The following is a 64846-nucleotide window of genomic DNA, read 5'->3' as shown; positions in this document are numbered from 1 at the left end:
TACCCCATTTACAAAAATTAGTTCTAGATGGGTTTTAAAAATCTGAGAAATGTAAAATAAAGCTTCTAGAAGACCACCTGGAAGAATGTATTTAAGAACTTATAGTAGAAAAAGCTGTCTTTTAGACAATACAGAAAGAACTCAGCAGGAAGTTCTTTTCCCAAGGAAAAGACTGACATACTGGACTACATTAAAATGAAAGGTAGTGTTCATCAAGTGAAGTCATTTATTCATTTAAAAAATACAGCACAGTAGGGAAGATATTTTCAATATATAGGTAAAACACAGAATGAGTTTGCAAAAACTTTTTCAAATCAATGAAACAAGATTGATTTCTAGCAAAATGGTCAAAATACTTGTCAAAGGCAGATATCTTATAACAAAACTACTATTGCATGCTATAAAATACTGCCAGAAAGACAAAAATCAAATAGACTGAGTATTGACATGGACTGGAACACCTAGAACTCTTGGTCACTACTGGTGAGTACTCACTGTGGAAATGTTGTGACTGGTACTGACTAAGTCTGTGCTTATGTATTCAGGATGTGACCGTCAGTGTTACTCCAGGGCATTTATTCAACAGAAAAATGTACTCACCTACATCACAGACATATCTGAATGTTTATAACATTATAATTCATAACATTCTCAAATCATAAACAATCTAAGTGTCCAACATTAAATGGAATAGATTATCCTTAACTCATAGAGTCATATGATTACTCATATGATTACTCATATGATTACTCATATAACTAGCACTGATCATTGAATGATCGTTAATTGATAGCACTGAAAGTGAATGAACTGTTTCCTACAACATTAAATAGTCATAAATCAAAATGTTGAATGAAATAATGCAGAAACCAAAATATACATTTTGTTTATTCCCACTTATGCCACTTCAAAAGCATATAGATATTATCAGTATTATTTAGGATGTTGGTTACTTTTGGAAACAATAGTAGATCCCGGGGTAGGTACTTATACGGAGGGCTCCATAGAAGGACCCCATCCCAGAACTAAATACAATTCCTGGGATGCCGGACTTCTAGTTTCAGCTGGCAACATTCCACCTCTTGATCTTGGAGGGGGTTATTCAGAAGTGTTTCTCTATAAAAATCCACCAAGCTATCTACTTTCACTTTTTCATTTTCTGTATGAGCATTCCACTGCAATGAAATGTTCAATTTTAAACAGCAAATGGAGTCTAAAATTATAATTGGACATATAATTGAATAAAGGCAATGATCTGGTATAAATATGTTCTGCCAGTTATTGTAAGAAAAGAAACTCTTAGAAAAAAGTTGAGAATAAAGTGAATAAAACAGAAGAGACAGATGGGAATCCATACAAATGACCTCATCCCGTGTCAAAACCCCTCCTACATCAGACACGAACATTTGTATGATGCACCCAGCCCACCCAAGGCCCCCTGGCTATACTCATTGTGTCAGTACAGTGATACATTTCTTTTTTCTTTTTTTTTTTTAAGATTTTATTTATTTGACAGAGAGATCACAAGTAGGCAGAGAGGGGGGGAAGCAGGCTCCCCGCCCAGCAGAGAGCCTGATGCCGGGCTCAATCTCAGGACCCTGAGATCATGCCCTGAGCCAAAGGCACAGGCTCAACCCATTGAGCCACCCAGGTGCCCCTCCAGCGACACATTTTTTTTCAAAGTTTTTTTTTTTTTTCAAAGTTTTTTTTTTTTATTTGAAAGAGAGAGAATGAGAGAGAGGGAGAGAGAGTATGAGAAGGGGAGTGGTTGGAAGGAGAAGCAGACTCCCCACTGAGCAGGGAGCCTGATGCGGGAACTCCAGGAGCCTGACCCGAGCCAAAGGCAGTTGCCCGACCAAGTGAGCCACACAGGCGTCCCACTTTTTTTTTTTTTTAAGATTTTATCTATTTATTTGACAGAGAGAAACCAAAAGTAGGCAGAGAGGCAGGCAGAGAGAGAGAGAAACAGTCTCCCCCACTGAGCAGAGAGCCTGATGTGATTCGATCCCAGGATCCTGAGATCATGACCTGAGCTGAAGGCAGCGGCTTAACCCACTGAGTCACCCAGGCGCCCAGTGATATATTTCTTAGGAAACTTTCTCTTCACTGTTTGTTTTCCTATTAACAACTATCCTTCCTTGTGAAAAACATTTGTCCCTCCTTCACAGCTTTTTTCAAAGTTACAGTGTTACGTTGATTCATTTCTAATCCCTTCCACTCAAGTGTAGGATCCAGTAGAGATCAAATTGAGTTTGCATTGCTCAATATTGATTTCTGTCTGCACATCACTGTTACCTGGAAAACTGCAGGCACACCACTGGGATGTCAAATGAATAACAGATTTAATTCTACTTCTGTATTATTGCTCTATTTTAGTGTCCCTCGCCCATTTTGTATAAGTTAACATTCCAAAGATTTTTTTTTTTTAAACAAATTTCAGGGGCATCTGGGTTTTTCAGTTGGTTAAGCGTCTGCCTTCGGCTGATGTCCTGATCCCAGAGTCTGGAATGGAACCCAGCTCAGCAGGGAGTCTGCTCCTCCCTCTGCCTCTGCCCCTTCCCACTACTCCTGTCCTGGCCGCTCTCACTTGCACTCTCTCAAATAAATAAATAAAATCTTTATTACAAAAAGCAAATTTCATGCCACAAAAATCAGAAAAATATGAGAGGCAGGATTAAAATGTGGGCACACACGTGGACGCCGCCGAGTAAGCATTGTTAAAGTCTCCCTTCCCACCGCTGTCATGTCTAAGTCAGAGTCTCCCAAAGAGCCTGAACAGCTGCGGAAGCCCTTCATCGGAGGTCTGAGCTTTGAAACAACCGATGAGAGTCTGAGGAGCCATTTTGAGCCATGGGGAGCACTTACGGACTGTGTGGTCATGAGAGATCCAAACACCAAGCGCTCCAGAGGCTTTGGGTTTGTCACATATGCCACTGTGGAGGAGGCGGGTGCAGCCATGAACGCAAGGCCACACAAGGTGGATGGAAGCGTTGTGGAACCAAAGAGGGCTGTCTCAAGAGAAGATTCTCAAAGACCTGGTGCCCACTTAACTGTGAAAAAGATTTTTGTTGGTGGCGTTAAAGAAGACACTGAAGAACATCATCTAAGAGATTATTTCGAACAGTATGGGAAAATCGAAAGGATTGAGATCATGACTGACCGAGGCAGTGGCAAAAAGAGGGGTTTTGCTTTTTAACATTTGATGACCATGATTCTGTAGACAAGATTGTCATTCAGAAATACCACACTGTGGGGGGCGCCTGGGTGGCTCAGTGGTTTAAGCTGCTGCCTTCGGCTCAGGTCATGATCTCAGGGTCCTCGGATCGAGTCCCGCATCGGGCTCTCTGCTCCGCAGGGAGTCTGCTTCCCTCTCACTCTCTCTGCCTGCCTCTCTGCCTACTTGTGATCTCTCTCTGTCAAATAAATAAATTAAAAAATCTTTAAAAAAAAAAAAAAAAAGAAATACCACACTGTGAATGGCCACAACTGTGAAGTAAGGAAAGCGCTCTCTAAGCAAGAGATGGCTAGTGCTTCATCCAGCCAAAGAGGTCGAAGTGGTTCTGGAAACTTTGGTGGTGGTCGTGGAGGTGGTTTTGGTGGGAATGACAACTTTGGTCGCAGAGGAAACTTCAGTGGTCGAGGTGGCTCTGGTGGCAGTCAAGGTGGTGGTGGATATGGTGGCAGTGGGGATGGCTAGAACGGATTTAGTAATGATGGAAGCAACTTTGGAGGTGGTGGAAGCTATAATGATTTTGGCAATTACAACAATCAATCCTCAAATTTTGGACCCATGAAAGGAGGCAATTTTGGAGGCAGAAGCTCTGGCCCTTATGGTGGTGGAGGCCGATACTTCGCCAAACCACAGAACCAAGGTGGCTATGGTTCCAGCAGCATCAGGAGCTACGGCAGTGGCAGAAGGTTTTAATTCCTGCCAGGAAACAAAGCTTAGCAGGAGAGGAGAGCCAGAGAAGGGACAGGGAAGCTACAGGTTACAACAGATTTGTGAACTCAGCCAAGCACAGTGGTGGCAGGGCCTCGCTGCTACAAAGAAGACATGTTTTAGACAATACTCATGTGTATGGGCAAAAAAAACTCGAGGACTGTATTTGTGACTAACTGTATAACAGGTTATTTTAGTTTCTGTTCTGTGGAAAGTGTAAAGCATTCCAACAAAGGGTTCTAATGTAGATTTTTTTTTTTGCACCCATGCTGTTGATTGCTAAATGTAATAGTCTGATCATGATGCTGAGTAAATGTGTCTTTAAAACAAATAAATAAATAAAAATAAAATGTGGGCACACAAAGACCTAATTAATTTGTTAGTCAATGTCATTTCATGATTTGTGTCAAGCTCTGATCAGACTAGCCAGCCGCCCTGATCCCATCAGTTAATGAGGCAGCGGATTCTGGAAAAACCCAATAGGAGAACGTTGAACACATTCTTGGCTTTTCCTAATTCATTTATCACAAAGCTTCAAGTCAACCTTTCTAAAATCCTCAACTGGTCACACTCCATTTTATTCCCTCTATTCCTCCTTCTAGCCCTCAAGAAAAATACCTAGATCTTCTTGGTCTTGCCAGGGCCATCTCACCCCTCCAGCCCCACCTTAGGTGTTGCGGCTGGTTCTTTATATCCACATACATCAGCCTCCCTCCCTTTCTCTCCTTTATTCTGTAGAAGCCACGCCCTCTTCTTCATCTGCCCCTCCCCCCAGGTTCTCTTTCTGGATTACCTTACATTTGTAGACATCACTTAATCCTACACAGACACAGGTGTAGAGCATTATTAGAGCTAAGACCTTGGAATTAAAACCTGACTGTCATGTTAAAAGTTCTCATCAGGGGCACCTGCGTGACTCAGTCAGTTAAGTGTCTTTGGCTCAGTTCATGATCCCAGGGTCCTGGGATCAAGCCCCAAATCAGGCTCCCTACTCATCAGAGAGTCTGCTTCTCCCTCTCCCTCTGCCTGCCTCTCTGCCTACTTGTGCTCTTTCTCTGTCAAATAAAATATTTTTTAAATATTTTATTTATTTATTTGACAGAGATTTCAAGTAGGCAGAGAGGCAGGCAGAGAGAGAGAGGAGGAAGCAGGCTCCCTGCTGAGCAGAGAGCCCGATGCGGGGCTCGATCCCAGGACTCTGGGATCATGACCTGACCTGAAGGCAGAGGCTTTAACCCACTGAGCCACCCAGGCGCCCCAAATAAAATCTTTTTTAAAAAGTCTCATGACAGGGACCCCTGGATGGCTCAGTCCCTTAAGCATCTGCTTTTGGCTCAGGTTGTAAACCTAGGGTCCTGGGTGATCACGGGGCTCCCTGCTCAGTGGGAAATCTGCTTCTCCTTCTGTCCCTCCCCCATTAATTCTCTCTCTCCCTCTCGCACACTCTTTCTCTCACATAAATAAAATCTTTAAAAAAGAAAGTTCTCATCACAAGAAAAAAAAATTGAAACTATGCAAGATGACGGACGTTAACCAGACTTACTGTGATCACTTTGCAATATATACAAATATTGAATAATACGTTGTACTGCTCTAACATAATGTTATACATCAAAATTATATCTAAAAACAAAGCTCAGGCTGGCAGGGTTCTTAATTTGGAGTCTGGCATTCACGAGCTTTGTGACTATAGGCACATTACCCATTAGTCCTTGTCTATATCATGGGGGCGCTGATCTCTGATGACACCCAGCCCCAGAGTTGGGAGGGGTGCGAAAAGAGTTAATACATATAAAGCCCTATTGGAGCATTTGCTGGTGCATGATAAGCACTCAGTAAAGTCTGCTGACACCTCACTTTTAAATTTTAGCTCCTACCCACTTGTCCCAATCTGCTGTTGGCCAACATGTCCACAAGTTGTAATAAAAATGAATGACTAGAGGGGCACATTGGTAGCTCAATGGGTTAAGCCTCTTCCTTTGGCTCAGGTCATGATCTCGGGGTCCTGGGATCGAGTCCCGCATCGGGCTCTCTGCTCAGCAGGGAGCCTGCTTCCCCCTCTCTCTCTGCCTGCCTCTCTGCCTACTTGTGATCTCTCTCTGTGTGTCAAATAAATAAATAAAATATTTTTTAAAAAAAGGAAAGAAAGAGCTTCATTAAAAAAAAATGAATTACTAGAGGGGCATCTGGGCGGCTCAGTGGATTAAAGCCTCTGCCTTCAGCTCAGGTCCTGATCCTGAGATCGAGCCCCACATCGGGTTCTCTGCTCAGCGGGGAGCCTGCTTCCTCCTCTCTCTCTCTGCCTGCCTCTCTGCCTACTTGTGATCTCTGTCTAATAAGTAAATAAAATCTTTAAAAAAATGAATTACTAGAAACATAAAATTCACACGATAACAGAGTCATACAAGAAGACTTTCACAAGGAGAGGTCCCCTGCAATCAGGCCAGGTTTTAAAGAGAAGTTGACACAATAGATCGTCCCCCACACTTGAGGGACCCCTATAACTTTGCACCTAGGAATTTTCCTCCCAGAGCAGTGCCTACATACACATGCATGGATACTCACATACACAAAATCAGACATCTTCCTTTCATCCTGCAAACTCACCTCAAGAAGACTGGACTTCAAACTGGGCCATCCTGGGCTGAAAGCAAGCAGCTCTGTGACTCACTCTCCATGCTGGATTCATCTGACCCATCTTCCTAAGGCTCCTCCCTTTTATAGGGTGTGGGCTCAAGGATGCACCCACAGATGTGATTGGATAAAAAGGCTCACTGATGAAATCCCTGATGGAATCTTCATCTGACTCCAGCTCCACCTCTCCAATACGTTATCACAGAACAACCTGGAAGGGCCCCTGGAGGGCTCAGTTGGTTAAGTGTCTAGCTTCAGCTCCGGTCATGATCTCAGGGTCCTGGGATGGAGCCCCTGCCTGCCTCTGGCCCGGGCCCCATCCTGGCCAGAGCTCAGACCCCCATGCTCAGTGGGGAGTCTGCTTGTCCCTCTGCTCCTCCCCCCGCTCCTGCTTTCTCTCTCATATAAATACATAAATAAGTAATCTTTAAAAACCCCAAAATATCCCTGCTGCAGGAACAACTGACCACAAATATTCTCTTTTTAAAAATTTTTGATTTTTTACTTAAATTCAATAATGAACATATAATGTATTATTATTTTCAGAGATAGAGGTCAGGGATTCATCAATCTTATATAATACCCATAGCTAATTACATCACGTGCCCTCCCCCACCCCACCCCCAGAAACCCTCAGTATGTTTCCTATGACTGAGAGTCTCTTATGGGGGTTCCTGGGTGGCTCAGTCGGTAAAGCATCTGCCTTCGGCTTGGGTCATAAGCCCAGGGTCCTGAATTGAGTCCCACATCAGGCTTCCTGCTCAGTGGGGAGCCTACTTTTCCCTCTGCCTGCTCTGCCTGCTGTTCTCCCTGCTTGTGCTCTTTCTGTGACAAATAAATAAACAAAATCTTTTAAAAAATAATATTTGAGAGAGAGAGAGAGCAAGAGAGAGAGAGAGAGAGACAGAGAGAAGGAAAGCACAAGCCAGGGGGAGAAGTAGAGGGAGAAGCAGACTCCCCGCAGAGCAAGGAACCTGATGTTGGACTTGATCCCAGGATCCTGAAATCATGACTGGATGTGAAGGCAGACACTTAACTGAGCCACCCAGGTGCCTTGGAACACACTATTTCTGCAGTGAAATGTAACAACACCACCACAGTATGGAAATAGAAAGATTAACACTAGTCTCATATAAATTGTGGCCAAGTTTTGTCTTAGGTGAGTCTCACACAAACTTGCTAGTACTTTCTAATTTTCTGAGATTTGTGGATGGCAAGTTTGGCAGAGAACAAGACTACTGTTCTTTTTCCTGTGTCAATCCCAGGCTGGTGAGACGGGGACTTGCACCTCCAGGAAGTGCTCCTAGTCCAGAAAAAAGACCACAGGGGCTGAGACTAAGGTTATTTCAATGGGAAGGGAGAGATGGATTCTTATTTTATGTTGAGAAAGTGCATGATGTCTGAGACTCATTTGTCAGAGATGGAGGAGTTACAACGGGGAGAGATCCCTGGTTTGAAACGTGGCTGGGTGGGGTGCAGGAAAAGTGGCAGGAATAGATTTTGGAAAGCCAGCATTTCTGTTTCCTGACTCTTTGTAGTGGGAATGACCACCAGTACAAGATGAGGGAGAGTTGGGGAAGCGGAAGGGACGGCTAGGGAAGGGAGCTATGGGGCAATCCAAACATCATGTCTGTCCTTTACTTTCAAGCCACATCCACAGTGAAACCACCTGCACCTCCTACTGTGCAGCCCCCACCACGCCTCATTGGTGGGGGCCGCTCTTGTCCTCCTGACAGTTTTCTGTCCTCAAAGCAGCGGTCGCAAGGACCCTGTATAAACCATCTGACCACGTCCTTCCCCTGCAGAACTCCCCGATGGCTTCCAGAGTCACTCTGCCACAGTGCAAACCGCCGTTGGTGAAGGACCTCCCCACACCCTAAAATGTCGCAGACTCACAGTTTCACAAAAATGCAATAAAAATGAGTTAACAGAAATGCAAAGGCAAAGAGAAAACAAAGGCATACAAAGTGTAAGGGCTTTTATGTCACCAGATTCAACAGACGTAAAACGTTTGTAACTTGTCCTGAGTTTACAGACTTGCTCTCTGCTTAGGTACTTTGCTCGCCAAAGACAGGAGCAAGTGTGGAGAACAGCAGGGCCCCCAGACCACTCTAAGAGTCACAGACACAGTGTGAAACCAGCTTCGGCCCAGAGATCCTGTTGATCTGGCTTCAGTGGCCTGTCTGCCTCAGCGGCCCCCTCTGCCACAGCCTCACAGGCTCCCACACTTCTCACTGGCGGCCTCACTCTCGCCTTCGGTCTTTATTTCCCCCTCACTTTGCTTCTCAACTTTTTTTTTTTAATTTTTAAAAATTTTTTAAAAGATTTTATTTATTTATTTGACAGACAGAGATCACAAGTAGGCAGAGAGGCAGGCAGAGAGAGAGGAAGAAGCAGGCTCCCTGCTGAGCAGAGAGTCTGATGTGGGGCTCGATCCCAGGACCCTGGGGTCATGACCTGAGTTGAACCCACTGAGCCACCCAGGTGCCCCTTGCTTCTCAACTTTTGTCCAGGTCTGCAACAGATGTATTTCCACCCATCTTGGGGCCCCACTCCCATCAGGCAGTCTTTAGTCACCCTCTTGGCTTTATTTTTCTCCACAGCAATGACCTTCTTCAGACAAACTATATTCTTCTTACTTGTCTTGTTTATCATCTGTCACTCCCCATAGAATTTAACCAACTCACAGACAGAAGATTTTTTTCTATACTCTATCCGGAGTGGTTTATATAGAGCTGGGCACTTTTTTTCCCCCCCTTAAATAGTTGTTTATTGGCAGTGGGCTGGAAAGAGCGACGGAGTTAGCATATACAGACAACACCACACACCAATGTCATGTGGGAAGCAAAGTGATGGGAAACAGCAACCTAGAGCCCCGCTGAGGCCCCTCTCTTCAAGAGTGAGGGTGGAGGGGGCAGGGGCTGGAGTGTTGAGGGGGTAGCCTTAGGACACCGCCGCTTAGTAGGCATAGTTAGAGATGAAGAGGGTACTCGCTGGATGCAGCCTCAGCCTGACCATTCGGGGTGTACTTTCCTTGGCAGGCAAGGCTGTTGGCCAGGGCTCGCTTGATGTACTCCTCCTGGGAAGCCTTCAGATTCTCCTTCTTCCCACCCCAGGCCTTCAGGGCAGAAGCCTGGAGCGCTCGGCCATAGGAGAAGGTCAGGGCCCACGGCTTCAGCAAGGGGCACTTGTTGATGGCGTTGAGGTTGATGGATGCCTCCTCCTCACTCTGGCCTCCAGACAGGAAGGTGATCCCAGTGACAGCAGGGGGCACTGTGCGGCGCAGTGCTGTGACAGTTGCCATGGCAATCTCCTCATGAGAATATTTCTGGGTGCAGGCGTGGCCTGGGGTTACCATGTTGGGCTTCAGCAGAGTGCCTTCCAGGTAGATGTGGTGGTCACTCAGGGCACTTTTAAGTTTTCATTACTTATGTGTCTGTTTGAAATAAATATTCCAAATATGAGAGCCTGTGTCCTAAACAGCCATGGTAGCCGCAGACAGGGCAGCGTCAGATGAGCCACAGAAGGAAGTATAGAGTGGAGATGTCGAGATGGCTCCGGGATCCAGGAGAGGTAGTGCTCTTTCAAGGGCTGCTGCCTACAACCAAAATCAAGGTAGAGAAATTAGAAGTTAGAGGAAAGCACAGATGAGAGCAACTTCCAGAGTCCTGTTCCAAAATATAGGGAAACTCAGGCCATCTCAGACCTGTCTGGATGAGAACCTCGAGCTGAGGACAAGCTGAAGAAAGCAATTTCGTTTATCACCTACAGGGCCTCAGAACAGCCAATACCTTCATGTACCACCTCCTGCCTGTGGTGCTGGAATAGGCAACAGTATCAGGTCAAGAGGATTGGAGGAGTGGTCAGTCAGACTATCAGCTGCCCCTGGGCTGTTGTGCCGTTCTCTCCTCCCACAGACCTTTTGGATGACAGTTAAGGTGATGCTTGCACCCTGGCCAAGTTAAGCTGAAAACCGATGACCTGGTTGCCTAGTATAGAGGGAGTGGGACTCCCTTCCCTGGCCCCCTGCCACTGTTCCACATTCACTGCATCTGCCAGAGCACATAGCCTGATTTTGGCCTTTCCTCCATACACACGTGAGACAGAGCATCTCATACATCCAGTGAAAGTAATTAGATATGGAAAAATCACAGAAAATCACAGTAAACAACATATGACATCTGGAAGTGATGGAAGAGTACAAATAAATTCAAATAAGCAAATAGAGTATCAAGGAGGGCTGCCTGGGTGGCTCAGTTGGTTAGCTACACTTGGTTTCTGCTTGGTTCATGATGGAGCCCTGCGTTGTGCTCAACGCTCAAAGGGGAGTCTGCTTCGGGATTCTCTCTCTCCTTCTGCTCCTTTCCCTGCTTGCTCTCTCTCTCTCTAAAATAAATTAATAAATATTTTAAAAAATAATCAAGGAGATGAAGAAAGACAGAAGCCATAGGAAGAAGATATGCCAAAAAGAATTAGGAAAATATTGGTCATGGAAAACATTTATAAATATAGGACTGGGGGGCACCTGGGTGGCTCAGTGGATTAAGCTGCTGCCTTTGGCTCGGGTCATCTCAGGGTCTTGGGATGGAGCCCCACATCAGACTCTCTGTTCAGCAGGGAGCCTGCTTCCCTCTCTCTCTCTGCCTGCCTCTCTGCCTGCTTGTGATCTCTCTGTCAAATAAATAAATAAAATCTTAAAAAAAAAAAGATAGGACTGTGTAGAATAAATAGAACGAGATATTTACAGAATTAATTAGTGAGTCAGACGATCAGAGTGAAGATGAGATCTGAAAGGCAAAGGATACAAGAATGAAGCAGAAAGCATAAGTTAAGGTCGTGATCCGGCCTGTGGGAATGGGTATTCTTCTGGTTTATGTTTGTGAAACAGTGACTAACATACAATGCTACTAAACATCACTGTGGAATACGTAAAGAAAACGAAAGTACAGTTACCAAGATCTGGATGTAAGTATTACCAAAATGAGGGGGAAAGTATGTGATGACCCAGCAGAAGACACATGGTAGGAGATTCAGTGGCTTGAATCTGGCACGGACACGAGATCTGGAAGTTGCTGGACTCTGAGGCATGTGAGACACGGTGGCAGAAGTTCAGGGATGAGGCAGGAGACACACACTATGGGTGACTTGGGACAAGAAGAATGCACATGTGATCCTTGTTGTGGGCACCGTGACAACGTGACCTAAGGGCATATGTATAGTGGCTGGTAGGAGTGGTAAAGAGAGGCCAGAATTTCCTCACTGGGAAATGGTGTAGCTCATTTAAAAGGAAGCAGATGGGGCAGGGTCTGGGATGGACAGGTGGGAAAAGGAGATTGATATTTCGGTGAAGGAGACCACGGTGTGAATTGAAAAGCTCTCTTCCATCTCCCAGTGGCTCTCAATCTTTCCCCATTTAGTACAGCTCAGAGGAAAGGAACATATTTCTGATTCCTTCGCCTCAAGCTGGCCCATCAGAACTGGGTACCCAGGGCCACATTCCAGGCTTCATATTGTTTTCTTGTTAGTCGTTAACAACTCAGTGGGAGAGCTTTAGATCTCTGTCAGGCAGTCGTTGATAAAGATGATGCACACATCCATACAAATTATAATGCTTTTGATATTGATGGGTTTTGAAATCAGATCTTTAAGGTCCAAATCTGTTCTATTTTAAAGAAAATGTTTTGACTCTTATAGATCTTTTGCATTTCCATTTATATTTTATTTTTTTAAAGTAAACATAACCTCAAGATGTTATTGTCTTCATAACATAACTGAAGGCGGAGCTTAGAACTGGATTGCTTGGCTCTTTATCTTCTTATCTAATTCCAGTTCGTATGTGAAAAAGGGGCAGGAGGGGGCTAGGAGCTAAGTGTTTGACTCTGGGGACAGACTGGGATTCTAAATCATCTGAGTTGTGACCATTACCAACTGGCTGACCTTGGTCACGTCTATTTTTCCCAGACTTCAGGGTTCTGTAAAAGTGGAAAAATGGACATAAAACTGTACAGCACAGAAAGTCAGGCAGACATTAAATAACAGATGATATTATACAGCTCAGTGAAGACCCATCCCAGTGCAAAGGTGAGGTAAGATTCTCAGCAAAGAGAAAAGCAGGAACCAAGACTCCAAAGCTAGTGAGAACTTGGCATGTTTGGAATCAAGTGAAGGCCAGTAGGGCTGGAAGAGGAGAGTGATGGCTGACGAACATGGTTTCATAGGCCGTGATGAGAAACTTGGATTTAGTCTGACCATTCTAGGAAGCTGTGGGAAGGATTTAGCAAGACAGACACATCATTTTTTTTTTAAATGTCTTATTTCAAAATAATTATAGATTCACAGGAAGTTGCAAATATAGTGCAGAGTACATTTCACTTCGTTTCCCCTATGGTAACATCTGACATAATCTTAATCTCAAAACTGGGAATTTAACATTGGTTCAGTCTTCAGACCTTTTTCAAAGTTACCATTTTACATGTGCTTGTGTGTGTTTATAGTTCTGTGCACTTTCATCATAGGTGTCGATTCATTAACTACCTCCACAATCAAGATACAGAACTTTTTTTGGCAGAAGGTCAAAGTTTGTATTTAGCCCCCAAATGGAGATGGTGCAAATCAAATGAAAAGAAGTCTGAGGTGGAGCAAAATATGCCTGCAGAAATGAGGGGTCTTCATAAAAATAGTCCTTGGGGCCTCAAATCTTGGTCTTAGCATTTGACATGAGCAACCAAAAATTTCTATGTGTCAGTAAGCATTTCTGTCATGACATTACAGTGACCATCCTGACCAGTTAGTTGGGAGTTTTTTTTTGAAGGGAAGGCAAGGAGAACAATCAAAGTTTAGAAATGTGTCCATCCAAATAGATCAATTGGGTGTGGGTAGTGCCATGAGCAAAGTTTAAGATCATCTGAGTAGGCTTCAACATGGTCGGGCAGTTAAAGGGAAACTTATGGCATGTCCAACTGCACAAAATTTTGCCAGTCAGATGGGAACAAAATTATGGCGCTAACTAGTGGTTGGCTGTGGCAGTGGGGTTCACGAGGGCATGGGTTCAGTGTGCCAAAATACAGCCAGACGGCTGTTGCATTGCCAGGTGGGGTCTGCTCAAGGCCTGCAGTGTTCCAGGACCATGTTATTATCTACACAAAGTAGGTATAGCCAAGCTATGAGAAGCCAGAAGGCTGGGCAACATATTTGTCTTGTGGGAGTGCTATAACTGGAGGCACCACGAGGGCCCACTGACCACATGGGTTTAGTGTGGACTGGGTAATACTCCCATTTCAGGTCTATGTAGTTGGAGGGAACCTGCATTCCTTAGCCGAGTATCTTACTAGATAAGTCCAGTTTTAGTCTTTATTGGCTTCTCTGGTCTTCACACTGCTGTGGGTGTGAGTTCTGGACTTCCTAAGTGAGATTTTTTTTAAAGATTTATTTATTTATTTGACAGACAGAGATCACAAGTAGGCAGAGAGGCAGAGAGAGAGGAAGGAAGCAGGCTCCCTGCTGAGCAGGGAGCCCAAGGTGGGGCTCGATCCCAGGACCCTGGAATCATGACCTGAGCCAAAGGCAGAGGCTTTAACCCACTGAGCCACCCAGGTACCCCCTAAGTGAGATTTTTATAGGCATTCGAAATTAAGTATCTTTTATAGCCAGGATTATTTGGCAAAGCTTGTGATATAGGCTATGCAAATGAACACCTATCAGGGTGCCAAATAACTCTGGCCAAAGGGAGACTTGATAGTAAGATGATCATATCCCACAGTAACTCAAGCCTTGACCTGGCTTCCATCCTGCTCAGGACTGGAGCAAGTCCAAAAAAGACAGATAAAGGAGGAAGAGGAACAAGGAGGAATGCCTAATCGATATGATCCTTGTAGATGCTGATATGTGAGGTGTCACTGGAGAAGGGAGGTGAAGGCAACTGATCTCAGTGCATTTTGATATTGAGTAGAGGGACCCAAGGCCTGGGGATTTAGTATAATGAGGTCCAGTGGTAGGAGGCAGACCCATTTATAAGATCACTTGTTCTCTATAATTTCCAAAAGATTTAAGTGTGGAGGCATTCTATAAGACCAGCAGAGCAGCCTGGGACAGATAGGGAAGGTAAAACAACTGCTGAATGCCTTGTTCTAAAGTGAGAGCTTCTTCATTCCATGTTGGTAATGTCTGGAACTCTAAAGGGCATGAGAGTTTTTGTAAAGCTTTGTATGGTAGCTCCATCAGTGGCATGTGTAGTGGGGTGGATGAATAAGGTGTATGGGTAGGTATTCAGTACTGTCAAGTCATAATAAGTGGCGTTGGCAGAGGCAGGCAGATGCCTGATAAAATTGATTTGCTGGTGACTATAGGAGATCCCTCTGGGATGGCACCTCTCCATTGTATTGCCAATGACAGTGTTCCCACATAGAGTGCATTGACATATCACATGTAGGCCATGACAGGAAAGTGGGGGAAGCCCTCTGAGTTTAGCCCAAGGTTCAAGGTTTGAAGTTCCTCTATGACTGATATTTCATGGTCTAATGGGCCAAAGAAAGATGAATGGGGTCATCTGACAGTTTTCAACCAAGGATTTGAAAGTTGTCCCAATCTATCAGCTTTGGAATTAAATGAGGCCCTAACAGCATGAAATTTTGCATGGCGAAGACACAGGTGATCTTTGGGGTAAAGTTCTTCACCCCCGAGGGGGAAGTTTTGAATGTTTTATTATTGCCATTGGTTGCACCAAAGAACTAGAAGTGGCAATGAACAGGAGCCTGTAAAGTGTCCTTGGGGTCATTTGTTGGCCAGGGCATTCCCCAATGCTAAGTGACTGCCTGGAGTTAGGCCCGTTGTATTGATTCTTGGGTCCATTTTCGGGGATGTCCTGTTTAAAGGAAGAAAAGCAGCAGCTCTTCAGAGAATTATCGGTGGATAATTCAGAGGTGGATATTCAGAGGATAATACTGGTGGCATTATCAGCAATAAAGCATGTGACTCCCTTTGTTGTTCACTTAGTTATACTAAATCTATCCCAAGGTAATCAAAGGTCCAGGAGAAGCACTTCAGCACTGTAGGATCTGGCCAGAGACTGAGGACAGGTAAAGCCCTCTTCTTTCAGGTGGGATACACCAGCGGGTCCTGGTTTGTCTCCATCCCATATCAAAGCCTGGATGGTCATGCTGAGCTTATGGGACGTTGCTTTCATGACCAAGGAAATAATGGGTAACTGAGTACAGAGTGTCACAGGTTCAGGTCCTGGGAGAGCTTCCATTTCCAAAAGGGCTCAGCATGCAGCCAGCAGTTGTCCCTCAAAGGGCATGTAATGTGGTCAAAACAGGCAGCTTTCTGCACCAGAAAGGCTTACAGGTAACCTACTGCAGCATGAGTGGTCCAGACACTCTAAGAAACACAAGAGATGAGCACAGAACTTCTACCACGTTGCCAGTAGCAACTAAAAGATGGGCCTGTTGTAGGGCCATCTGGACTGAATCCAGGACTTTTTGTTGTAAAGATCCCACAAGTAGGCTAATTTGCGGGTGAGTGCATAATAAACCTTAGTAGTATTTGTAAATGGAAAATATGTTGCCTTCAGAGCCAGAAAGACTCACTAGGTTTGGTCGCTCAGGACTGACCAAAGCTGACAAAATTAGAAGTTGCCTTTTAACAACATGAGTACAGTGGCACTTAGGCACACTAGATGAACCTAAGACTCACTGAGGTGGCATGACCTTGAACTTTACAGGGAGGGGGGCCAGAGCCCATTCGCTCTCTTAAGTGCAACAATGATTGTTCAATATACTGTGTGTCTAGCAAGTTCCCTCAGAGGAGGATGTCATCAGTGTAGTGGAATACATGAGTGCCTGGGACAGCTAAAACCAATCAGCATTTTGCCAGTAGAGGTTATGTGTGATGGTTGAACTTCTGACGTATCCCATGGGAAACTGAGTAAAGTGATAAACTGTTGAATTCACCTTTGAGAGTGAATGTGATTGAAAGGGTGTTGAAATAAGCACTGAATAGAACATACAAACATACAAACATGCAGAACAGCAAGATATTTGCCAGCAGACAACTGGGCTTCACTCGTTTCAGTTATATGAGTATAGCGATATTCACAGACGGGACTAAGGTGGTAGTAACTTACCGTGAAATGACATTCCACTGAGGATTCTTAAATATCTACTGTGCTTTCTCAGATATAAACAAAACTGGTTACTTCCTATAAGTCAATGAACCTTACTTAATTTATATGTTAATGTATGCTTAGGGACGCCTGGGTGGTTGTCAGTTAAGTGCCCGCCTACAGCTTGGGTCATGATCCCAGGCTCCATGGGATCAAGTCTCACATCGGGCTCCTTGCTCAGTGGGAAGCCTGTTCACCTCCTTCTGCCGGCTGCTCCCCTGCTTGTGCTCTCTCTCCTCTGAAAAATGAATAAATAAAATCTTAAAAATATATATACATATATATTCTTGATATATCTTCAAAATGATTCCTGGCCCTTTTCCAGTTTTTTTTTTTTTTAAAGATTTTATTTATTTGACAGACTGAGATCACAAGCAGACAGAGAGGCAGGCAGAGAGAAAGGGGGAAGCAGGCTCCCCGCTGAGCAGAGAGCCCCATGCAGGGCTCGATCCCAGAACCACGGGATCATGACCTGAGCTGAAGGCAGAGGCTTTAACCCACTGAGCCACCCAGGCGCCCCGAGTTTTTTTTCTTATTTGATTCAATTGTTGTTGTTTATTTATTTATTTATTTGACAGATAGAGATCACAAGTAGGGAGAGAGGCAGGCAGAGAGAGAGAGAGGAGGAAGCAGGCTCCCCGCCAAGCAGAGCACCCGATGCAGGGCTCGATCCCAGGACCCTGGGAACATGACTTGAGCGAAAGGCAGAGGCTTTAACCCACTGAGCCACCCAGGCGCCCCCAATTGTTGTTTTGCTTACTGGCTTTTGCCTACTACTTCCTATCCTTATTTCATCTTTGAATTTACTTTAAATTTTTCATTTAAACACATGAGGACCAATTTACACAAATGATTTTAGTCCCTGCCAGATGCGTGCAGACAACTGTGATTACAGCTAGTGAGATGTGTTATCTGAGATCCAGCCCTGGATCTGAGGCAGGGAGACAACAGACAGCTATTATCTTCTACAAACATGAGTGCCTCTTACATTCTTGTTATTAAAAAAATACCAAATACAAGCAACTGAAATGTGAGAGATTTCAATAAACCTTAATTTATATGCACTGGAAAACTTTAGAAATTAGACGCTAAGACTCATTCTTCAGTAAAATATGGGTGATAATATCAAGAATGTAGAGAGCATAACAACACTTTAAATGTTCACTCTGAATGTTTTCAAGTTTATTGAAATTTGCCGATTATTTTTATGGGAACCTCAAGCTGAGAATTATGATGGATTACTTGCGTTTTTTCTGTCAACAAAAATAAAGATATAAATTTCATATAAAGTTCATAATAAATTCATATAAAGTTCATAATAAAAACATGAAAAAATTTCATATAAAGTTCACAATAAAAATATGCTTTAACCCCAAAATAAAATGTTGGGAAACTGTATCTCAACTGTTAATTTGCATTCTTGCTGATTCTTTGTGAGAAAAACAATTTCAAAGTTTGACTTTTTTTCCAAGAATTTCTTGTATTTCAAATATCTTGCCTGCTTTTTTTTTCTTCAACAATTGAAGTATTTAACTGAATTATCATCAGTATTATAGATCTTCTTTTGTGTTTTCAATGAAATTTTTGGTTTCAGGGGTGTTAAGGATATTCCAAAACATTAAAATGTATATCTTAACTATGGAGGAGTTTATAGCTGCTAATTATAGCTCTAGTAAATCTCAACCTGTCACGTCTTAATCAGTTTAGTATGTTTTATTATCATCTATGTTCTGCAAATTATTTGCAGCTACTGGATTAGAAGGGTGGAAACAGAATGCTATGTCTCTGGCAACTCTTCCCAACTGTGCTCAGTGACATCACACTGGCAGCTTGAGATCGGCCATAGTGGGAGTATTTACACCAGTGAACTTGAAAGACAGTACAAACCAGGACTTATATGTATTACTGAAAGTCTGGACTTAAGAACATGATGGAAAATACATAAATAATGCAGATTAAACTTGAAAGTGTGTGGTGCATGTAGTCTTACCTTCTACTTACCACAGAAACACCTGAGGAATAAACATAAGCTATTCCTTTAACAAAAAAGGAAATACCACAATTCATAAAAAAGAAAATAGGCTAAAGATATGAACAGACATCAAGATACACAGATGACAAACACAAGAAAAAAAAGTTCAACATCATAAATCCCTAGGGAAATGCAATTAAAATTACTGCTTGCTTGTTAAAAAGGTAAATTCCAAAGACTGAATCAAAAGACTGATGCCATGTATTGGCAAGGATGTGGAAGAACTGGAACGCTCATGTGCTACTGGTGGGTATGGAAAAACAAAAAATCATTTTGGATACTTCGGTAGTTTTTTTTTTTTTTTTTCAGAGATTTTATTTATTTATTTGGCAGACAGAGATCACAAGTAGGCAGAGAGGCAGGCAGAAATGGGGGCGGGGAGTAGGCTCCCCACTGAACAGAGATATGCGGGGCTCGGGGCTCGATCCCAGAGTCCTGGGATCATGACCTGAGCCGAAGGCAGAGGCTTCAACCCACTGAGCCACCCAGGTGCCCCTCTTTGGTAGTTTAGTTAAACATTCACCTAGCCTATGGCTCAGGCATTTTACTTTGAGTTACTAACCCAAGAGAAGTGAAAAATACGTATGTACATATTAAATTATATATGTGTTCTAGCAGCTTTATTTGCAATCGCCCAAACGAGGTACCAAAGGCTCCTAACAGATGAATGGATAAACAAATGGTATATCCATAGGAAAGATAATATGCAGCAACAGATTGAAACACTTATATAAGCATCACTAAAGAATTATCTTAATTATCTTTTTAAAAAATTATCTTAATTGTCTTAAGATAACTACAAATCACGAATGAAACCAGAATAAAAAAACCACTTTATGACTCAGACCATATAAAATTCTAGAAAATACAAACTATTACAAATGAAGGTAAATCAAAGATTTCCTGGAGAGGGGAAAGACACATTATAAAATGACGTGAGGCAAATTAGGGCTGATGGACATGGTCATAATCATGATCAGGATGAAGTTTTGCGGATTTGTATGTATGTCAAAACTTAACAAACTGTACACCTCAAATAGGTGGAATATACTGTATGTCAACTATACCTGAATCAAGTCCTACGGAATAGTTCCAAACAAACAAAAAAACACAAAACAAATACAAAAACAAAACCTGAATAAAGTTCTATGAAATAGTTCCAAACAAAAAAACACAAAAGACGTCTCTCCCTCTTTTCATAAAATCAGGTTCTGCAGCCCTATATTGACTCTCTTTCCCAATGGCCTTGGAGAAGCGGTCTTGCCTTAGTGGTAGCAAATACTTATGACTAAATAAATCCATACCACTCACTGAACAGGAATGCTGGCTAGGTCACAGAGCCACACCGAGGGACTAAGGGTTCTCCTTTCTCTGCATGCTTGTTTTCCTATGTGTGTAGAAATGGCTTTAGGTGAATATACCAGAACCAGTGGCTTATTTTCTTTGACAAAGATCTCAGCAACAAAAGATGCACATACCTGGGGGTCCCGAGTTTCTATACATACCTATCCTGCAGAATCACAGTCACTGGAGCATTTGTTGATGCAATGCTAGAAGGGGAACGTGCCGTCTACTTTGCTGCAGACTCCTCCATTGTTATTGTACCAATTATAGTTCCCCCAGGGCTCTGTATTCTCACCATGACACTCGCCTAATGAATCCTTGGTATCAGGGCACATGGCTCCTTTGTAGCACCTGGAGTAGAGACTCAACACTACTGAGTGTTATGTGACATCCACTGTAAAAAAGAAAAACAATTCCTGTAGGTCTCAGAACCACTGAAGGTTGTCAAAATTTCCCGACTCTTCAGGGTGTTCTCTGAGCCCACAAAAAAATTCCTGAAACCCAGTCCACAAATTAGGACAAGGCCTGGCAGTCTTTCCTACGAGACCTCAGGCAACAATGTAAATTGTTGGAAAAGCTGGAAAGAGAGCTATTTTCTTTCTGGACTCTCATCTCTGAGGCACACAACGTATTGGGAACCCCAACAAAGCTGTTCACTCCTTAATGCTGACAGAACCCAGCCATTTTCAAATCACCTCACATAGTGAAGAGAACCCCAAGAGCAAAGCTGGCTTAAACAATAAAGTCTTTATTACTACAAAATCCAAAGGAAGAGGAGGCAGGGAGATCCCAGGTTGGTGACTTGGGAGGACAGGAAAATCCAAGAGGAGTGTCACACAAAACAAACACATCCTTGAAAATGTGGTCCTTCTTGGCAAGTTACCAGCAGAACTCAGATTGGGTCCTCTGGGCCATGCTCTAACTTCTACAAGAGAAGAGAATGACGACCCTATAAGGGCTAAGAGTAATCATGATTTCCTCCAGCAAAAGGGAGGGAAAGAGGTCAGCTTCCCTGAGCAGACTGTGGTCGTAACTAATGCACTGGTGCACACTGTAAACGCTGAGTGGTAGAGGTGATAAAATTCTTCCACAGAAACTGGCAGTGACATAAACCTGGCAAGAGCCCTGGACAGGTTAGAAAGTGTAACACAGCTCCTATATAGATTCCCACATACTTCAACTAAAGGGAGATCTCTCCACTATGGATTTTCAGATGTATGGGCTTAAATTTAGGTAGATGGCTTCCTCCCAACTTCTCTCCTCCAGTGTAATTATCTAAGGCCTTTCTCTAGTATGAAGTCTCTGGTGTTGAATGAGGTCAGATTTGGAGCTAAAGGATTTCCCACAATTTCTGCACTCAGTAGATCTTTTTCTAGTGTGAACTCTCCGGTGCTGAATGAGGCTGGAGCTTTGGCTAAAGGATTTTCCGCATTCCCCACACTCATAAGGCCTTTCACCCGTGTGAACTCTCAGGTGTTTAACGAAGTTAGATTTGCAGCTAAAGGACTTTCCACATTCACTGCACTCAATAGGCCTTTCTCCAGTGTGAACTCTCCAGTGGTTCTTGAGGTTGGAGCTATGGCTAAAGGATTTTCCACATTCCCCACACTCATAAGGCCTTTCTCCTGTGTGGACTCTACGATGTGAACTGAAGCTGGAGCTTTGCTTAAAGGATTTCCCACATTTACTGCACTCATAAGGCCTTTCTCCAGTGTGAAGTCTCCTGTGGTGAATGAGGCTGGAGCTTCGGCTGAAGGATTTCCCACATTCACTGCATTGATGAGGCCGTTCTCCAGTGTGAACTCTTCTGTGGTAAATGAGACTGAAGTTTTGGCTAAAGGACTTCCCACATTCACTGCACTCATAAGGCCTTTCTCCAGTGTGAACTCTCTGATGTTGAATGAGGTTGGACCTTTGGCTGAAAGATTTTCCACATTCCCTGCATTCATAAGGCTTCTCTCCAGTGTGAACTTTCCTATGGCTATTGAGGCTGTAGCTTTGGCTAAAGGATTTCCCACATTCATTGCACTCATAGGGCCTTTCTCCAGTGTGAACTCTCCGATGTATAATGAAACTGGAGTAATAGGTGAAGAATTTTCCACATTCATTGCACTCATAAGGTCTTTCTCCAGTGTGGACTTTCTGGTGCTGAATGAGGTTACATCTTCGGGTACAGGCTTTTCCACATTTGCCACACTCATAGAGTCTTTCTCTAGTGATAACTCTCTGGTCCTGAGCAAGTTTGTCTGTGCAGCTGAAGGCTTTCTTGCATTCTCCACAGTTGTGATGACTTTTACCACTGTGAAAGACAGCCTTACACTCACTGTTTGGCTTCTCCCCAGTGTGAGTGACCTGTTGTTGGAGAAATCCCATGCTGGCTAAGAAGTCCTTCCCTGTCTCCTCACAGGTAAAGGGCTTCCCTGACACATAGACTGTACGGTTCTTTATAAATGAGGCTCTGTCCACAGAACTTCTGAAGGCTCTCTCTCCAGTGTGCTGCCCCTGGTACTGCTGAAGGTTGGCATCTAAACAGAACTGTTTCCTACATGTATATGGTTTTTTCCCAAGATATGCTCCCTGGTGCTCAGCCAAGAACAAAATGCTTCTCAAGATTGGGCCATGCAGTTCAAAGGGCTGGGCCTTCTGGGAAGGTGAATATGCCTTGAGAGTCCCAATCTGTGACACTCCTATAGGAATGCTCATTTCGGAAGGTGCATGCTCATCCTCCACTCCAAGCCAACAACCTGAAAGCAAAGAAGTGATGATGAAACACATGTTGACTTTACTGGCAAGGGGCAAAACCCATCACAAATGTATATCTGACACATTAAAGAACCAGTATAAGGAACTATTTTCAGGAAAAGGAAGTTGGGGTTAGGTTTTGGAAGCAGCTGCTTTGTACTACTGGGTCCCCAAGGTCACGGAACTGGGGAGGCCTCATTAGGCATAGGATTCAAGAAAAGGGTTGGGCCAGGGTGAAACACATGTTCTATAACTCATTCTACTGTTAACAGCTTTTAGCAGGATTACATCTGCTGTGACCTGTGATGCTGGACAGAAGTCTATGTCCACATGTAGGAAAATCTGACTGGAACAAAGTAACTGGCTTTAAGAATTCATAAAAGATGGGGTGCCTGGGTGGCTTAGTCAGTTAAGTGTCTGACTCTTGACTTCAGTGCAGGTTGTGATTTCAGGTAAGTGAGATCGAGCCCCACGGCAGGCTCCATGCTGGGCATGGAACCTGCTTAAAATTCTTTCTCTCCCTCTCCCTCTGCCACCATCCCTCTTAAAAAAAAAGAATTATTAAAAGACATGTGCACACTTTAGAATACAGCAGTGTTGGAAAGCACTCTGGAGAGAAGAGTGTGAGGAATGAGTAAGAAAAAAGGTCCAGAGAGGTGGGGATTGGCCTGGGGCTGGAGAATGAATAAAAATGACAAGTCAGCAAAGTGTCAAGAATGGAGAGGGAAGGTAGAAGTGAGTTGTGTGGCAACCAGCAATGGCACCAAAATACAAGTCAAATACAACAGGTTCTCCAGGTTCTCAAATCACACAAATCCTGGTGTGATTTGAACAAAGGTCTGATATCACATTCTCCCCCAGCTGTCATTCACCTGGATCAGGCCCTCTCTGGGCCCATCTTGTGGAGACTGGAATTATATCCATCCTGTGAAGCACAGGGGACTCTTCCCCTAAACCCAGCTGAGCAACTGCATGGGACCTGGAAGATCCAAATCCTAAGGGTAAGACAGGATAGGTCAGTCGTTAATATTGGTCTGGAACAACTCAGCACACAATGGATCACAGGAAACATACTATAGAAAGTATCCCCATGCCCAGCTAGAGGGAAGATGGTGGGGCAGTAAGCACCAGGAGCCTCCTCACCGGGACCACAAATGCACTGACAGACTCAATCTGATGTAAATATTTTGCAACTCTAGAGTCTAATGAATGCTTGCAACATGCTAAATTGCTTTAACTTTGGTCAATATCAGCTCTTAGTAATGTGTTAAATTATCCACATCCCAACTTGTCTAACTCTTGAGTCCTACAGCAGCCAGCCATACACATTTTTCTAGAGCAGCCTGCTGGAGCCTGGGTGGGCAATAAGGACTCTGTCCTCCAAGTATCACAGATCTATGCTTCTGATGGTGGAGGTGTAACAGACAGGTGGGCAGCCATTGTTGCAAAACCTCTCCCTCCCTGACAGGGGATTTAAAGGGCAGATGTCTATCCATTCCACCACCTCCGGTTTCTCTTATTCCTGTTTTGGGAGGCAGAAATTCAAGACTAGGATATTCAAAATCACATATATAGAGGAATAGAGAAAATTATCATACATACCCAGGAAAAGGCACAGTCTTAGAAAAAACAGGAGACCTTAAGTTTATACCTCAGACCGATCTCTAGAAGACACCCTACAACCATTAAACAAACAACCCCCAAATGTTCAGTTTTCAACAAGAACAAGAACAACAACAAATCACAGGAAACACAAAAGCAACAAGAAAGTTTAATCCATTCTAAAGAAAAAAAAATCAAGAGAAAGTGTCCTTGAGAAAGACTACATTGTGTACTTATTAGACAAAGACTTCAAGATTTTATTTATTTGACAGTGAGAGAGAGAGAGAGAGAGAGCGCACAAGCAGAAGGAGCAGGAGAGGAAGAAGCAGCCTCCCCACTGAGCAGTGATCCTGATGTGTGGCTCCATCCCAGGACCCTGGGATCATAACCTGAGCTGAAGGCAGATGCTTAACCAAATGAACCACCCAGGTGCCTCTAGACAAAGACTTTTATTGAAAACATCTGTCTAAAAGACGCTCAAAGAGCTAAAAGAAAATGTGGACAAAATCAAGAAAATGTAGCATGGCCAAAACATAAACATCAATAGAGATAGGCAATATAAAGAATAATCAAAAAGAAATTTAGGGGCTGAAAAATATAGTAACTGAATGAAAGAACTCACTAGAGGGATACAAAAACAGCTTTGAGTAGGTAGAAGTAATCAGTGAACTTGAAGATATCAAATCTGAGGAAAAGAAAGAAAAAGGATTGACCAGAAGTGAACATAACATAAGAACCTGTGGGATACCATCAGTAAATCAATATATGCAATGGATTAGTCTAGAAGAAGAGGGAAATAAAAGGACAGAGAGCTTATTTGAAGAAACAATGCTTGAAAATTTCCCAAATTTGATGGAAGACACAAATATTAACATCTAAGAAGCCCAGTGAACTCCAACCAGGCTAAACTCTGAAACTCACACTTGGCACATTATAGCCCAAGTGTCAAAAGCAAAAGGCAAAGAGAGAATCTTGAAAGCAACAAGACAGAAGTGACTCATCACATACAATGGATCTCCAAGATGATCAGATTTTTCATCAGAATCCACAGAGGCAAGAGGTAGTAGTGGGTTGATATATCCAAGGGTTCAAGGGAAAAAATCCAAGAATCCTATAACAAGCAAAAATGTCCTTTAAAAAATGAGAGAGAAATTAAGACCTTGCAGATAAGTAAGAGCCAAGGAAGTTCTTTACTACTAGATGTATTCTGCAAGTAATGGTAATGGGGGTCCTTCAAGTTGAGATGAAAGGACACTAGACAGTAACTCAAAGCCATCTGACCAAATAAACATCTCTGTTAAATTAAATACAAAAACAATTATAAAAGCTAATAACTTGGACTTATAAATCTACTTTTTGGGGGCACCTGGGTGGCTCAGTCGGTTGGGCATCTGCCTTCGGCTCAGGTCGAGGTCCCAGGGTCCTGGAACTGAGCCCCGCATCGGGCTCCCTCCTCACCGGGAGGCCTGCTTCTCCCTCTCCCACTCTCCTTGCTTGTGTTCCCTCTCTCACTGTGTCTCTCTCTGCCAAATAAATAAAATCTTAAAAAAAAAAAACAAAAAACTCCACTTTTTGTTTCCTATATTTAAGAGATTAACACATAAATAACAATTACTGATCCAAATTTCTGGACACAACACACACAAGATGTAATTTCATGACATCAGTAACTAAAGGGTGTAGGGACAGAGTTGTGTAGAAGCAGAGTTTAAAAAAATATGACTGAGGGGCGCCTGGGTGGCTCAGTAGTTAAGCCTTTGCCTTCAGCTCAGGTCATGACCTCAGGGTCCTGGGATTGAGCCGCACAGAGAGCCTGATCCACCCCCCCATGCCTGCCTCTCTGCCTGCTTGTGATCTCTGTCTGCCAAATAAATAAATTAAATCTTTAAAAAAATGATTGAAGCTAAGCTGGCATAAATTCAAATTAATTGTTATAATTTTACATGCTAAATGTAACCCCATGATTAACTGAAACAAAACAAAACAAACCCAAAAAAGAAAAAACAAAGTCCTCTAGAAGGTATACAAAAAAAACCCTCCAAAACAAAACCAACAAATCAGAACATTTCACTACCAAAAAAAAAAAAAATCAAAATCAACTGAATACAAAAGACAGTAGTACAGAAAATGAGGGGAAAAAAGCTAAAAGGTCTACAAAAAACAAATAGCAAAATGAGAGAAATCCCTGCTCATCAGTAGTTAGTATAAATGTAAATAGATTAAATTCTCTAAACAAAAGACAAAATTGGTAGAATGGATAAAAAAATGTGATCCAACTATACGTTCCATGTCCAGCGTGGAGCCACAAGACACTCACTTTAGACCCAAAGACATAAGTTCAAAGTGACTGCCTGGAAAAACACACTCCATGCAAATAGTAATCCAAAGAGAGCAGGGGTGGCTACACTAATATTAGACAACAGAGTGATTTACATCAAAAAAGGTTACAAGACAAAGAAAGTTATTATGTATTAATAAAAGGTTCAAGACACAAGAAAAGATAATTATAAACATTTAGGCACCTATGACCAAATAAAGATCTCTTATTAAATTAAAGATCACTGGGGCGCCTGGGTGGCTCAGTGGATTGGGCCTCTACCTTCAGCTCAGGTCATGATCTCAGGGTCCTGGGATGGAGCCCTGCATTGGGCTCTCTGCTTATCGGGGAGCCTGATTCCCCCTCTCTCTGCCTGCTTCTCTACCTACTTGTGATCTGTCAAATAAATAAATTAATCAAAAAGAAATAAATTAAAGACCATCAAAACCAAGAAACAAAAATTGACAGAGCTGAAGGGAGAAACAGACAGTTCTAAAATAATAGTTGGAGATATCAATGCCCCATTCTCAAAAATATAGAATAAACACACCAAAGTAAGGAAACAGAGGACCTAAACAATACAATAAACCAAGCAGAACTAGCAGAATATACAGAATACTCTGCCCAACAGCAACATAATACACATTCTTCTCAACTACATATGAGACATTTTCCAGAAGAAAGCATATGCTCAGCAAATTAAGTGCTACTAGATTTAAAAAGACAGAAGTCATGCAAAGCATCATTCCAATCAAAATGGGTGAAGTTAGAAATAAAAAACTGAAGGAAAACTGGAAAATTCGCAAACCGGGGCACCTGCGTGGCTCAGTGGGTTAAGCCTCTGCCTTTGGCTCAGGTCATGATCTCAGGGTCCTGGGATAGAGCCCCGCACTGGGCTCTCTGCTCAGCAGGGAGCCTGCTTCTCCCTCTCTCTCTGCCTGCCTCTCTGCCTACTTGTGATCTCTGTCTGTCAAATAAATAAATAAAATCTTAAAAAAAAATTCACAAACCTAATTAAACCTAAAATTAAACAAATAATTTTTAAACAACCAATGGGTCAAAGAAGAGTCATAAGGGAAATTACAAAATACTTAGGTTTAGAGACAAATGAAAAGAAGGTATCAGCAACAATTATGTGAAGCAGCAAGAGCAGCACTAAGGGGGAAAATTTATTGCTGTAAACACATTAAAAAGGAGAAAGATCTTGAATCAACAGCTTACCTTTACAAACTTAAAGAACTAAAAAAAGAGCCAATAAATCCAAAGCTAGTAGGAAAAAAAAAAGAAATACTAAAGATTTGAACTGAGATAGAGACAAGAAAAACAACAAAGAAAAGGCAACAAAACTGAAAATTGGTTCTTTCAAAAAGCTATCAAAATTTAGACAAACTTTTAGGGTGCCTGGCTGGCTCAGTCAGTGGAGCATGATTCTTGATCTCAGAGTTGAGCTTAAGCCCCATGTTGAGTTTAGAGATCACTTAAAAATAAAATCTCTAAAAAAAAAAAAAAAAAAAAAGACATTGACAAACTTTTACCTGGATTGGCCTTAAAAAAAAAAAAAAAGACTCAAAGTGGCAAAATGAAAAATTATAGTGGGAACATGACTACCAATTCTACAGAAATAAAAGAGATCATAAGAGAGTACTACTAAAGAGACTGAATCACTAATCAAAAACCTCCTGACAAAGGAAAGCTTTGGGGCACTTGGATAGCTCCCTCAGTTAGTTAAGTGTCTCCTTCCAGCTCAGGTCTTGATCCCAGAGTACTAGGATTGAGTCCTACATCAGGCTCCCTGCTTGGCGCAGAGTCTGCTTCTCTCTCTACCATTCCCTCATGCTCATGATATATCTCTCTCTCAAATAAACAAATAAAATATCAGGGTGCCTGGGTGTCTCAGTGGGTTAAAGCCTCTGCCTTTGGCTCAGGTCATGATCTCAGGGTGCTGGGATCAAGCCCCGCATCCGGCTCTCTGTTCAGTGGGGAGCCTGCTTCCCCCTCTCTCTACGCCTGCCTCTCCACCTACTTGTGATCTCTGTCTGTCGAATAAATAAATAAAATCTTTAAAAATAAATAAATAAATAAAATATTAAAAACAAAATAAAATTGGGGCACCTGGGTGGCTCGTTGGTTGAGCATCTGCCTTCAGCTTGGGTAGTGATCTCAGGGTCCTGGGATCGAGCCCTGGATCGGGCTCCCTGCTCAGTAGGGAGCCTGCTTTTCTCTCCCATTCTCCCCCGCACGCGTTCTCTCTCAAGAGAATAAATAAAATCCTTAAAAAAAAAATTAAAGTAATAAAATAAACTCAGCTTTCCTTTGGGAAAAAAAAGAAAAAGAAAAGCCTGGACTTGATGGTTTCACTGGCGAGTTCCGCCAACCACTTCATGAAAAACAAACACCCATTTTTATAAAAAAACAGACAAAGCCACTAGGAGCAAACAGAAGACCAATAATATAGTTGATGATTCATCAAGGTAAAAAAATCATCAACAAAATACTATCAAACTGAATTCAAAAGCATACTGAAGGATTATATACTATGATCTACTGGGATTTACTTCTAGAATGAAAGGATGGTTCAACATACAAAAATTAATCAATGTAATACATCCCACTCACAGAATGAGGGAAAAATTATATGATCATTTCAATTGATGCACAAAAAAAGTATATCAAAATTTAACACCCTTTCATGATGAAAATAGTCAATAAACTAAGAACAGAAGAAAACTACCTTAACATAGTAAAAGTAAAAGATCACAACACATGGCTAATATATTCAATGCTGAAAGACTGAAAGACTGAAAGCTTTTCTTCCAAGATCAGGAAGAAGGATGCCAACATTCACTAAAACTATTCAAAATGGTATTTGGAAGCTCTAGACTGGGGGGGGGGGGGGGGAGGAAAAGAAAAAGAAAGGCATCCAAAGCGAACAGAATAAGTAAAATTATCTTTGCTTGTGAATACATCACATATAGAAAACTAGGCCTAAAGACTTAAAAAACTTGTAGAATAAATGAACTCAGCAAAATAAGAGGATACAAATAGGATATAAAAAAACCAGTTGTATTTCTGTACACTAATAATGAACAATCTAAAAAGGAAACTAAAAACAATTCCACTTATAACAGCATCAAAAGAAAAAAATACTTAGAAGTTAACCAAGAAAGTAAAGTATATGAACACAAGAAACTACAAAACATTGATAAAAGAAATTAAATTAACAAGTGGAAAGACTTCTATATTCCTGGATTGAAAGATTTAATACTTAGTTATCAACACTACTCCAAACCATCTACAGATTCAATGCAATCCCTATCAAAAGCACAATTTTTTTTTGTAGTAATAGAAATTTCACATGGAATCTCAAGGACACCAAAAAGCCAGAACAACCTTGAAAAAGACTAAAGTTGAAGGAGTCACACTTCTTAATTTAAAATTTTACTCCAAAGCTAAGTAGTCAAAACACTGTGATACTGTCATAAAGACAAATAAAGACCAATGCAATAGAATAAACACTCTAGAAATAAACTCTTGCATATATGGTCAAATTATTTTCTACAAGGAGGCCAAGACCATTCGAGACCGCTCAATGGGGACAATCCATTAGGTTGACATCAAGGCTATGGATCCTGAATCCCTCCCTGTGAGGGCCTGAAGAGCAGGTGTTGTGGCAATAAAGGGAGAGAAGGGGACATACAGTCCAGCTTTAGAAACCACAGCACCTACCCAGGGAATTGGGGAAGGCAGCAGTACCCATCATTCAGAGGTGAGACAGATCTGCTCCTTACAGAAAAGAGAAAGGTAGAGCCTCGCCCAGGGCACGGAGGTGGGTGTGAGGGCCTTACCTAGTGAGGATGTGAGTGCAAAGTTCTCCAGCATCACATCATGGTACAGACATCTCTGATCCTCGTCTAGGAGATCCCATTCATCCCAGGAGAAATAGAGGGCCACGTCCTCAAAAGTCACACTTCCCTGCCAGGATAGAGAAAGGTGAAACCACGAAAAGCCTCACTCCTGAAGACCCATACTCCATAGCCCCACAGATCTACCTCACGTCCCTCCTCCTCTCAAGATCCCCAAATCAGAGGAGATACCAGACTCTTGGTATCTTATGACACTCACTGGTGTCTGCTCTTCCTTTACTCTAGTTAATCGCTGTGTTCACTCTGTTTCCCACTCTACAACCAAATGGAATGTGCTAAGACCTAAATACGATCACCTGCTGGGGCGCCTGGGTGGCTCAGTCGGTTGAGTATCTGCCTTTGGCTCAGGTCAGGATCTCAGGGTCCTGGGATCCAGTCCCGCATGGGGCTCTCTGCTCAGCAAGGAGTTTGCTTCACCCTCTCCCTCTGCCCTCCCCCTGCCTTCTTGCGCACGCGCGCGCTATCGCTCGCTCACTCGCTCCCTCTCTCCCCCTTTCTCAAATAAATGAATAGAACCTTAAAAAACAAAACAAAACAAACAAACAAAACAAAAAAAACAACAACGACCTTCTTCCAGTGATCAGACTTTCCCTTGCCTCCAGACGGACGCCTAACTTCAGAGGCAGTCATTCCGAGCTTGACTCTGGCGCTGTGCCCCGGTTTGTTCTCACCAGAACGAAAGGAGGCCTGCAATCACCTGAATGCGCTGAGCCTCATCTCCAGGCAGTTCCACATACCGACACATCTCTTTCCCTTGCTGGCCCCAAATGGGAACCCCTTCGTATAAGCCCTGGCCTAGACTCGACTTTGAGCTCGGGTTCTTCAGGGTCCCCAAACTCTAGGGCTGGGAGGACGGCGGGTGAAGAGTTCAAGACGCCGTGGATCTGGACAAAATGTACGGAACCAGGAGGGACTGGTACCCGTTCACTCACCTGTGTAGGTTCCGAAAGCACTTCTGCAACCATGGAAACCTGTGGGAAGAGGCAGGTCTTCGAGGGATGTGGCCATGGCGGCTTTCCAGGGCCTCAGGCCTTCCCTGTGTCCTTGTGGGGCACCAGAGCCAGGTAACCTGGGGCAGACTGGCCGGCCAACCTCTGTGCTGTGTGTCCTTGGGAAAAGACTCAACCTCCCCCTCTGTCCTCATCACCGTCTACAGCTCTTCTATTGAGCAGACTTCGGAAGCTACTAATCCCAGCGCAGACCGCGTCTCTCTTTTCCTCAAAATTTTCCAAGGCTCCCAGGACCCTCAGAACCGAAGTACCGCACCTCGGCCCGCCAGTCCAGGGGTCTCCGCCCCACGCCCTCTGAGGGCGGGAGGGCAGAATCCTCCCCGCTTAGGCCCCCTGCAGCCCCCGCCCCGGCGGCCCCTCAGCCCCGAGTCCGCTCCAGCATGCAGCCCGCCGGCGTTCCCACACGCGCCCCCCGCCACCGGCGCCTCCCTGTCCCGGACACCCGGGCCTGGGCCACAGGGCCGCGAGCAGGCGCCCCCGTCCTCGGGCCTTTGAGGTCTGGGTGGGCGGCGGAGGGGAGGCCTCGGGAGACGAGCGTTTACCTCAGCCGGGTCCCTGGGAGCGGCCGCCGCCATCGGAGCCTCTCCGCAGAGCGAAGTGATGACAGCTGAGCGGCCCGGGCAGTCGCAGACACCGAGGTCTCCAGGCGGTCCTCGCAGGCGGCGAAGTCCCCGACCCCGGACCCGCCTCCCTACAGCGGAGACAAAGCCTCCTCTTGTGCCTTCTCTATCCGTCGCCTGGGTCCCAACCGGTGTACCGGATCCTCTGACCAAGCCCGAAGACCCCAGAACTGCTAAAATGACCGCCACGGAAACAACGGAAGCCCCGCCTCAAGGCGGCTCGCCCTGCCGGAAGTGCCCCCTTTCTGGGTTTTCATTGGGCTATTGCGGCTGCCGCTCAACACCAGCCTTTCTGGGTAATGTAGTTCCTTCGGCAAGGCAGGTCTGGAAGAGGGGCGCCCAACGCCAGGAACTCTCAAAGAAAAGATCAAACAGCAAGGCCAGGCCTAAGGAAAATGACCCTCTACTTCTGGCGTCCGGGAAGGGCTTCGGTTCCTTTCAAAGGGGCAGTGGGACAACTTCTGAGGAGTCTTAAAGTGCCCTCTAGGGTCTTTGGTGCTACGGATCACTGGAGTGTGTCCGCGTTATTTCAGACTCTAAGAAGCCGGCTGTAGCGGACGTCCACTGGTAGCGTCCACTGGTGGCGGGCAGCGAGTGAGCATCGTCTTACGAGTCTTTACACGCAAGCGGCCTGAGGTGTTAGTCATTGTTTCGAGCTTCAGTCCGTTGGGTCCGGGACAAAGCATTTGACCTTTTTTGGTATCAATTTGTCAATAAAAGAACATTCTGAAAATAGCACCAACCAATCATATCAGGTCCAGCATGGCTACTAGCATTTCCAGTGAACTTAAGAAATATATCATTTGAGGGGCACCTGGGTGGCTCAGTCAGTTAATCCTTTGGCTGGGGACCCGATCTCAGGGTCCTGGGAAGGAGCCTTGCATCAGGCTCTCTGCTTATCAAGGAGTTCGGTTCTCCCTCTCCCTCTGTGCTCTCCCTCTCTCTCTCTTTCAAATAAATAAATAAAATGTTTAAAAAAACAATAAGTGGACTAAAAATTTCAAAATTTTGAATAGATCTTCTGAGTACAGAATGTCGTAGATTATATATTACATCCTAATCATTTACAGTTTTTTTTTTTTTAAGATTTTATTTATTTACTTGACAGAAAGAGATTACAAGTAGGCAGAGAGGCAGGCAGAGAGAGAGAAGGGGAAGCAGGCTCCCGGACGAGCAGAGAGCCCAACTCGGGGCTAAATCCCAGGACGCTAGGATCATGACCTGAGCTGAAGGCAAAGGCTTCCCACTGAGCCACCCAGGTGACCCATCATTTATAGCTTTAACCCTCACTTTTAACTCATATCGAATTTCATTGTAAGGACCTAAAATTTTTAAAGCGAGGAATCTTTTATTTTTATTTATTTATTTAGTTTTTAAGAAATGTGCTGATGAAGCAAACACTAGGTTTTTTTTTAATATACATAATTTTATTATAAAAATTAAAAAAACCCAAAATGCAACATTCTAAAAAACCCAAAATTTACTATTGATACTAATTCCTACAAGTTTGCTGTGCTACAAAACACAAGTCAAGAAATTAAGAAAACCATTAAATATTTAGAAACATTCAACATCAGAAGCTTTAAAATCTAACTGTATGTAGTAGCCCCTCAAAAAGCTACAACCTGCATTTTTAAAAAAGTATTTTCTCTACAAAGAATCTTATCAGCTATACAAAAATCTGTAGTTTTTATACTGAAGCTAATATTGAGCTGCACTTGAATTCACATTCTTAGCAAAACAATTGCCAGAGCACACACACACACTCCACACATATCATTACAGGATAGCCATTTATTCTTCATCTTCCTCCTCTTCCTCATCATCTTCTTCCTCCTCTTCCTCTTCCTCCTCATCCTCTGGTTCATTCTTCTTCTTTGAACCTGTTGGCCTGCCAGGGCCCTTCTTTCCAGCTTCACTTTTGCCCTTGGCGCCATATGCAGCAATATCCTTTTCATATTTCTCCTTTAGCTTTGTTGCTTTCTGTTCATATGGTTGTTTATCTTTGGCCGACTGTTCAGACCACATTTCACCCAATTTTTATCCCTAATGGATAAACCAGGGTGTTCACTTTTGATCTTTGGTCGATGTTCAGAGCAAAACAGGAAGAAAGCAGATGGAGGCCTTTTAGGAGCATTGGGATCTTTTTTCTTTCCTTTCTTGTCACCTTTGGGAGGCACATAATTTTTCATCTCCCTGTCATATCGAGCTTTGTCACTTTTTGCCATATCTTCAAATTTCGGCCTTTCCTTTGCAGACATGGTCTTCCATCTCTCCGAACAATTCTTGGAAAATTCGGCAAAATTGACGAAAGAGTCCGGGTGTTTCTTCTTGTGCTCTTCCCGGCAGGTCTGCACGAAGAAGGCGTACGAGGACATCTTGCCCCGCTTCTTGTTGGGGTCTCCTTTACCCATGGTGACAGGTGGTGTCTATCTGGTGGTAGCTTTTCTCAGAGTCCTGCGGAGAGGCTGGATCCAACAGAGACACTTCCTTCCCAGGGCTCCGGCATGAACTGGTTTATCCTAGGTTTTTTTTTTAAGGAATCTCTTAAATAGAAACTTTTACTTGCAATTGCGTTCCACTGGTATACACTATATCAAATAAATAATAAAATTTAAAAGTAACATTGGAATTAAGAATTTGAATTTTTAAAAATTTTATTTATTTATTTGACAGACGGTGAGAAAGGGAACACAAACAGAGGGAGTGGAAGAGGGAGAAACAGGCTTCCTGCTGAGCAGGGAGCCTGATGTGGGGTTTGATCCCAGGACCCTGGGATCATGACCTGAGCTGAAGGCAGATACTTAATGACTGAGCCACCCAGGCGCTCCATCAACTGAATTTTGATAAACATAAGACCCTACGGTGGGAACAGAGGGTATGAGAGAACACATCCTCCAAGCAATGATTTGCATTCTGGGACTTTATTGAGTGTATTTTATAGAGCTAATGAGAAAATAATTAACTAAGACAGAAAGGCAAGTAAGAGAGAAGGTACCATGTAAACCAAGTAAATCAAGTAAACCAAATACTTCTCAGAGAGCCCACGCTGTGACGATAGTGCTCACCGCACGGATAGAGAGAAGACATGGGGAGCAGCAAATGGCTTCAGAGAGCAACATCTACTCCAGTCTTTGGCTCAGGTCACAATCTAGTGGCCTGGGATGGAGCCCTGTGTCTGGCTCTGCACTCAGTGCAGAGTCTGCTTGTCCCTCCCTCCTCTATAAATAAATAAATAAATAAATAAAATCTTTAAAAAGGAAGAGGGAAGCACATTTAGGATAAAAATATTGAATTAATCAATGAAGCAAACTAAGTTAAGGGAGAAAGGAAAGAGTCAAATTATTTTATTTTTATTTGATTTATTTTTTTTGAGTCAAATTATTTTACATCGTGCAATGAATTTAGACAATAGGTCAGTTGACTTGATGTGAACATGAACAAAGTTTGCATTACCTAGAATTCCACTGAGCCTGTGAGTCTGGAAACTACTGTGGTCACCGATCCCATCAGTCCACTAAGGACTGGCAAAGCTCAGCAACTCTTTGCTCATGGGTTTCCATGGGGGCCGTCATGAAAAGCGTCCTGCTCTCAGGAAGAGGGGAGAGCACCCAGCCGGTTAGCGCTCCGAACGCGGGAATAAGAAACCACCTTATTATTGCGGGTGGACGGGTGAGGCGACTCCGGAGTGCCCTCCGACGCAGAGGCCCTGTGAGTGCAGACAGACTAACACGCGACTCAGTGAACAGCGACACCAAAGCACAGTTCAAAGCTGCAGTTTGTGCAGATCATTTCTGTAAAGGGGAGCTGGAAGTGTACTAGGATCCACTGAGGGCAGGAATTCTGGAGACGCTCCGTTACAGACCAGTTAGGCGCACTGGCTCCCAGCAATGAAGAAACCGGTGCCAGCACCACCGAGTGTTCGCGGATGGCCGGTGTCCCCTCGGGGTGGGAGCTGCCAAATGCTCTCTCTGCCCTTTCCGTGTCTACAGAGAAGAGTCGTAGGGGAAATACTTTCAGGGTCAGTCGGTTTGTCGGCCACAAGACAGAGATTTCAGGGCACAGAAAAAATGGAGGGGTAACGCCTGGCAGTCCCAGAGGAGCTGGACACGGGCAACAGCTGTTTCTCCTGAGCCCTCAGGACACCGTCACGTTGCCTGGTTCTGGGTCCACGTTCCGGCACACAGGCAGAAGGCTTTCATCCGTACACTGTTTCCCACTGGAAATATGGGTTGCTGAGATGGATGCTGTTTCTTCTAAGAGTCTAACAGATATTTGAAAAGGATAGCTACTTACCAAATCGGTGGTTGATGCCAGGACGGTGACCTCAGGGGCAGCATTCACACAGGTGTAGCAAGGGGTCAGCTGGGCAATAAGATAAAGATTTGAGACTCAGCGAGCTCACCTGCTTGCTGGGAAGTAATTATCATTTCATCTGTAACTGCACTGACAGTATCTGCACAGGAATTTGAAATCGTCCCTGAAAAACGTCTGCGATTTGTGCATAACACTGATAGCTCTTTGTTAGGGTCCGTGATCAAAGGAACGAGACTGACACAAAGCAAAAATCAAGCAAAGCTTTATTTCGTGCCATGCATCAGAATCCAAACTGCATCAGAAACCAAACTGCATCAGAATCCAAACTGCATCAGAAACCAAACTGCATCAGAAACCAAACTGCAGTTCTGCCGCGAGTTCCGAAGATGCCGCCCAAGGGAAAAAGTGGTTCCAGGAAAGGGGGAGCAGCCTCTGGGAGTGACAGTTCTGACAAGAAGGCTCAGGGTCCCAAAGGTGGTGGCAGTGCAGTAAAGGTCAGACACATTCTGTGTGAAAAACATGGGAAAATCATGGAAGCCATGGAAAAGTTAAAGTCTGGAATGAGATTCAATGAAGTGGCCACACAGTATAGTGAAGATAAAGCCAGGCAAGGGGGCGACTTGGGTTGGATGACCAGAGGTTCCATGGTGGGACCATTTCAAGAAGCAGCATTTGCCTTGCCTATAAGTGGGCTGGATAAGCCTGTGTTTACAGACCCTCCATTTAAGACAAAATTTGGATATCATATTATTATGGTTGAAGGGAGAAAATAAAATTGTACAAAAGACTGAAAAAAAAAAAAAAAAGAAACCAAACTGCATCAGAAACCAAACTGCATGGGGTGCCTGGGTGGCTCAGTGGGTTAAAGCCTCTGCCTTCGGCTCAGGTCATGATCCCAGGGTACTGGGATCGAGCCCCACATTGGGCTCTCTGCTCAGCAGGGAGCTTGCTTCCTCCTTTCTCTCTGCCTGCTTCTCTGCCTACTTGTGATCTCTGTCTGTCAAATAAATAAATAAAATCTTAAAAAAAAAAAAAAAGAAACCAAACTGCATTAGAAACCAAACTGCATTAGTAACCAAACTGCATTAGAAACCAAACTAACCAGTAGGTGCCCGAGCCTTGCTGGGGACCACCGCCTCCCAATCACTGGCTCCCTGCCCCACCCTCACCTTACCACAGGCCCACTCCCGGAGAGGTTGCTCCTGGTGGCGGCACTGCCCGAGGCAGCGTGGCTGCTTGCGCAGCGCTGCTGCTGATGCTCTGGCTCAGGGCAGCGTCGCTGGCCGGGGCACCGCTGCTGGTGCACAGCTTGAGGCTCACCGCTGCCGCTACTGCTCTGGGCGGGCTGCTCTGGGCGGGGCTGCTCGCGGTGGCGCCGCTGCTGCGGCTGCTGCTCTTGCTAAAAAAACACCTCCTCCCTCTAGCCTCACAGACCATCTTTTATAGTGGTGGTTGAGCCCGGCCCACACACAGGTGGCCAATCAGATTTCAACCTACCACAGTAAATATATGCACACCCCTCTGATTGAGTACGGCTATCTGGCCTGGCCCGCCCCTATATCCGGGGTTTGCAAGTAACTTCCTTTTGCTAACCAGGCCCCTAAACTCTTAACATTTATTAGTCAAGTTGTCCAATAGGGGCGCCTGGGTGCTCAGGCAGCTAAGCATCTGCCTTCAGCTCAGGTTGTGATCCTCGGGTCCTGGGATCAAGCCCCACCTTTGTCTCTCTGCTCAATAGAGCTCTTGCTTCTCCCTCTCCCTCTGCCTGCCACTCCCCCTGCTTGTCCACTCTCTCTCTCATAAATAAATAAAATCTTATTTAAAAAAATAAAGTTATCTAAGAGGGTGAGGTGAACAGAAATAACTAGAGGACAGCCTTTTTTTAGGTGTCTAAAAAATGATAAGGTATCATGGGAAGGTCAGCAGAAGACACTGAAGGTTTTTTAGGATTTTTTCTGGTTTGCTTTTTAAAGATTTATTTATTTATTTATTTGAGAGAGAGAGAGAGAGACAGAGAAAGTGCATCAACAAGGGGAATGGGAGAGGGAGAAGCAAGATCCCTGCTGAACAGGGAGCCCGATGCCATGCTTGATCCCAGGACTCTGGGATCATGACTGAGCTGAAGGCAGATGCTTAACTGACTGAACCACTCAGGCACCCCTTGAAATAATGTTTTTAAAAAATAAAGAATGATTGTTTTGTCACAAAAAGGCCAAGGGTGGGACACCTGGGTGGCTCAGTCTGTTAAGCAGCTGGGTTTGGCTCAGGTCATGATCCAGGATCCTGGGGATCCAGACCTGCGTTGGGCTCCTGCTTGGCAGGAAGTCTGCTTCTCCTTCTCGCAGTCCTCCTACTTGTGCTCCCTCTCTCTCTCTCTCTCTCTCTCTCTCTGTTAAATAAATAAATAAAATCTTTTAAAAAAGCCAACCCTCACTAATAGATGCGCAAAGAATAAAGAAAGAATTCTAAGGACATCACTAAAAAAAGCCAACAAACCATGAAAGAGCAGAAAAAAGGATCAGAGAAAATCCATAGGAAGAACTACAAAACAGTAACAAAATGGAAATAAATACATACCTATCAATAATTAATTTGAATGTAAATGGACTAAATGCTCCAACCAAAAGACATAGGGTAACAGGAAAAAAAAGAAAAAAAGACCCATCAAATGCTGCCTACAAGAGATGGCTTCACAGATGAATTCTACTGAACATTTAAAGGAGTTAATACCCATTCTTCTCAAACTATTCCCAAAAATGCAAGAGGAAGAAACTCTTCCAAATTCTTTCTGTGAAGCCAGTATCGCATAGACACCACACACACACAAAAGAACTACAGGCCAATATTTCTCATGAATAAAGATGCAAAATCCTCAACAAAATATTAGCCAACCAAATCAAACAATACATTAAAAAAAAATCTTACACCAAGATCAAGTAGGATTTATTCCTGGGATGCAAGGATGGATCAGTATTTGCAAAACAACCAGCATGATACATCACATCAATAAGAGAAAGGATAATAACCATATGATCATTTCAAATGATGAAGAAACAACATTTGAGGGGGCACCTGGGTGGCTCAGTGGGTTAAGCATCTGCCTTTGGCTCAGGTCATAATTCCGGGGTCCTGGGATGGATCCCCACATCGGACTCTCTGCTCATCAGGGAGCCTGCTTCCCTTTCTTTCTCCACCTACTTGTGATCTCTGTCTGTCAAATAAATAAATAAAAACTTAAAATAAGAATCTGCTAAAAAAGAAAAAAGAAAAAGAAAAAACATTTGACCAAGTACAACATTCATTCACGATAAAAACCCTCTACAAAGTAGGTCTCCAGGGAATATATCTCAACATGATAAAGGCCTTATATGAAATATCCACAGCCAACATTATACTCAACGGAGAAAACAAAGAGATTTTCCCCTAAGGTCAGAAATAAGGATGTCTACTCTCACCACTTTAATTCAACATAGTCCTAGAAGTCCACACATAATTAGACACAAAAAAATAAAAGGCATCCAAGGAAGCCCATTCTAAGGAAGAAGTAAAATCCTCACTATTTGCAGATGACATGATACAATATGTAGAAAACCCTAGATTCCACCATGTATCTGTTTTTACATCTAGTTCTCACTTAATCAAGTTGTTTTTCCCATCTTTCCAAGAACAAATGCAGGATGTATATACATCTATATATCTGTATCTATATCTATATACTTATTTATTTGAGAGAGAGAGAGAACAGCCGGCTGTGGTGGGGGGGAGGGAGGAGAAGCAGACTCCCTGCTGAGCAGGGAGTCCAATCTGGGGATTGATCCTAGGACTCCAGTGATGAGGGAGCAGGAGGCTGGCTGAGGACAAAGCAAAAGCTGGCACCTTGCACCCCCTCTCCATCCGCTCCCCTCCGTAATATGTGTAGCATTCCTCAGGCACCCCTGACCGCCATAAACAAATAGTTCCCCTTGGTTTACAAATGTCCTAGAGATCTACAAACAAAGAAGTTACCTTGTGCTATTGATAGTTTCCAGAGGCAAATAACTCAGGTATTTATTCAGTTATTAGAATAATAATTCAGTATTAGAAATAACTAAGGTCGCCCTCCCCTCCATACAGAAAACTGAAGGAGGCTGAGGTAGAAGGAAATGTAAATATAGTTAAATCTCTTCTGAACCTAAATCTCTCTAACAAGGATGCTTGATAGCAGAAATGTGACATTCCACCAGGAATCTCCCAACTATCTTGATGTTAATGGCTTGCCAAAAGACAACATTGATCAAACCGGAAGACCTCCGGGTATCCCCAAAGACCGGGATACTCCTGGCACCTTGTAGGCCCTCTTTTAGCATATGAAAACTCCTTTGAAACCTCCCTTCCCCTCACCTTCCCCCAACCGCAGGGTACATAACCTGCCATCCCACACAACCTGGGGCAGCAGCTCTTTCTGCCCACGGGTCCTGTCCGCGTGCTTTAATAAACCACCATTTTGCACCAAAGATGTCTCAAGAATTCTTTCTTGGTCATCGGCTCCGTACCTCAGCCCACCGAACCTCACCTAGGTTCTAGAACTTCATCATTTCCACAGTGGCAGATAAGAACAAAAATGATTCCCAGCCCTATATGAGCTGCAGGAATTACTTGATATATTGTCTTCTAGGGACTTTCTATATTGTCTAAACCTGGGACAGTTTACTCTCACACCTGTACGGATCCAGATACAGTCAACAATTCAGTGGATCTTTCCTTAGTTCTTTGCCTCTCCTCCTTCCCTGTGCCCCCTCATCTCTAGCTCCCTATTCTTTCACACCAAAATTCTAGTCACGTTAGTTTTATACCCTGATTTTGTCTCCAGACTCTAAGGGCAGGAAATCACTGGGCTCCACTCCTGTTTGGGAAACAGTGTCCCAGTGGCTAGTTCTAAATTTCTGGAAGACTTCCTTAATACTCGTTGAACAGCTGGAAACAAAGACCAAAGAAACTGACCAGAAAACAGGAAATGAGGGTCTTTGCCAGGAAGAAAAAAACCGCTGAAAGGCTGAGAATGAAACCGTTACCATCTGGAGAGCAGTCTTTCTGATGGAAAGACTTGAGCATCTGCCCAGAGGGTGACTTTCACTTGTTCCTAGAGAATCACTTAAGTGCCCAGGAAAATACCTCCTCCCTTAGAACTCACCCTGAATTAGCTACACCTGTGACCGGAAATGCCCCTACCTAGTACCCATGAGTGAGAAGCAGCCATCTTGTTCCTTTTGTATTGCACATCCTAGGGTTTCCCTCAAACCTCAGTTAGGATCTCATCACCCAGAGGTTCACAGTTTCCTGGGCCCTTTGGAACACTTCCTCTCACCCAGATTAAACTTCTTATTTCAGTGTTTCCTCTGTGTCATAGGGTGAAGGAGAGGGAGTTTTTTTTGTTTTGTTTTGTTTTTTTTAAGATTTTATTTAGAGAGAGAAAGAGCATGAGCAGGGGAGGGAGCAGAAGGCAGAGGGAGAAACAGACTCTCCGCTGAGCAGGGAGCCCGATGTGGGGCTCGATCCCAGGACCTTGAGATCATGACCTGAGCTGAAGTCAGAGGCTTAACCCACTGAGCCCCCAGGAGCCCCAGAGAAGGAATGAATTTGCAGCAGGCTCAGCAGGCAGAGAGAAGCTAAAACCTCGAGATGCCAGGGATAGGGCCCAGGGGTCTGCAGCCTGAGCCTCAGATCAGATGGCAGGAGGTGGGTAACAGGGCCTGGGGCAGAGGCAGCAGCAGTGCAGAAGGAGGTGAGAGAAGTAGCCTTGAGGACACGGGGTGGGGGGCAGGAGGAGAGCATGGGGATGGGAGGTTCAGACGTCAGCACAGAGGCTGGGCCATGGAGGGAGCAGGTTGCCGAGGGCCAACAGGGCCTGGACAGCCACCAGGGCTGGGTGTCTTGATAGTGCAAGAGGTCCAGGGAGTCAGTGCTGCCGCCAAGGAGCCATTCGGTGAGGAGGGAATTCCTAGGCTGGGCCAATAGGGCACATGGAGGGCCCCGAAGCTGGGCTGCTAGGGACTGCGGAGGTGGGAGGCAGCAGAACCTGGTGCCTGGGGGCCAGAGAGCCCAGACAGGTACAGCCGATTAGCCCAGAGTGCTCTCTGGACTCTGCCTGTGTACCCCCCTGACACCCCACTTCTGAGCCAGCAGATCAGGATTTAAGGCTCTGGCTTCTTTCCCCTCTGAACCAAAGCATCTCTGCAGGCAAGTCCTGCCCTGGCAGGCTCCAGCTCCTTCACACCTTTGGTGCAGTGCCCCAGCCACTGGGACTCTCCCCCAGGCCCTGGGGCTCCAGCTGCTCCTGAAGTTGGCAGGCTGTCTTTCTTTCTGGAGGCTCTGGGAACTCGGATTCCAACTTGTAGGTATTGTTGGCAGAATTCAGTTCCACGTGGTTGTAGGACTGAGGTTTCTAAGCTTCCAGGGCGCTTTCTGGTTGTGATGAAGTGATCTGTAAAGTCAAACAATTTCTTCAAAGGGTTCTGTGTGGGACTTAATACTCTGACCTTCTGACCTTGCTGAGCCAGGACTGAAGATGCTGGGCTCTCAGATGTGCGGTGCTCAACTTAGCTCCTAGCGTTATCTCAGAACCAGCAATGGGACATCAAAGGGCCTGATACACCCTGTCTGACTTTCCTGTTTCTTTCTTCCTACAGCTGGAAAAGGTTCTCTTTTGTTTAAGACTCATATGAGGGGTCCCTGGGTGGCTCAGTCAGTTAAGCATCTGCCTTCATCTCAGGTCATGATGCCAGGGTCCTGGGATCGAGCCCCCATCAGGCTCCCTGCTCAGCAGGGAACCTCTTCTCCCTCTCCCACTGCCTGTTGCTCCCCTGCTTGTGCTTTCTCTGTCAAATAAATAAAATCTTAAAATAATAATAATAATAATAAAGACTCGTGTGATTAGATTGAGCCCACCTAGGTAAGTCTCATCACAAAGTGCATTATACATGCAAAGCACCCCTGGCCATCTACAGGAACATTCACAGGTCCTGGGGATTAGGGCACCGACATCTTTGCGAGCAGTGATCCCATTTACCACAGTCTGCTGTCTGGTCCTCAGATTCCTATCTGTCCTGCTTGGAAAATATATTCCACCCATTCCAAGATCACAAAATGTCTCATTCCATTACAGTAGCCACTCAATACCCAAATTTCATCAGCCCCCAAATCCCAAATCTCATCACCTCAACTGTCTAAATCAGGTATGGCCAAGGCTCTGGATACAGTCCACCCCGCACACACCCTCACTGTCTGTGGATCTGTAAAGCTAGAAGAGGAAGTATCTGCTTCCAAAATAAGACAGTGGAAGAGAAATAGGGTAATAGTTATATACATCGTTTCAAAGGAGGGGGAATGAAAAAGTAGCCACAAGTTCCAAGAAATTCTGAAATCAAGCTTAGCAAACTACATGAAGTATCAAAGCTTGGGAAAACCTTGTATGGTTCACGACTCTGGCCTCAGGTCCCCATCCTATGTTCTACTGTCCTCCACCTCCTTTTCTGACAGGTAACAAAGGTCTGCAGCTTAGTAATTTTCTCAGCCAGTTTCACGTGTGCAGAATATTGGAGGTCCCAATTTCATATTCTGTCCCTTTGAGATCCAAGGTGTTTTGTTTTTTTTTAAGATTCTATTTATTTCTTTATTTATTTGGCAGAGATCACAAGTAGGCAGAGAGGCAGGCAGAGGGTGAGAAGGAAGCAGGCTCCCCGGTGAGCAGAGATCCTGATGCAGGGCTTGATCCCAGAACCCCAGGACCATGACCTGAGCTGAAGGCAGAGGCTTTAACCCACTGAGCCACCCAGGCATCCCAAGGTGTTTCTACTAGAAAGGAATTTTCAAGAACTTTGTGGTTCCTCTGTATATATCACAGAGATTCACTCCATTAGACAAGCGGCTGGTTCACACATTCCCCCTCCCCACCCCCGCCCACCTTCCCCCGATAATCCTCTATCAATTTTTTGGCTTTTGCTGAGATGGCCAAGGGATACCTTTAAATTTCCTAGATGGTCTCTGGTTGTACTGAGGAGACCTGCATAGTCACAATCTCTTCAGAGAAATTTTACATGACTAAATACCCTTGTCTTTGGATCTTGCTGAGGTATTACAAAAGGCTGTATAGCTACATTTCAATGTCTTCTGCAATTAAGATGGAATAAGAATTTCCCAAATCATAGATCTTGGGGTCTTTCTGTGTAATAGTTCTTCTCTACGTTTCTCTCTTCCCTATCCCATTTTACTGTAAACAATAAGCAAGGCCACACTTTCTTTTTTTTTTTTTTTTAAAGATTTTATTTATTTATTTGAGAGAGCATGAGAAGGGGAAGGGTCAGAGGGAGAAGCAGACTCCCCGTCGAGCAGCAAGCCCGATGCGGGACTTGATCCCAGGACTCCAGGATCACGACCTGAGCCAAAGGCAGTTGCCCAACCAACTGAGCCACCCAGGCATCCCAAGGCCACAATTTCAATGCTTTGTTTAGAAATTTCCTCAGCTGAATGTCCACATAAGGACTTGTACATTAATATTTGCAGTAGCTGTTTTTAATACTTAGAATTTGCGGGGGGGGGTTGTCAATTAAGATAAAGGGCAGCTCTTTCTGCCCATAGGTCCTGTCCCCGAGCTTCAATAAAATCAGCATTTTGTACACACACACACACACACAAAAGATAAAGGGATACAACTGCTGGATATCCAGAGGATTACTCAGCAATGAAGAGAATGAACTATTTACACAATGATTCTCCAAATAATGTTGCCTGATAAACTTCTAAGTTTCCACTTACGTAAGAGTCTAGAAAAGACTAATTCATCTATGCTGAAAATAAATCAGTGGTTGTTCACGGAAGGGATAGGAAGTATCAAGAAAGGCACTGAGACTCCCATGCATCGGCTCATAGCTCGGAGACAAGCTGAGGCAAATAAACAACATGTAAGATGTCAGAGATGCTTGGAATTTGGACATTGGACTTATGAATGTACAGGAAAAAGAAAATACCTACATAGGCCATCAAGAACAGCAGAACTAAAGAAAGCTTTAAAAGAAAAAGAAAACATTATTATTATTACAACAAAACATCGGAGAAACTAATGTAGAAAGGAAGACTAAGAAAAAAAGGTCTAAGAGTGTAACCAGTTCCAGTAGCAACAGCAGTGACAGTTCAGCGAGTGATTCTTCATCGGAAAGTGAAGAAACGTCTACCTCATCCTCCTCGGAGGACAGTTACACGGATGAAAGCTCCTCCAGTTCATCATCTTCATCCTCCTCCACAAGCTCTTCCTCGTCCTCTGATTCAGACTCAGATTCCAGCTCTTCCAGTAGCAGCAGCACCAGCACAGAGAGCAGCTCTGAAGATGAGCCACCAAAGAAGAAGAAAAAGAAATAGAATTGCTCCACCCCTATTGGACTGCTGGTCTGCAAACATTAATGTGATTCTCGAAAGGGAATTTAGAATATGTTAAGGCCAAATAGATTAACTGGTCAACATTTCTGGAGTTTAAAAATTTCTAAGTGTTTTACATCATAAGAACATAAAGAGTATTAATAATGGATTATACATATATATGACTTTTTTATTTTCAGGGTAAATCTTGTTTTATCTTTAATATATATCTGTAAAACTTAATCAAAGCTGAATCCAGTAGGTCTGTTTTTGGGATGAAGCTTATCTTTTCTCCTTGTGAAATAAATGCCATACTTTGTTATATGTTAGTGCTATGTATCAGATGTGTTTTCAGGATAATGCATCAGAACATCTGGCAGTGAATTTCTAAAGCTTTTGGCTGTGTGTTATATAATTATATAAGATTTAATACATTGTTACTATAAAATTAGGAGTGTTCCTCTTAGTAACTGTGCCCTCTTTCTATGTTTATGTCCGGAAACTTATTCTGAGTTCTTGTCCTAAATGAAAAGCTCAAGGAACCTATTAATATATTTATACCTTTTGGATGGTACAAATGTCAAGTTATTGTGTTATATTATTTATTTTCTTCTGGTTCTTAGAGTTAACTCTCTTTTTTTTTTTTTCAAGTAGGCTCCACACCCAGCGTGGAGCCCAGTGCAGGGCTTAAACTCACAACGCTGAGATCAGGATCTGTGCTGAGATCAAGAGTCGGATGCTGAACTGAATAAGGCAACCAGGTGTCCTGTAAACTTACTCTTTTCTGAGAAAATCAATCTGGAGGAACCTAAAAAGGAACCAAACTTCTGAAACTACTTGGGAGTGTAATCCTGGTGACTTTTGATAAATGTGTGTATCAGAAAAGAGTCATTTGAAAGCCTAACTTAAGGTAAAAAATGATATAAATATCATTGTGTGTTATTATGCTATAAAATGTAGGAGAGGAAAAGAAAGTTAGGAAGAGAGGTAATTGTAACAGAAAATTAGGGTGATGTTGGTTGCCTTTTATTAAGCTTTTCTAAGCTTTCATAAGGATTGCCTTTTATCATTTTTGCAATCGTGGTATTGATGGTTTACATGGCAACTGGTCATATCTGACACTCTGCTACATAAATATGAATGACTTGGATTAATCTGGTGTGTTTACATACCATATACACAGTTGAAATGTAGCATGTTAAGATTAAAGAGAAACACTGCACAATGTTTCTTAAAAGTAAAATACTCTGCTGTGGTGAAATTACTTAGTTTCGCATGACATCATTCTGTGATGTCTTTTAAGCTTTTTGGAAAGAGGTATCTTTTGTAGAAAAATCCTGATTTGGGCTAAATATGGGTTTTTAAAAATATAAATGTTGTCCCTTTTTATATTTTTATGAGAAAGTAGTAGAGAATTGGTTTTGAAAATGGGCTTCTATTTAAATGTTGAAATATATGTAATAAATATTCCAAGTTTGAGACTGTAATTCCTTGTGTGTTTTTTAGAACCATCTCCTTTCAGTGATTGTAAATAAATTCTCAAAACATCAAAAAAAAAAAAAAAAAGGCACTGAGAGGGATTTAAGAAGGGCCAGGAGGTAACTCTGGAGGTGAATATGCCCAATACAACGGCTGGGTGATTTCTTACGTTTATACAGATATTAAGGATTACAAATTGCACACTTCAAGTATGTGCAGTATATGGCATGTTGACTACCCCTCAGTGAAACTGTAAAAACTAATTCCACTGCAACACCTGGGTCTCTCGCTTCTACTGGAAAACCAGATTAAGCATCAATACAGTGACTCTACCTCCTTTCTCCAAATGCCCTGTAAAGAGAACCTCTTGCCCAGCAACAAGAAAAACTGGCAAGCACTTAAGGCTGTTTCCAAGGGAGTCACCAGAAGCTCCGGCTGGTCACAAAATCTACATCCTTGGACCACAATGTCTATCCCAGAGTTCTTTGCCCATGTAGTGAAGACACTACAGAAATCTATAAACCTGACATTTTTTGCTCTGCCACTGACCCTGGTGCTACAGTGACATGGCCCTGGAGCTGCTAAAAATTCCTAGGCAGCCCCATCTCATACAGCCACAGTGCCAGGAATGTTTGTGGATTTTTTTTAACGGGCACATCCTCTCTCATTTGCTGCAGTCTCCCCAAACCCAATTATTCACACCCAGTGTTTCTGTATCGGTTTTGTTTCCTTCCCGGGATGGCAAGTCTTGCAGCCAACTTGGGTACCAGATCAGATTCTGGCCTTCAGGGCATATGGCGCTTGGCAGGTTCTCAGAAAAGGTTCCCCTCAACAGTGCTGTGAAATATGGTACATATGCTGGAAATAAGTCCCTCACCGCATGCTGCTCCCAAATATATTGAAGGCTGTCACAACCTTCCTCCATACTACCCTCAGGGTGATGTCTGGGCCCTCAAATAGCTCTGAAATCCAGCCAAAATCAGGCCCATAAACCCCTGAACTCTCATCTAAGAAGCTTTTGTCAGCAACACCAGAACTGGACTGAGAATGGTTCTCTGCCAACCTGCTCTTCCATTTGAGGCACAGGAAACTGGAGGTCCCCTCCACCCCCACTGTTTATCTCTTCAGTTTGGCAGGGCCTAAGTGTTTTCAAACAATTCCAAACAGTAAAAACAATGTCCAAGATTAACGATAGCTTAAATAATAAGGAGATCTTTATTATCACAGAAACCAGAGTAATGTAAGACAAGTAGTTCTCCAGGATGGGTGACTTAGAAGACTGGAAAATCTGTCACAAGCACCACACGAGACCAACAATGTCCAGGAAGAAAGTAAACTTTTTCCGTAAGCCAGAACAGATCCTCTTGGCTCAAGATGTACAGTAAGGTCCACACCTTTAATCAGTCAGTGGGGGAAGAAATGAGAAATCCCATTTAATTCCGGATTCTACCTTCCCTGAGGACGTTATGGTAAGTAACCTGATAGAGCTGAGATGGTGTCAGCCATAAGCACTGAGTGACAAATCTGGCAAGGACCTGTCTGAAAGTGTAACCCCTACATAGTCACAATCTCTTCAGAGAAATTTTACATGACTAAATACCCTTGTCTTCCCTGTACCCCACGAGAGCTTCCCTGTACCTGGCATTCATAACCCATCTCAGGTGTTAATGCTGACAAAGGAAGAACACCTCACTGATGTCCTCCTCTCAAAGGGTCCTCGCAGGGCTCCTCTCCCTATGAGTCCCGCTGCGTTGATAGCCTGCCTACAGCCTCCCTGCAGTGTGAACTTTCTGGTGCCGAATGAGGTGGGAGCTTAAGCTATAGGCTTTCCCACATTCATTGCACTCATATGGCCTTTCTCCAGTGTGAACTTTTTGGTGCCTAACAAGGTGGGATGTTCTGATGAAATCTTTTCCACACTTGCTGCACACAAACGGCCTCTCCCCTGTGTGAACTCTCTGGTGTGCAATAAAGTCAGAGCTTCGACTAAAGAATTTCCCACATTCGACGCACTCAAAAGGCCTTGCCTCAGTGTGAATTCTCTGGTGTTTAATGAGGGTGTATTTGTGGCCAAAGGATTTCCCACAATCACTGCAAACATAAGGATTTTCTCCAGTATGGATACTCTCATGCTGAACAAGTGTGGATTTGTGTCTGAAGACTTTCCCACAATTGTTGCATTTATAAGGCCTCGCTCCATTGTGAACTCTCTGGTGTACAATTAGGTTGGAGTGATGGCTAAAGTATTTTCCACATTCACTACACTTGTAAGGCATTTCTCCAGTGTGGATTCTTTTGTGCTGAGTAAGGTTGTCTTTGCGACTAAAGGCTTTCCCACATTCTTTGCACTCGTAAGGCCTTTCTCCAGTATGGATTCTCTGGTGCTGGATAAGGGTGGCTTTGCGGCTGAAGGCTTTCCCACATTCACTGCACTCGTAAGGCCTTTCTCCAGTATGGATTCTCTGGTGCTGGACCAGTGTGTCTTTGCGGTTGAAGGCCTTCCCACATTCGCTGCACCTGTAATGCATATGTCCACTGTGAGAGGCCTCCCCACTCTCGGTGCTCCTTGTCTTCTTCTTGCTGTGGATGGCCTTTTGCTGGTGACTGCCCAAACTGGCCTGGACATTCTCCTCCTCACATCGTAAAGGCTTTTCTGACAGGTGAGGTTCTTCACAAACTCTATAGTTCTTCACAAACAAGGTCTTGCCTTTGTCTCTTTTTAAGGGTTTCTCTACATCGTACTGTTTCTGGTGCTGAAGAAAGTCTGCACTGAACCAGAACTGTCTCCCACATGCCTCACATGTGTAAGGTTTCAGTCCTTGGCGTGTTTCCTGGTGTTCATCCAGGTGCAAGATATCTTTCAAGACGGGGCCACATGTGTCACAAGGGTGAGCCATCTGGGCTGATGAACCTGCCTTGGAGATACTATCCTGTGACACTTCTACAGAAATGCTCTGCTCAGAAGGCGCCTCTTCATCCTCCACTGCACACCAACAACCTGAAGGCAGAAAAAATGCTGTTGAAGGGCATGATGACTTTGGTGGGAAGCAGCAACCCCATCACAGATGTGTCTAGTATACCCAAGATTTAGTGTACGGGGGTGTTGGCAGGACAGCAGATTTGGCATCAGGTTAAAGAAAAAGCTGCTTTGCAATATTGGGCCTCAAACAGTGATGGAACAAGGAAGACTTCCCAAGGGACAAGGACACAAGTACAGGGTGCGCTCAGAGAGAACCAGGAAGCAGAAATGTCCAATTTACTCTTTTGCAAATGATTTTTAGAAGGGCCTTGGCTACCGGTGAGCACTATACAGAATGTATGTCTAGGCCCAGGAAATCGGATCTAAAATGAGCAAGTGGTACTCAGGAGTCATTTAAGGACATATGTATGTCTCATGGCACGTGAACACTGTCCAACACAGGAGAGCACTGCAGAAGGAGCAGTAGAGAGCACTGGTGAGAGGGCGTGGACAGCCCTGGGTCAGAGGTCAGACCAGAAATGACAAGTGTGATGGGTTACACCTGTACCCCTGAAACAAATAATACACATGTTCATAATTTAAAAAAAAAAAAAAAAAAAAGTGACGGGGCACCTGGGTGGCTCAGTGGGTTAAAGCCTCTGCCTTCGGCTCAGGTCATGATCCTAGGGTCCTGGGATCGAGCCCCACATCGGGCTCTCTGCTCAGCAGGGAGCTTGCTTCTCCCTCTCTCTCTGCCTGCCTCTCTGCCTACTTGTGATCTCTGTCTGTCAAATAAATAAATAAAATCTTAAAAAAAAAAAAAGGTGACAAGTGTGTAGAATGTCCAGAATGAGGAAAGAAAGACAGAAACAGGTACGGTTTATAACCTAGGCACCAAACAGGAGTGGGGCAAGGACAGGCTTCTGGTATTATTTGAACCCAACCCTGAAGTTACACCCTCCCCAAGCTCCCACTCACTAGGGCCTGTCCACGTCCCTCCTGCCATGGCTAGAGTCATGACCTCTCAGGCACTTAGTTCTTTCCCCTACTAAGTTCAGGAACCACAAAGGATCTGGAAGAAACAAATCATAGAGGAAAGGCAGGGCAAGGAGGAAAGCTGTGGCCCAGAGCAGCTCACCACAGGATAGTAAGACAACTAAATATTACAAAATGAACATCAGAAACCATCATGGCAATTCATGACACAGGTAGGCCCAAGGAAATGCCAATTACAGGAAAGGGGCAGAGTCTAGAGTACAGAGGTATCATGAATGTAGGCAGAGCCATACAGACAGGGAAAGGGCAACAGGGTAGTCTACCAGGCTGACTACTAATCCCTGGCCCTCAAACCCTTCCTGGTAATAGTCTGGGGCCGCAGGGGTGGGGGAGCATGGGGAGTAAAGGAGGCAATACGCAGCTGAGCCTTAGCAGCCCGAAAATCTATCTTAGAGAAGGGAAACAGCAGTGCCCATGACAGCTATAGGAAGAAAAGGGCAACCTTTAAGGGAAGAAAGAGTAGAGCACAGCCCAGAAAACTGGGGTATGCAGACCTTACCCAGGAAGACTGTAAGCACAAAGCATAGAAAACACTGCACTGTGACACAGGTCTCTGGTTCTTATCACGCAGCCCCCACTGCTCCCAAGAGAAATACACAAACTCATCTTTGAAAATCACATGACTCTGCATAAAGCCAATGACTGAGAACAGGGGCAGCAGCTCTCCCCAGGACTCTTGGTCTACCCATCACACATTCACTTTCCTCCCCAGCTCCCCAACTTAGACCAGATACCAGGCCCTTGTGACTGGTGCCTACTCACTCTCTCCACTTCCTGGTAATCATTTTGTCCAGTCCAGAACAACAGGAGGGGGACGGACAGAACTTTTGCCAGCTAGTTCCCCTGAGGTCTAGAGATCATGTCTCTCATATACAAATATGAGCTCAGAGTTCTTCCTAAAGCCCTCAGGCTACGAATTCAGATTCCATCTCCAGTACACACCACTCTTTAGACCATAGCTCCCTCAAGTCTATGAATACCCACAACACACGTCATCTCCCACATGCAAATCTGCACATAGCATCCAGATTAATCATCCAAGATCACATCTGGCTCCAGTAGCTGGTCCTCACTGCTATATAACTCTGAACCCAGCCTTTTTTTTAAGATTTTATTTATTTGACAGAGAGACACACTGAGAGAGGGAACAGAAGCAGGGGAGTGGAAGAGGGAGAAGCAGGCTTCCTGCTGAGAGAGAGCCCGATGTGGGGCTCGATCCCAGGACCCTGGAGTCATGGCCTGAGTGGAAGGCAGACACTTAATGACGGAACCACCCAGGGGCCCCCTGAACCCAGCTTTTAAATTCTCCCTTCCTGGCCCTATTTCTTGATTCAACTTCAGCAATCCAGAACAACATACAGATACCAGATAATCCTAGCCCCTTCTGACGTTGTGGTCACATACTAAGGATACTGTATTTTCAAAAATCAACAGGCTTAACACTTAACACTAAACTCTCATTCAAAGCCCACACCCACTGTCCTTCTACTGCAACCATAGTTACTCTGCCAGCTGGCCCACTCTGCCCCTGAGCTCATCTACCAGCTTGACTGAAACTCTCCACATCCCACAAAGTCACTATAAATACCTGGGAAGCACACCGAGAAGGGAAAGCAGCTGCTCTGACCTCACTTTCATCTCATCTCTAACACTGCTCTGCTCCAGCACCCATCTCTTGTCCACACTCTCTCTGGAAGACTTCCCCACCTGCCAGATCCTACTCTCTCCCTCAACCGTGGACACTAATCTCCCTTCTCCTGTCTCTTAGGTGACTCCTGTCTCAGGCTGCTGTGTCGACCCCCTTCCAGACCCTTATTGGCACTGCCACTATGACATAAAGGTTCTCTCTATCAATCTGATAAGCAGCTCCACTCTAATGCATATACTGACTAACACCCTGTGGACTTGAATCCCTCCTCTGAAATCCAAACCAATGTGTCCAGCTGTCTACCTATACCTCCATTCAGATTCAACATGGTCAAAGTTTTTTTTTTTTTTTTTAACATTTTATTTATTTATTTATTTGACTGGGAAAGACACAACCAGAGAGGGAACACAAGCAGGGGGAGTGGTAGAGGGAGAGGGAGAAGGAGATTTCCCACCGAGCAGAGACCCCGATGAAGGACTCAATCCTAGGACCTTGGGATCATGACCTGAGCCGAAGGCAGACGCCTAACGACTGAACCTCCCAGGTGCCCCACAAAGTCTAATTCTTGCTGTTACTTCTGAAAGTTACTCCCACCACCAAACTTTTCACCATCTCAATGGAGGATTTTCCAATCCTTATACCCGCTCAGGCCCAAAACTTTGAAAGCTGTGAAGTCATCCCTGACTCTTCCTATTCTGTCTCTCACCCTCCATATCAGAAAATCTGGTTAACCCTACTTAAAGAAAAACAAAAACGAACCAAAAAAAAGGGACCAGATTCCAAGCATTTGTCCCGCACTTCCAGAGCATCCAGTCTAGTCCAGCCATCATAAACAGTGCTCCTTCCTCACCCCAAAGTCTCTTGTTCACTGTACAGTCAGAGGAAGCCTGTTAAGACCAGAGTCAGATGACTCCCTTCTCTGCTCCAAACCTTCCATGGCTCCCACCATTCTCAAAACAGAAGCCCAGTTCCATAAGGTGCCATCCAGAGTTGAATACTGCTCTCTGATCAAGCCAGAAATAACGGAGACCTGAGGCTCCCTAAACGCTCTTGGTTCAGCCTCAAATGATGTTCCTGTACATGCTGGTTCTTGTGTCTGGGGCACTGTTCCACACTTCACCCCACTGCACTCAATTCAACGCAAAAGACCGTTAGTGACACCAGACTCTCCAAACTCAACATCAAGCGTAAGGGTAGGTAAAGAGTCTTAAGACACCATCTGCCATCTGGGGTTGCCAAGATCATGGCCAAGTGGGGAGTGATGAATGAGGACCTGCATGCTCTGCACTCAGCTAAACAGAGATCCCCAGTGCTTCCACCATCAGGGCAACCTGGCAAAGAGGAGGAGCCGAGAGTGGCAGGTTACCAGAATGGGGTACTGGGGACCGAACTATGGCCCTAACTCCTGCCCTGCCCTTTGGTGAGGATGATTTCGGAAAGTCTAATGCCAGATGTTAAGACTTTAGTGTTGCCCATCCGATGGGCGTCCATGAACAGACATGCTGCAGTGTCCTCCTCTGTAAAGCAGGGCTAACAGTGGCACCCACCTAACAGGGCTACTGCTCGTATCAAACACCATCAGGACAAGCAAGGATCTTTGAATTAGCTTTTACCATCCACAAGCTTCACACTTTTCCAAATGGTTTTGGAGCAAATGAAGGGATAGGTTTTTGATATTTTTAAGCTTCTAAGAAAACGTGGTATTTAAGACTTCCATCTTAATCAAACACTCAGAGGCAAGCACTTCAACCCATTACTAAGCATCGTCAGTATAAATGTATCATATCTATCCATCATTCTTAAGGGCCTGTACACCTGCCAAGTGCGCATTAGTCCTGTCACCAAACCAGCCTAGCTGGTACACACCCCCGAAAGTGAGCCTGCTGGTGGCCCCTCATGAGAGATGTCCATGATCTCTGCTCGCCCGAGAGCTGGGGAACCGGGGTACCAGGGTCCTGGAACGGGCTGAGACTGACTTTTCGTCTCCTCCACAGGCCGTGCCGCTGCTGAGTCCACGGAACGGCAAACCCACAGCGCGTCACGCCTGCCTCTGCGCCTCAGGCCGGGCTCCTTTCACCCCACGGCCCTCTCCTCCCGCGGAGACCAGCCAGAACTCCTTCCCATGCTTCCCTCTGAAGGGGACGAAGGATGACCCCCTTCCCCCGCCCTCCAATCTCTCGCCTCAAGGACCACCTGAGATAAAAACACCATTAATGTTCTTCCTGCGCCATCTCACCTCCAGGCTTCGACCTGGGGCCTCATCCCTCAGTGGTCTCCAACACAGCCCCCGCCAAAATCCCTGACCTGCACGGCCAGATGCCCATGGGCCACCTCCTTTCCGAAAGGAAAATGTCCAAAATACATTCCCCGGGGCACAAACTGCTCCGGCCCTCCACTCGGTCTTCCCGCACCGCCGTTACCCGACACGGCAAGAATTCCGTCCGTTTCACCTCTAACATCCCCCTTCTCCACCTCCCGCCGCAGCTCTGGTGCAGCCACAACACTCCCGGAGTCGGCGGCCTCCTCGCCCGTCAGCCAGCCCGCCACGACCAAGCCAGCTCACATCATGCTCCCCCACGGCTCCCAGCGGTCCGCCGCGAGGGCACCCTCGGCTCACGCAGCCTTTCCACGCAGGGCCGCAGCCCGCCCTATAGGCTCCCTGCAAACCCCAGGGCCCGGTTTCCAGACTCCTCCGGCTCAGCCGCGCCTCCAAGCCTTTGCTCATGACCGTCGGTCGCCCAGGGACACTTCGACGGCTCACCAACGCCCCTACGGCCCAGAACACCGGAGCCGGAGCTGTAACGACCTCAACAGGCGCCCCTCGTTCGTGGCTTCGCGATTCAGAGTGAAGGGCCGAAATACCTCAAGGTCAGGAAAACAAAGTACCCACCTACGCGGGATCCATCACCACGGCCGCCGCCATCACAATCTGGACCACAGGGACCCGTGAGGAGTCCCAGGTCGGGACCCACGCGCCGCCGTGGGCTGGCCGTGGCCGCGGAGCCTTCGCGCGCGCTGACACCCCCGAGCCTTTCTGCAAGGGGCACAGGATCTCCTCCCCTGCCTTTCCGCTTCGGTCACTCTGAACCGTACTGGCGTTCCCAAAGCTCCGCTCCGAGAGCTCCACTAGGAGCTAACAAAATGTCCGCCGCGAGGAAGACGCCGGAAGTCCCGCCCAGACGGTTTGCGCGCGCTTTTAATGGTGCCGCCTCCGTGCTGCGCAGAGACTCCTGGGTACTGTAGTTTCCCTGAGGAATCGGTCCTAGCGACCGTCGGAGTTGCTCCTGGCAGGGTCGGTGGCTAGGCAGCGTGCTCCCGCGAGGGACGCTGGGAAATGGTGGTCGAGGCTCAGAAGACGGGGCGGGGCCTCGGCCCTCTTAAAGAGCCCGCGTCCAGGTTCCGTATCTTGTAGTCCGCTGGGGATGGGTACCCGAACTGTGTGGGAGCATTCTTTTTTTTTTTCATAGCAGCATTATTTTTTTAATTAATTTTTTTATTTGTTTATTTACAGCATAACAGTGTTCATTGTTTTGGCATCACACCCAGTGCTCCATGCAGTACCGGCCCTCCCTATTACCCACCACCTGGTTCCTCAACCTCCCCACCCCCCTCAAAACCCTCTGGTTGTTTTTCAGAGTCCATAGTCTCTCATAGTTCATCTCCCCTTCCAGTTTCCCTCAACTCCCTCTCCTCTCCATCTCCCCATGTCCTCCATGTTATTTGTTATGCTCTACAAATAAGTGAGACCATATGATACTTGACTCTCTCTGCTTGACTTATTTCGCTCAGCATAATCTCTTCCAGTCCCGTCCATGTTGCTACAAAAGTTGGGTATTCATCCTTTCTGATGGAGGCATAATACTCCATTGTGTATATGGACCACATCTTCCTTATCCGTTCATCCGTTGAAGGGCATCTTGGTTCTTTCCACAGTTTGGTGACCGTAGCCATTGCTGCAATAAACATTGGGGTACAAATGGCCCTTCTTTTCACTACATCTGTATCTTTGGGGTAAATACCCAGCAGTGCAATTGCAGGGTCATAGGGAAGCTCTATTCTTAATTTCTTCAGGAGTCTCCACACTGTTCTCCAAAGTGGCTGCACTAACTTGCATTCCCACCAACAGTGGAAGAGGGTTCCCCTTTCTCCACATCCTCTCCAACACACGTTGTTTCCTGTCTTGCTAATTTTGGCCATTCTAACTGGTGTCAGGTGGTATCTCAATGTTGTTTTAATTTGAATCTCCCTGATGGCTAGTGATGATGAACATTTTTTCATGTGTCTGAGAGCCATTTGTATGTCTTCGTTGGAGAAGTGTCTGTTCATATCTTCTGCCCATTTTTTGATATGATTATCTGTTTTGTGTGTGTTGAGCTTGAGAAGTTCTTTATAGATCCTGGATATCAACCTTTTGTCTGTACTGTCATTTGCAAATATCTTCTCCCATTCCGTGGGTTGCCTTTTTGTTTTGTTGACTGTTTCCTTTGCTGTGCAGAAGCTTTTGATCTTGATGAAGTCCCAAAAGTTCATTTTTGCTTTTGTTTCCTTGGCCTTTGGAGACATATCTTGAAAGAAGTTGCTGGGGCTGATATCGAAGAGGTTACTGCCTATGTTCTCCTCTAGGATTCTGATAGATTCCTGTCTCACGTTGAGGTCTTTTATCCATTTTGAGTATCTTTGTGTACGGTGTAAGAGAATGGTCGAGTTTCATTCTTCTACATACCGCTGTCCAGTTTTCCCAGCACCATTTATTGAAGAGACTGTCTTTTTTCCACTGTATATTTTTTCCTGTTTTGTCGAAGATTATTTGACCATAGAGTTGAGGGTCCATATCTGGGCTCTCCACTCTGTTCCACTGGTCTATGTGTCTGTTTTTATGCCAGTACCACGCTGTCTTGGTGATCACAGCTTTGTAGTAAAGCTTGAAATCGGGTAACGTGATGCCGCCAGTTTTGTTTTTGTTTTTCAACATTTCCTTAGCAATTCGGGGTCTCTTCTAATTCCATACAAATTTTAAGATTATTAGCCCCAGCTCTTTGAAAAATACCGGTGGAATTTTGATCGGAATGGCATTAAAAGTATAGATTGCTCTAGGCAGTATAGACCTTTTAACAATGTTTATTCTTCCAATCCAAGAGCATGGAACAGTCTTCCATCTTGTTGTGTCTTCTTCAATTTCTTTCATGAGTGTTCTGTAGTTCCTCGAGTACAGGTCCTTTACCTCTTTGGTTAGGTTTATTCCCAGGTATCTTATGGTTCTTGGTGCTATAGTAAATGGAATCGATTCTCTAATTTCCCTTTCTGTATTTTCACTGTTAGTGTATAAGAAAGCCACTGATTTCTGTACATTGATTTTGTATCCTGCCACGTTACTGAATTGCTGTATGAGTTCTAGTAGTTTGGGGGTGGAGTCTTTGGGGTTTTCCATATAAAGAATCATGTCATCTGCGAAGAGAGAGTTTGACTTCTTCCTTGCCAATTTGGATACCTTTTATTTCTCTTTGTTGTCTGATTGCCGTTGCTAGAACTTCTAATACTATGTTGAACAAGAGTGGTGAGAGTGGGCATCCTTGTTGTGTTCCTGATCTCAACAGGAGGGCTGCAAGCTTTTTCCCATTGAGGATGATATTTGCTGTGGGTCTTTCAGATAGATTTTATGAAGTTCAGGAATATTCCTTCCATCCCTATACTTTGAAGCGTTTTCATCAGGAACAGATGCTGGATTTTGTCAAATGCTTTTTCTGCATCAATTGAGAGGACCATGTGGTTCTTCTCTCTTCTCTTATTGATTTGTTCTATCACATTGGTTGATTTGCGAATGTTGAACCAACCTTGCAACCCAGGGACGAATCCCACCTGGTCATGGTGGATAATCTTTTTAATGTGCTGCTGGATCCTGTTTGCTAGGATCTTGTTGAGAATCTTTGCATCCATATTCATCAGTGATATTGGTCTGAAATTCTCCTTTTTGGTAGGGTCTTTGCCTGGTTTGGGGATCAGGGTAATGCTGGCTTCATAAAAAGAGTCTGGAAGTTTTCCTTCTGCTTCAATTTTTTGGAACAGCTTCAGGAGAATTGGTGTTATTTCTTCTTTGAAAGTTTGGTAGAATTCCCCAGGGAATCTGTCAGGTCCTGGGCTCTTGTTTTTTGGGAGGTTTTTGATCACTGCTTCAATCTCGTTACTAGATATCGGTCTATTCAGGTTGTCAGTTTCTTCCTGGTTCAATTTTGGGAGTTTGTAGCTTTCCAGGAATGCATCCATTTCATCTAGGTTGCTTAGCTTATTGGCATAAAACTGTTGGTAATAATTTCTGATGATTGTTTCTATTTCCTTGGTGTTAGTTGTGCTCTCTCCCTTTTCATTCAAAATTTTATTAATTTGGGCTTTCTCTCTTTTCTTTTGGATTAGTGTGGCCAATGGTTTATCGATCTTATTGATTCTTTCAAAAAACCAGCTTCTAGTTTCATTGATACGTTCTACTGTATCTCTCGTTTCTACCTCATTGATCTCTGCTCTAATCTTGATTATTTCCCTTCTTGCATGTGGAGTTGGTTTGATTTGTTGTTGATTCTCCAGTTCTTTAATGTGTAGAGACAGCTGGTGTATTCTGGATTTTTCAATGTTTTTGAGGGAGGCTTGGATGGCTATGTATTTCCCCCTTAGAACCACCTTTGCTGTATCCCATAGGTTTTGGACCGAAGTGTCTTCATTCTCATTGGTTTCCATGAATTGTTGAAGTTCATCTTTGATCTCCTGGTTGATCCAAGCATTCTTAAGCAAGGTGGTCTTTAGCTTCCAGGTGTTTGAGTTCCTTCTGAACTTTTCCTTGTGATTGAGTTCCAGTTTCAAAGCATTGTGATCTGAGAATATGCAGGGAATAATGTCAGTCTTTTGGTATCGGTTGAGTCCTGCTTTGTGACCCAGTATGTGGTCTATTCTGGAGAAGGTTCCATGTGCACTTGAGAAGAATGAGTATTCTGTTGTTTTAGGGTGGAATGTTCTGTATATGTCTATGAGGTCCATCTGGTCCAATGTTTCATTCAATGCTCTTATTTCTTTATTAATTTTCTGCTTCAATGATCTGTCTATTTCTGAGAGAGGCGTATTAAGATCTCCTACTATTATTGTATTCATATCAATATGACTCTTTATCTTGATTAATAGTTTTCTTATGTAATTGGGTGCTCCCATATTGGGGGCATAGATATTCACAATTGTTAGATCATCTTGGCGGATAGTCCCTTTAAGAATGATGTAGTGTCCTTCTGTATCTCTAACTACAGTCTTTAGTTTAAAATCTAATTTATCTGATATGAGAATTGCTACCCCGGCCTTCTTTTGAGGCCCATTGGCATGAAAGATGCTTCTCCATCCCTTCACTTTCAGTCTGGGTGTATCCTTAGGTTCAAAATGGGCCTCTTGTAGACAACATATGGATGGGTCCTGTCGTTTTATCCAATCTGCAACCTGGTGTCGTTTTATGGGCACATTTAGGCCATTCACATTGAGAGTGATTATTGAGAGATAGGTTTTTATTGACATCGTGTTACCTTTGAAGTGTTTCTGTCTGTAGATTGTTTCTATATTTCTTTTTTTTTTTAAAGATTTATTTATTTGACAGATAGAGATTACAAGTAGGCAAGTAGGCAGAGAGAGAGAGAGGAGGAAGTAGGCTCCCAGCCAAGCAGAGAGCCTGATGCGGGGCCCGATCCCAGGACCCCGGGATCATGACCTGAGCCGAAGGCAGAGGCTTTAACCCGCTGAGCCACCCAGGCGCCCCTGTTTCTATATTTCTGTTCAATGATATTCTTAGGATTTTTTCTCTATTATAGGACCCCCCCTTAATATTTCCTGCAGTGTCGGCTTGGTGGTTGCGTAGTCTTTTAAGCCTTGCCAGTCTTGGAAACTCTTTATCTCTCCATCCATTTTAAATGTCAGTCTTGCTGGATAGAGTATTCTTGGTTGCATGTTCCTCTCATTTAGTACTCTGAATATATCTTGCCAGCCCTTCCTGGCTTGTCAGGTCTCTGTGGAAAGGTCTGACGTTATTCTAATGGGCTTTCCTCTGTATGTAAGGAGCTTCTTTGTCCTAGCTGCTTTTAAGAGAGTCTGTCGTGAAACATAATTCCTCATTTTAACTATAAGGTGTCATGAGGACTTTCGAGAATCTAAAATCTTGGGAGGAAATCTCTCTGCCTCTAGTACATGAACATTGTTTCCATTCGTGAGATTGGGAAAATTTTCATAGACAACTTCTTCCACTATATCTTCTAGACTTCTTTCTTTTTCCTCCCCTTCAGGGATTCCAATAATTCTGACGTTGGAACGTTTCATGGCATCATTTATTTCCCTGATTCTGTTTTCGTGGCTTCTGAGCTGTTTGTTCCAGGCTTCCTCCTGATCCTTTCTCTCTATCTGTTTGTCCTCCAGATCACTAATTCTATCTTCTGTCTCAGTTACCCTAGCTTTTAGAGAATTTGGATTAGATTGGAACTCATTGAGAGCATTTTGAACATCATCCCTGGTGGCTTTCAGTTCTGCCCTAACATTGTGAACATCATCCCTGGTGGCTTTCAGTTCTGCCCTAATCAATTCTTTTTGGTCATCCATGGCTTTCTCCAACCTAGCTATTGCCTGGATAATTGTTAGTCTGAATTCCTTTTCCAACATATTGTCTATGTCAATAGCCATTAGCTCTGTTGCAGAAGGTCCATCCTCTGTATTTTTCTTCTGTTGGGTATTCCTCCTCCTAGTCATTTTGGTTAAGAGATGACTGAACAGATGCAGCTGGACTTATCAATTGTGGTGCAGTCAAGGTGCACCCTGGAACGCTTCTGTGCAATCGGGGTTCCCCACCCAAATGAGAGAAAAAAGAAAAGAAAAAGAAATAGAGAAGAAGAAAGAAAAAAAAGGGAAAAGAAAAAAGGAAAGAAAAAAAGAGAGAGAGAGAGAGAGGAAAAAAAGGGAAGATAAAAGAGAAGGCTCAGCCCAAATGGGCCACAAGGTAAGATTTGTGAAGTATACAAACAAAAACAGACAAACAAAAAGACTGATAAAAGTATATGACAATAGAAAAAAATATATATCTATAAGCAAAAAAAAGGGAAGAAACTCATCAGGAAGAACCCCAAGTATAAGATTTATATATTATCAGGACAAACACAAATTCACAGAAACACTGACAGAAGGAAAAATTGGGAGAGTGGTTATAAATTCTCAGTGTGGGTGAGGAAGGTTATTTTGATTCTTCCTGAATGTATCTTGATGTTTTTGTTAAGGGACTCAACTTTCCTAAGTTACAGGGGGATTAGAAACTGGTTTGCCTATAGCGGTAGCATTGATTGGGGAAAGGGGTTTACCTTGAAGCTTAACTCTATATGTATAGTAGAAAATAATAATTAAAAAAGAATAAACTAGACTAAACTAAGTTAAAATTAAAAAAGAATTAAAAAATAGAAAAGCAAAAGAAAAACACGGGTGTATGTATCAAAAAGTTCAGGTTAGAAGGTTATTAAAGAATTTGATGTACTGGACATCTCAGTGTGATGGTAAATAGGTTAAAAAATTATCTGTATGTATAAAAAAAAAGAACCAGAATATTGGTAAAGAGTTAAAAATAAAAATTGTATTTATGAAGTAGTGGTGGTTGTTCTCTTGTAGTCTTTTTTTTTTTTTCTTCCTTCCTGGTTGGTTTTCTGGGGGAGGAGCCTGCCACGTGGGTTTTCAGACAATGATGTTCCCTGAGTTAGGTCCTCCCGCTCCCCTCAAGGGAGTGGGCTCTGAGGAAATTGTTTTTTTCAGGCTTTTGTTCTCTGGGGGTTTTTATGTTCTTTCATCTGCTTTCTCTCGCCTTGACAGCTTTTGATGGTTTTTGGAGTTTTAGAGGAGAGCAAACTGCACCCCGACCTCCCTCTCAGAGAGAAGCCTCAGAATGTTCTGCAAGAGCTGCTGGCAGAGTCGGTTCTGAGTCACTGTCCCTGAGGATGCAGGAGCTCCTCGTTGTACCCAAAACCAGGGCAGCGGTGGCTGTCTAGGCAGCTCCAGACCGCCAGAGAGGTTCCGAGCAGAGATCGCACACTGAGATTTTCCCGCTGTCCCGGGCTGGGAATGTCTGGTTTTTCCGGATGCCAGAGCTCCAGGCTAGCGCCTATGAGCACCTCTCCCAAGGGAGGGTGTGGGATGCTCGCGTTTCAGGATTGCCGTCTGGCCAGGCTCCCAGCCCCTCATGGGAGCCAGACCCCACTTGTTCTCGGGCGCACTGGCGGGTCAGGTGCACTGGCGGCTCAGGGACCGAGACCTGATTTCTCCGCTGCACCCTCTCTGGCTCAGCGCCAGGGGAGGCTGTCCTGGGTCCGGGGACTTAGGTCCCTGACCCTAACTGCCCAGGTTCCCACTATTTCCCCCCATGATCCTTTGCTCTTTGTTTTTTGAGTGCTTTCAACCAGACTCCAAGTTAATGCTGGTCCCCAGACGCAGGGCACTCTCGTATTGGGTATTACTTTCCAATGGGTCACCTCTGGTGGCTCCCTCCCCCTTTTGTTTATCTTCCGATATCAGTCCGACGCTCCCAGTCGGCTTTACCTGCCACTGGCGTCTTCTGCTCCTGTAGAGATCCAGACGTGTATAATTCTGATCTCAGGCTGATTTCATGGGTGGTCGGAGTTCTTTGGTAGGTAATCAGCTCACTTTAGGGTACAGGTTGAAACGGTGCCTCCTCCTACTTCCCTGCCATCTTGACTCCCCCCGTGTGGGAGCATTCTTGTAGCTATTCCCCAAAGTCACAAAACCACACAGACACATCATGTGCAATATCATCTTGAGTCCACTCACAGTCCACTCGTATTTCCTTGCTGGTTTTTATATCCAAGTAGATTGAAGCTTTAAGTCGGTTTTAGGCTCTTTGGCTGGGTTAGGGAACTGGGATCAGAGGTCAGGTCAGCGGACAGGACCTGGGCGGATGCTGGGGAGGGTTAATCCGCCAATGAAGGCACTTTCCTGCCGGTGGGGGCGCTGATGGTAGCCAGCCAGAGTGCAGCACCCTGTAATTCAAACGCTCCTCAGCCTAAAGCTGAGGTATACTGATTTCCCTCTAAGAATATGCCGCCTATCTGAAAAGGGCCATTATAAATAGTTTTTGATGTGCCAGGGCTGGTGGCAGTAAATGTGCAAGGGGGACCATCTGGCCCACAAATAAAAATTTAGAGCATCATGATCTCATTTCTTTGCTAGGAAGTGGTTTTCACTTCACTTGCAATTACGGGACAGTGTCTGAATTGGGACTTGAGATTATTTTTGGTAAATGGTGAAGAAGAAGAGGAGAGGAAGCGTAAAGGGCGGGGAAAGATGAGAAGGGAAGGAAGGAAGGAGGGAAAGAAGGAAAGCAAAGAAGGAAAGAAAAAGAATGGGAGGAAGGCAAGGAAAAACAAAAACATTTATGAATTGTTTAAGTCACTGAAAGCTAGTAATATAATTCTGTGGTTATGCACAAATATACCCAAAAAATGGCTCCCAGGGGACACATCTGTGACAAGTGAAAACGGTTAAGATGTCAGCAAAAATTAAGTTGGAAACATCAAAGTCTGAGAAGTGCGAAAATGAGGCTGAGCATACATGGGGTCTGAAACATTGAATACAGGAAGGTTTAGTCTCCAAAATGTAATTTCTTTCCATTCTTGAA

At 44.3% G+C, this 64846-nt stretch overlaps 3 protein-coding genes, 1 non-coding gene and 2 pseudogenes across 4 annotated transcripts; 3 read left to right on the top strand and 3 right to left on the bottom strand.

Annotated features, from left to right (window-relative positions):
• Positions 1–9326: 9326 nt before the first annotated feature.
• Positions 9327–32500, bottom strand: LOC123931884 (zinc finger protein 211-like). The gene is made up of 6 exons (XM_045989551.1): positions 32246–32500; positions 31626–31664; positions 30616–30742; positions 23724–23846; positions 20271–22853; positions 9327–10172 (listed from the first exon to the last, which is right to left on the bottom strand). Exons 1-5 carry the CDS (start codon positions 32276–32278, stop codon positions 21385–21387), a joined length of 1791 nt encoding a protein of 596 aa, XP_045845507.1. The 5' UTR covers positions 32279–32500; the 3' UTR covers positions 9327–10172; positions 20271–21384.
• Positions 32501–34015: 1515 nt separating this feature from the next.
• Positions 34016–34789, bottom strand: LOC123931903 (annotated as a pseudogene).
• A 2222-nt stretch (positions 34790–37011) lies between these two features.
• Positions 37012–37427, top strand: LOC123931905 (peptidyl-prolyl cis-trans isomerase NIMA-interacting 4-like). The gene has a single exon (XM_045989602.1). It carries the CDS (start codon positions 37027–37029, stop codon positions 37411–37413), a length of 387 nt encoding a protein of 128 aa, XP_045845558.1. The 5' UTR covers positions 37012–37026; the 3' UTR covers positions 37414–37427.
• Positions 37428–45459: 8032 nt separating this feature from the next.
• LOC123930647 lies at positions 45460–46197 on the top strand (annotated as a pseudogene).
• Positions 46198–46647: 450 nt separating this feature from the next.
• LOC123931938 lies at positions 46648–46706 on the top strand. The gene has a single exon (XR_006816356.1). It is a non-coding gene; the product is annotated as a U7 small nuclear RNA (small nuclear RNA).
• A 2009-nt stretch (positions 46707–48715) lies between these two features.
• Positions 48716–56243, bottom strand: LOC123930646 (zinc finger protein 134-like; the record flags this gene model as incomplete). Its single annotated transcript, XM_045986836.1, has 2 exons — positions 48716–50504; positions 56060–56243. Coding segments are annotated over 2 exons (1419 nt in total), but the record flags the coding sequence as incomplete, so codon positions are not given.
• Positions 56244–64846: the final 8603 nt, after the last annotated feature.

The sequence above is a fragment of the Meles meles genome, chromosome 19 (assembly GCF_922984935.1).
Source record: "Meles meles chromosome 19, mMelMel3.1 paternal haplotype, whole genome shotgun sequence".
Classification (NCBI taxonomy): domain Eukaryota; kingdom Metazoa; phylum Chordata; class Mammalia; order Carnivora; family Mustelidae; genus Meles; species Meles meles.
The sequence above is the reverse complement of the archived record's forward strand: the minus strand, read 5'-3'. Positions and strand labels throughout refer to the sequence as shown.

Coding starts and splice junctions, on each gene's coding strand:
- LOC123931905 (XM_045989602.1), top strand. CDS start 37,027: ATGCCGCCCAAGGGAAAAAGTGGTTCCAGGAAAGGGGGAGCAGCCTCT.
- LOC123931884 (XM_045989551.1), bottom strand. CDS start 32,278: ATGGCGGCGGCCGCTCCCAGGGACCCGGCTGAG. Junction 31,665..32,245: donor CTCCCAGGGACCCGGCTGAG/GTAAACGCTCGT, acceptor CTCTTCCCACAG/GTTTCCATGGTTGCAGAAGT. Junction 22,854..23,723: donor CCAGAGAGGGCCTGATCCAG/GTGAATGACAGC, acceptor CTTTGCTTTCAG/GTTGTTGGCTTGGAGTGGAG.